At 40.1% G+C, this 70,134-nt stretch overlaps 6 protein-coding genes across 6 annotated transcripts; 3 read left to right on the forward strand and 3 right to left on the reverse strand.

Annotated features, from left to right (window-relative positions):
• Window positions 1-3,315: 3,315 nt before the first annotated feature.
• Window positions 3,316-15,917, forward strand: ldlrb (low density lipoprotein receptor b). The gene is made up of 18 exons (XM_074689254.1): window positions 3,316-3,565; window positions 8,409-8,534; window positions 8,821-8,943; window positions 9,153-9,530; window positions 9,724-9,846; window positions 9,940-10,062; window positions 10,286-10,408; window positions 10,502-10,630; window positions 10,732-10,903; window positions 10,997-11,224; window positions 11,318-11,436; window positions 11,547-11,686; window positions 13,028-13,169; window positions 13,257-13,409; window positions 13,500-13,682; window positions 14,087-14,161; window positions 14,287-14,447; window positions 14,549-15,917. Exons 1-18 carry the CDS (start codon window positions 3,481-3,483, stop codon window positions 14,585-14,587), a joined length of 2,622 nt encoding a protein of 873 aa, XP_074545355.1. The 5' UTR covers window positions 3,316-3,480; the 3' UTR covers window positions 14,588-15,917.
• Window positions 15,918-25,881: 9,964 nt separating this feature from the next.
• ap1m2 (adaptor related protein complex 1 subunit mu 2) lies at window positions 25,882-30,692 on the forward strand. The gene is made up of 12 exons (XM_074689264.1): window positions 25,882-26,121; window positions 27,372-27,528; window positions 27,649-27,716; window positions 27,847-27,977; window positions 28,101-28,248; window positions 28,461-28,587; window positions 28,702-28,844; window positions 29,194-29,265; window positions 29,517-29,675; window positions 29,788-29,913; window positions 30,211-30,286; window positions 30,420-30,692. The coding sequence occupies exons 1-12, from the start codon at window positions 26,080-26,082 to the stop codon at window positions 30,443-30,445; spliced, it is 1,275 nt and encodes a 424-aa protein (XP_074545365.1). The 5' UTR covers window positions 25,882-26,079; the 3' UTR covers window positions 30,446-30,692.
• A 335-nt stretch (window positions 30,693-31,027) lies between these two features.
• cdkn2d (cyclin-dependent kinase inhibitor 2D (p19, inhibits CDK4)) lies at window positions 31,028-33,801 on the forward strand. Its single transcript, XM_074695614.1, has 3 exons — window positions 31,028-31,207; window positions 31,559-31,717; window positions 32,843-33,801. The coding sequence occupies exons 2-3, from the start codon at window positions 31,577-31,579 to the stop codon at window positions 33,194-33,196; spliced, it is 495 nt and encodes a 164-aa protein (XP_074551715.1). The 5' UTR covers window positions 31,028-31,207; window positions 31,559-31,576; the 3' UTR covers window positions 33,197-33,801.
• A 6,432-nt stretch (window positions 33,802-40,233) lies between these two features.
• Window positions 40,234-45,992, reverse strand: LOC141804456 (volume-regulated anion channel subunit LRRC8C). The gene is made up of 3 exons (XM_074688894.1): window positions 45,925-45,992; window positions 45,074-45,235; window positions 40,234-42,574 (listed from the first exon to the last, which is right to left on the reverse strand). Exons 2-3 carry the CDS (start codon window positions 45,212-45,214, stop codon window positions 40,283-40,285), a joined length of 2,433 nt encoding a protein of 810 aa, XP_074544995.1. The 5' UTR covers window positions 45,215-45,235; window positions 45,925-45,992; the 3' UTR covers window positions 40,234-40,282.
• Window positions 45,993-47,522: 1,530 nt separating this feature from the next.
• Window positions 47,523-61,977, reverse strand: keap1b (kelch-like ECH-associated protein 1b). The gene is made up of 7 exons (XM_074688907.1): window positions 61,858-61,977; window positions 57,083-58,252; window positions 54,566-54,811; window positions 51,989-52,665; window positions 50,667-50,872; window positions 49,954-50,130; window positions 47,523-49,522 (listed from the first exon to the last, which is right to left on the reverse strand). The coding sequence occupies exons 2-7, from the start codon at window positions 57,386-57,388 to the stop codon at window positions 49,257-49,259; spliced, it is 1,878 nt and encodes a 625-aa protein (XP_074545008.1). The 5' UTR covers window positions 57,389-58,252; window positions 61,858-61,977; the 3' UTR covers window positions 47,523-49,256.
• Window positions 61,978-64,592: 2,615 nt separating this feature from the next.
• s1pr5b (sphingosine-1-phosphate receptor 5b) lies at window positions 64,593-68,476 on the reverse strand. The gene is made up of 2 exons (XM_074696641.1): window positions 68,396-68,476; window positions 64,593-67,105 (listed from the first exon to the last, which is right to left on the reverse strand). Exon 2 carries the CDS (start codon window positions 66,866-66,868, stop codon window positions 65,624-65,626), a length of 1,245 nt encoding a protein of 414 aa, XP_074552742.1. The 5' UTR covers window positions 66,869-67,105; window positions 68,396-68,476; the 3' UTR covers window positions 64,593-65,623.
• Window positions 68,477-70,134: the final 1,658 nt, after the last annotated feature.

Consider the following 70,134-nt stretch of genomic DNA (forward strand, 5'->3'; position numbering starts at 1 on the left):
TGGCAGAAGAATATGTTAAATGTGAAGTGTCTGCTTTGGGAAACTTGGCACATGTTGGGGGTTTGAACACAGCCCAGATAGAGGGCTCTGTGTTTGGGTCAAAGCGTTTGCTCCTTTTGGAGGAGAGGGGGAGGAGGGAAGTTGGTTTCCTGATTTCTAAGAACCCCCAGATGTCTGTAGCAGTTCAAACTTCTGTACACATCTGTCAGAGGGGGGTTTACGGAAGAAGTCCAGTGTTACTTATGGGTCCATATCCTGTTGCACACTGCATTCACATTCGTTTAGCACAGGGGTCTGTAACCTTTACCATCGTAACAGCCATTTAGCCTCAACTCACCTGGATTTAAGTCATTCAGGAGCCACAAAATCAACTTAATCTCCGCAATAAAGACAAAATGTTATAAAAATTTTACACAAAGAAAAAATCTACTTAATAATTATCTAAACAAATATTTTTTGTGCTTGTAAAATTGTAAAAAATTAAAGCATGTGATTTTTTTTTCAATTTTTAACAAATTTGCAGATATTTGATTTTTTTTAAGAACTGTTATGTCAAAAATTTCATAAATTTGCAAAATTCATAAAGTTTCAAAAAGTTCAACTTTTTTTTCAGAAAATTTCACAAACTTGCAAAAGTAAAAAAATGGAATTTAATTAATTTGAAAAATTTTGCAAAAATGAAAAAACATTAAAATTTGCAAAACCTTAAAAAAAATTGATTTTTTTTTTATTTGAAAAAAAAATCCAAAATTGAAATTTAAAAACTTTGCAAATATTTTGAAAAAATCTAAAAGAACAAAACTTTTTTTTTGCATTGAAGAAATTTTAAGCTACAAGGAGCCAAGACATAGGAGTCAAGGAGCCTCATGAGGCTTCAGAGCCACAGGTTGCAGACCTTTTGCTTTGCAGGTAGGATCAGCTGTTTAAATTTCTGGTTTTAAAAAGTAGTTACCGCAAAGAATAATTTCATTATTTGTCCCAAACCTGATGGAAAATAGCTTTAAACTCATTTCACTGATGATGGATGAAATAAGTCTGACTGATGGTCAAGAAAAGCTCTGTTGAAGCACTGTGATTGACAAAAGAGGGGAACAATCAGTTGATTTGTGAATAGAGGTGTTGAGTGCAAAGAGACAAAAAGGGGTTTGTGGAGAGAGAAAGTCAGACTGACCTGGCCAGCTCTGCCAGCTTAACAGCCCAGGTAAGCTGCCCAGACCAGCCGTGACCAGGACCCTGCGAGAATTGACCCCCACATTCAAAGGTGGTGGAGGAAACTCCAGGCAGAGATAAAGAAGGCGTGCTACAAGGACCAAACTGCCATAAATGAGGAGAAAAAAGAAACAACATTCTTGAATTTGTCACAATTTGTCGCTGTTACTTGCAGATTGTTGATATTTTTTCTGCTTCACCGACTCTCAAGAACACCTGAGTGGAAGACAGCAACACCTGCATGCTTAGTAAAAGTCAAAACGTCCCTCGTCTGTTATGAAATTCTCTTATGATCAAAGCATATCACAACTCATGTCTCATATCAACACATTAAACTGTGGTGAAGCAGACTCCAGCATGTGAATGATTCACACATGACTCACAAGTTACTGATCTCTGCTGAAGCCATGCACACACACTCACATGGACTTTCAGTGGGTGTGTTAAGAGTGTGTAGTGATGGGTGGGTGTAGTAGAATATGTAATCCAGCCGCTATTACAACATTCCAGGAATACCTCCCACAGCTCAATCCCTGCTTGTTGGGAGTTAGTCAAGTCCTCCCCCATTTCTCTTTCTCTTCCGTTTTACACACTTACACACACAAATACTCAAAGTGTCCCATCGTGGAAACAGTTTTTCATCTGATTCACCTCAAAGTTATTACCCTGCAGGACGAATAGCCAAAACTCAGTCTGAAAAAAATGAATCACTTCCTAAATAAAATGTTTGATTTTTATCCAAAAGCTGGGCCCTAGCTCTCAGTTGACATAACTTCCTCAGAAAACTTCAACATCTTTGTCCCAGTAACTCACTTTAGTTTCTGTGAGCTGTAGTAAAACTAATATCACAGAACAGGTTTCCACTTCTCCAAGAGCTTTTGCATAATAAGATATTTTGTTTTGCAAATGTGCTGTGAAAGGAGAACACATGCAAGTTTCCAGATTAACCTAATGTTTTTACATTTGAATACTCCCACTGAAGTTTGATGCTAATGTTTGATGCCACAGAATTAAAGTAGAGGGCAGTGTTCTCTATCCAGGAATGTAAATTCATCCGATGAATTTGGATTCCCCTTTAAAGGAAAGATATACAAAGACTCTGCACAAGAAAGACTGGTTTCAATCAAAACATTCAATTCTTTTGGTCAGACTGGCTGCTAAAAGGCAGACCTTTAATACAGTTTAAAGTGTTACTGACGCTGTTTTGTTTGTTTTGAGAACTTTAATAATAGCACAAAATTTGGCTGTGACTCATTTCACTTTGCTAAGGCCTCATGATAAACTTTTTCAACATTTATGTGAGACTTTTCATAACAATTTGGAACAAAATATTTTCTGTCTCTTCTCATTAAAAAAATTGGACAATGCAATTTTTCTTAATATATAAAATGTGTGTCTTCTCAAAACTTTATTGATAAATGTCTTCCAAACATATCTGGAAATTTAACTACAATTTAACTTTATAAATTACAACCATTAAATTGAAAAACATTTTTTTTCATTCCAAATTAAGTTCAACAGTGATTTTCTTATAGATGATATTATAGATAACAAGATTTTTCTTTTTACAGATCAAAAATCGACAGTGAACTTGACGCATCTGTTTGTAAAACAAACTTACACTACTATCTCTAATTTTACCCACAATTCCATGCTGCCACACCAGACTAGAGGAGTACATGTTCATTTGGTGTTTATATTAAAACAGATTTTTTTTTCTCTCCTTGGTTGATGTGAATATAAAGCTGACACAGATACATTATGAATATTATAATGTGTTTTTATTTGTATCTACTGCCAAGAACTTCTTCCTGGTTCAGACACTGTTTGACATCATTTAATCTTTGATATGAATTCACTTCCTTCGTTGGGTCAGACTTTCATTTTTCCTCTTATTTTCATTATTTCTTCCCCCTACACACAAACAGGCAGAGAGAGACTGGTCAAAGAGAAAGATGGGTGGATGGAGGGGTGATGGAAGGACGACTAACTCTCGGTTGATGTAGCAACCCTTAGGCTCCGCCCCCCGGAGATGCTCACGTCGAATTTCAAACATCACACCACTACTCTGGCACCTCCCTCCTGTCAGCTCCATACAAACTCAGAAAGGGCTCGGACTTCATAATATTTTGCTGGTTCCCACACTGTCAGCGTCACTGCTGTCTGCCCTGTCTGTTTTAGCCACTTTGACGCACAGACCCACTCACTCCCTTCATACCTGCGTGACTCTTCTCCAGCTGTCATACAAAGGGGCAACAAAAAGGAGTGGACATGAAGGAGACATGGAAGAGAGGAATCACCGGACTGTCCGCCTGGTGCTGTCTGCTGATGCTGGTTCACTGTGCATCTCAAGCAGGTGAGAGAAGCGATGTCCTGACGTGACATTTCCTGAAGGATGCTTTGGTGGGTCCAACTTAGCGAGGCGTACTTCATGCAGCTGTTCGCAAATTCTCATTTGCACAATTTCTTTAACATGAATATTTCAATGCTACCACCACTTTCTCGTTTGTTTTGTATGATTTGTGCTCTAGTGATTTTTTTAAATGCTGGATTTTTTAATGCTTCCATGTGGTTTTTGATACGAGCCGGGTTAGCGAATGAGGAAAATCACTTCCAAAATGCTAAACATTCAACGTAGGAGTAACGTTTCGTTTCTAAAACTTTGGATTAATAATTTAATTTTATAAAAAGAACAACTATGAGTATTAAACGCTATCTTTAGCAGCAGAACAGTATTTTCCATTTTGGAAAATGAATGGAATACGGATCGTGCTCTGATTGGTTCTGCCGCTCGAGAGTGTAACCGAACAGCCAATCAGATTCTCTCGTGCAGCCGGTTTTAAGTTTCAAGTGGGCGGGACTAATTGGAAGCAGGCGGCTGTCAATGAGAAAGGGTGCGGCTACAACTCCAGGAGGTTTTTATCATCTTCATCGTCCTCCGCAGCAGATGGATTACGAGAATTTACATCACTGGCCCAAAGTGTTATGTGTAATACAGTAAGAGGCTGTTACAGAGACAGGAGAGTCCAAATTGTGGAGGAGAAAGTTATGCATCCAAATAATAGGCCTGGTTTGTTTCCAGAAATGGCAAGGATCTAAATCATAAGCTTTAAAATGGGATGATTGAGATAAAGGAAGAGAATATAAATCCAAACAGAAGTTAACCAGAGTTTTCCCTTGGTTTTACAATGCTTTTTTCCAAGATATGCAAAAACAAATTAGGAAAGGCAATGTAAGCATATCATGCATTCATAGCCCACAGAAATACTTAATCAAGATGATTATTCAGCCAAGGCTTTGCACAAATACTAGCAATCTTCAACTTACATCAACCCACTTTTGTAGAATTGAAGGCAATTTATGTCCCACAAATTGCTGGTCAAAGTTTGCTTTTAATTTTAACCAAACAGGACCTGTGAACATCGACCTCACTGCCCTGTAGGCCAACTATGTGCCAAGAATTAGGCTTCAGCCCCTTTTTTCAACTGTTCCAGTAATCCCCAATAATCTCTACTCTCCTCACGCAGCTTCACTGATTAAAACTTCTCTTTTTTTCCACTCTCTTCCTCTCACTTCCAGTCATCTTCACAGTGATTTACTTCTCTCTGTGTGCCAGGAAATGTCTCCTTATTTAAAAGCCTGGCCTTGGTTAGTTTAATGCCTTCACTCTGTGTTTAAAATACTCCTGAAGTGACGTATATGCTCTACAGTGAAGATGGGCTGGAGGAAAAAAAGGTCTTAATTTAACATGGGAGACTTCACTTTCGCTGCAATGACTCATACAGACGTTACTGCAGAGTTTCATCAATCAATCATTTGGAAAATTCCTTTGTAGCATACTGTACAATTAGAGGGCTGGAGCCACTCACTCTGCATTCATTGAAGTCTGTATACAAAACTGCAAAGGGAAGATTCAAAGCTGCACAAGAAGTCTGCAGATCATAACCTCAAAGTCTTAACTGTAAAAACTTGGGATGCAATAATGGAGCTGAAGTCTTGTGTTTAGATGTTTAGATTGCTGCTTTTAGGGGATTAAACTTAAACTTGAATTGGACACACAACTCATTCAGCAGAATCAATGTCTAACCACAGCAAACTCTTCTCATGACAGTACGGTAGATAAACGCAGCAACGCAAATACAGACTCATGATGCACACATGTCCTGGTTATTTATTAACTCAGAGCTGCATGTTTGAGTCAATAAACACACCTCTCTCTGAAGGTTGTCGCTGTGTGTGTTACTGCATTTAGAAGCCATAAAAAGACAGGAACGCATTGTCAGTGGACAAAGTCACATGTTCTCACAAAGGCGGATTGTTGTCATGCTGACAGACTCCATTCATTGTCAAACCAGTGTTTGTTCAGTATTGTACATTTCGGAGCTGATCTTAGCCACAGTGGTGTGTGTTTATAGAAGTTCTCTGATATCCTTTCATGGTAATGTAAAGGCTACATGATTTCCTGGTTGTCAGGTTCACACTGTGGTTCACAACTGTCTGCAGAAGCAAAAACTACCCTAGAGATACTGTTCAAACATACCTATGCACATGAGGTTTGTGGTCTGATGTTGAGCACGTTAACTGCAGATATGACATTCGAACTCTGTTATAATTAGGTTGCAGCAGTTTCAGTATTCAGCTTCCTCACGAGTCCCTGACAGGGTTTGAAACACAAGTTGTAGGTAACTGAGTTCAGTTCGCTTACTGTGCTAAAGGAGACTTAAATGGTTTTTTTTTTGGCCCCTCTTTTTTCCACTGCTGTGAAGAGCAGCAGAAGACATGGGTGAGAAAGTGGAGGCAACCATGACCTTTTGCAACTTCAACTTTACCTCTGCACCTCAGGCATGCATTCAAACTGCCAAACTAAACCAAGACCCTTACAATCATCATTTTATATATTTAAAGTTTTAAAATTGAGCTTAATATTTGGTTGTTCCCAAGTGGAAACCAACCCCAAACTTTCCAGCACATGTACGTAGGCTCAGCAAGAGGAGGTCCCCCTCTCATTCATAGATTGAGGGTCTCCTCAGGAGGCTTGTGACCCACATGTGGAGACTGCAGGGAAGATTAGCCACGGAAAATGAAAACATTGGAAGTTGGAGGGTCAGGAAGTGCTTGCTTTTGACCTACTTTTGTTTCCTTTTCGACAAATAGGATGAAGGAGCTGCTCCTTTAAAGGAAAAAACTTGGGGGTGAGAGCTGCAGTTAAAGTCTTCAAGTTTCGTACTGTAAATCAATGACCAAATATCTCGAGGAACAGCTGGAGTCAGCTTTGGAAACTCTGTTCCTGGAACTCATGCTGGCAGAAAGCCGGGTCTGTCTTGCCAGTGGCCAGGGGTGGGAGCTTTTGTGGTTTTCTCAAAAGCATATGGGGGGCGTGAAAGATCAGCCAAAGTTTAAAATAATTTAACTCCAAAGAAAAGTTTTAAATACAGTCTAACAAGCTTTTTCTTTTCATTTTGTTCACACGTTCTGAAGGCAGAAGGGAGGCAACTTGGTGATGAGCCCAGTATTGTCTGGTTTTGTATGAATCAGACCTGTTTTGTTGCTTTTTTTCAGCTGGCATCACTCAGACACACTCAGGTTGACAGGCTTCCTCGTGTTTAGTGTCCCCGCCTGTCTGTGGGTCACTGTGGCGAATCTCTTATGAGGAACGTCTCTCTGAGCCCAATCAGCTCCTGGTGGTGTGATTGTTCAACTCCTCCCTTCTATTGTCTTAAAGGGATAGTCTGTCACGGTTCCAGCCTGCCACTCACAGTAGGCTGAGGCAGGACAGAGGTGATGGAGGATGACACACCAACCACACAGACTTGCCACTCACTTTCTCAGGACTGTGAAATGGCCTGTGCTGGTCTCACTTGTGTGATGTTGTGACGTCTTTGCCCTGAGTCAAGGGTTTACTGTGGTGTGATCGTCCTGGGGTTGTGACCCCCAAGGAAAAGGTCCCACTAAGGCTGTTGGCACATCAGTAAGAAAAAAAGAGGAACGTGGGTCCTGTTTCGTACCTGAAATGTTTCACATCATTGACAAATAAGGTGTGTGTGATTTGGCCAGGCAGGAATTCCCCCTGCAACACACACACACGCACATGAGGTTACAATGCAATATAAATATGTTTTAACAGGACAGAATATGTAACAGTACACTGGTTATGGATCAATAAGATATGCAACACTTTAAGTGGTAACATTAATGATTACTACATCTGTGTGTTCACCTTAAAAGGGATCAAAGATGTTGAAAGAATTATTTTATGATGTTTTACAAAGAAAATCTCCAATAATTATCTCATAACTAATGCAGTTTTTTGGCAGTTTTTTTTCTATTTACTTTTCTGTTTTTCAGGCATGTATTTTCTTTTCTAGTTCTTACATCTTAAATTATTGTTTTTTTTTTTCTTTTGTGGAGAATATTACAGAATTTACAAGTCCAGATGTGTTTCAGTCCTTAGTCATCTTTCCAGATAAATGCATCCATTTATATTCCTAATTTTCACACGCTTTATTCTTCAAGGGTGGAGAAGATACAAAAGCTGCTAAATTGCGTCAACTGAATAAATTGAAACTAATTCCAAATTTGATAGAATTTGTCCTTTTGTATTCTTAAAACATAGGCTCAATTCTCAATTTTCATCTACTCTGGGTGGATTAGCTGGAGCTGAACTGAGCCAAGTTTTAGTGATTACTTTCTTGTTGCAGCTGCTTTCTATCAATTCCCTTTCCAGACACAGAATGTGACAATATTTAATACAAATTCTATAAAAATACAGCTATGCAGATCTAAAATCAAAGTTACAACCTAGCAAAGGTCAAGAAATGTAAATATATTGTCTGCCTGTGTGTATGCATGGAAAAGCAAAGGAAGAGCAGACTGTTTATTTTGTGATTTGAGTAAAGGAGTGACACTCTCTATCCAAATATTTAACATTTGTCCCATGCGGTCATATCTGGTTCCAACATGTGCCAAAGGAGCCACAAAGTCTTGTTATCTAGAGAGAAAAAGGTGTGGCTTTTACACTCTCCCTTATCAAAACTGTAATGTCCTTCAATCGTCACTTTATGTGTAGTTTTCTGTTAAATATTTACCACACAAGGATATGAAAGTGGGAAGTCAACAGGAAATGTTGATTTAGTGAATAGTTTGTCATTAAGTCATGTTGAAAAATGTTTTTTTTTTTAATGTATTTTTTCCATTCACAGAAGCAGCCTTCGCATGCAGCGACAACCAGCTAAAGTGTGGGAATGGGAGGTGCATAACCCGCAGGTGGATTTGTGATGGGACAGACGATTGTGGTGATGGTACAGATGAGCTGCCAGCAACCTGTGGTAAGTTAATGTAATTTCTAAAAAGTAAAAAAAAAAAAAAAAAAAAAATAGCAACCTTTACAAATTTTTTTGATATTGTCAATTCACTGGAAGATGTGACCACAAAGTATTATCTCATCATCAGCAGGGGCTGAGGCCGGAAATTACTGAGCCGTTATTTCGAAACAGTAGTTTCACAAGTTAATGATTCTCGAGGATGGCTGTTTATTTCCACTGTAATCAGAAAACATATCTCTCTGCCAATAAATGAAGTAATTTAAGCCACACTTTCTCTTCCTGCCTGCAGCAATCAAAACATGTCTGTCGTCTGAGTTCAATTGCGGAGGTCCCAGGAACCAGTGTATACCCGGAGGCTGGCACTGTGATGGCAAGGCTGACTGTACAAACGGGGCTGACGAGAAAAACTGCAGTAAGTGTACTTAATGATGCACTTTTACATTCTTAAAAACAAAAGTTATTGTTAAAAAATAAATAAAACCTCAATAGGATTCAGTTTAATGAGAATGTGACTCAGGTGATGTGTTTATCTATTAAGCTAACTTGCTAGCCAAATGCTAACTGGTTTGCTCTCATTCTAACATCGCATAAACACTTTGCCTCCCTCCTCTGTCTTCACAGCGGCCAAACAATGCAAAGCTGACGAGTTTAAGTGCACCAATGGTCAGTGTATATCCTCCAGTTTCGTTTGCGACAGCGACAATGATTGTCCAGACGGCTCAGACGAGGCCTCCTGCGCCAAACCCACCTGCAGCCCCAACGCCTTCCAGTGCCACGACTCGAGGTGCGTCCCAGCCCTGTGGCGCTGCGACGGAGATGAGGACTGTGCTGATGGCTCTGATGAGTGGCCGGAGAACTGTGAGGGGCGGACACCTGTAAAGCCGACGGTGACCTGCGGTGTGCATCAGTTTCAATGTGCGAACGGAGAGTGTATCCACGGCAGCTGGAGGTGTGATGGAGGCTTGGATTGCCTGGATCGATCAGATGAAGTCAACTGCAGTGAGTTGACGTACTTCACTCTCCCTGTCTTCTGCAAACCTATTAATATCCACTATATTTATTATTTTGGATCTGAATATTGTTAAATATTTAATCCTACCTAAAAAAAAACAAGTCTAACATATGTAGATGAGTCATTCTTAAGCATAGATCTCTTTTTACATGCTCTAATCAACTTGTGTTCCACTTATAGGTCTTCCCACTTGTAGTCCAGATCAGTTCCAGTGCAATGATGGTACCTGTATCCACGGCAGTCTCCAGTGTAACAGACAGCACGACTGCAGGGACCTCAGTGATGAGATTGGCTGCCACATAGGTGACTCACAAAGAGACAAATACTCACTGTATTTATTGTTAAGGTCAAGTCCTTTGTAGAACTGACCTCATACCTCTCTATTTCCCTTTACAGATAATGTATGTGAAGGCCCCAACAAGTTTAAGTGTAAGAGCGGGGAGTGTATCAGCATGGAGAAAGTGTGTGACAAACAGAGAGACTGCAGAGACTGGTCTGATGAACCTGTCAGTCAGTGTGGTGAGTTCAGTCTCATTTTAACAGACACCAAGCAACCAAGAATCACAACTTACAACAAGAGTTTCAACACAACCGCATCACAGACTGGAAAATATGATCAGTACATCCTGCTAAGCAGCTGTAGAGAGCCCGTTGTTTAGAAAAGTGAGAATTTGAGCTGGTGGAAGGAAAATGCTTGTGAGTGGTTGGTACAATCGTTCTCTGTTTATGTGCGTCTCCACAGGCAACAATGAGTGTTCGATCAACAAAGGCGGCTGCTCTGATGTCTGCAATGATCTGAAGATTGGCTACAACTGCTCCTGCAATCCTGGATACAAACTGAAGAAAGACAATAAAACATGTGAAGGTGAGAAGCGCAAGGATGCCACAAAGGCCGCATCAAGCTTTGTATTTTGAAATTACTTGAATTTGTAAGAAATGTCCTTCTATCCACCCACAGACATTGATGAATGTGCTGTGCCAGACACTTGCAGCCAGATCTGCAGCAATCTGCCCGGCACCTACAAGTGCGACTGTAAGGACGGCTATGAGATCGACCCAATGACCAAGACGTGCAAGGCTCAGTCCGGTAAAATTTGGAAGAAACCCCACATGGTTATCTGATAAATCTTGTAGATTTTAAGAAATTAATATGTAATTTTTACTCATTCTGTTGTTTTTGTCCTCCAGGCTCCGTGCCCACGCTCTACTTCACCAACAGACATGAGGTGAGGAAGATGACAGAAGACAGAAGGGAGTATGTCCGTCTCATCTCCCAGTTAAAGAACGCAGTGGCTTTGGACGTAGATGTGCTCAACAAGATGATCTTCTGGTCTGATCTGTCCCTGAAGAAAATCTACAGGTTAGAGAGGACTCCCTGGACTTCTTAGTTTTACATGGAATTGATATATTCAGATGTTTAACCATGTCTCACATGAAACTCTCCACCTGGTAGTTCTAGATTAGACATGGCCGGTAATTCCTCTTACCACACCGTCGTGGTTGGCAGTGGGATTGAGTCCCCAGAAGGCATTGCAGTGGATTGGATCCACGGCAACATCTACTGGACGGACAGCAATTTAAAGACAATCTCTGTGGCGACGACAGATGGCAGCAAGAGGAAAACATTGATCTCAGAAAACCTGGACAAGCCCAGAGCCATTACAGTCGATCCAGTAAGCAAGTGAGTAAACGCAGACTGATTGGTTTTTGGATTAACCAAATACATTTTTGGAAGTCTGTGGCTCATTGTTTCTACTCCTTGTGCTCTCTTCAGCTTTATATACTGGTCAGACTGGGGTGAGGACGCCAGGATAGAGAGGAGTGGTTTGAATGGAGCTGATCGCACAGTGCTAGTGACAGATGGCATTGTGTGGCCCAATGGAATCACTCTGGGTAAGCATGAGTGAACTTTATACAAAACAATAACCTCTATTAAAACTGTACGAGCATGCAGTTTTGACAGTCAATGACATATCTCTGTCTTTGTGTGTTTTCCTGGACAGACATGGCTAACCAGCGTCTGTACTGGGTGGACTCCAAGTTGCACACTCTCTCCAGTATTGATATGAATGGAGGAACTCGACACAACCTCATCTACAGCGCAGAAACACTTGCTCACCCTCTGTCTGTAGCTGTGTTTGAGGTTAGTTGGAAAGACGATGAAGTCACTGATGGTTTAATGAGCTCAGGTCATATAGTTAATTATGAACACTTAGAAACTTGATTTGAATGTGGTTACTTGTTGTTAATATAATCATAATCTTAACAATGCTAAATGACCCATGAAATCAAGGTCATGCATTGTGTGAGAGCTATTGGTGAAATGGTTTAGAAGTATAATGAGCTGAGTCAGCACTTTATTCCACATTAAAATGGATCAGCGGTGCTAGTTCTTAATCAGGCTGTATAATTAATCCATTAAAGGTCCCATACTATGCTCCTTTTCTGCAGTTTAATATGGATTATTGATGTCTTCATGAAATGGTAGTTACATTTTTTGGTCCAAAAAGCCAATAAATCAAGCACAGCAGCATTGTTTCCAGGCTCTCATAGCCCCTCTGTTAAGAACGCTCTGATTTAGTGGGCGTGACCTTCATATGTAAATGAGACACCGCTGATAACGCCACGTCACTGAGAGCGGCACCATGAGCTCCGAGTGCACAATGTTTAGAAAACAGCGAAGCTCCTTTATCGTAACATTACAGGCTAAAACAACAGGCTAACCACAGCTAAAGTTAGCATCCTGAAGCTAACACAGAGACAGGACACTGAGGAAAAGCTCTTACATCTGCTCCACAGCACACAGCATTTAAAATACTCACATTTCCAGGATCCAAGGTTTGTTGGCGGATGGTTGGTAATCCGCCTGCATTCAGGACCAGTCTATTCGCTAGCCCTCTGTTGTACTGTCCAAAGTTGGAAAAGCAGCCGGCCGTGAAGTGACTAGCACACACATGCACAGTTTTACTGAGTGTAGCTGGCACATTTCCTTGATAAATGAACTCTAGCTACTTAGTCTTATCTTCTTACAAGATGGGAAGCTTGTGCATGGAACTATGTGGCTGTTTACAGCCAAAAACAGAGCAGTGATGGCTCCTCAACTTTGGCATTCTCCTCCATGCTGCTGGAGAGATCTCTCCAGCAGCGGGGAGATAAGTGGGCAAGGAGGAGTTCGGGGGTATCTGCTCCAGTGGACCAATCAGGTCTGACTTGCTCCTGATTGGTCAAAAAAGGGAATCGCTGATGTCGGCAAACCCCGGAAATTCCAAACAGCTCGTTTTAGGTCAGGATTTTACATTCACAAGCACTACTAAGTACAGGTTTTGTTATTAAATATCACATTTTGTGGGCTGGGAGGAAAGCCAAAGACCCACAAATTTCACTAAAAGACTTAATAAAGTGATTTTTGCATAATATGGGACCTTTAAGTGACAGGAAACGTGTGCAAATATTATTTACCAAGTGCCATTTCTCTTTTTAACAGGAGAAGGTGTTTTGGACGGACATGACCAACAGTGCTGTTTTCAGTGCCAACCGCCTCACAGGAAAGGACATCACCAAGCTGGCAATGGACCTGGTCCAGCCAGAGGACATCGTCCTGTACCATGACCTCAAGCAACCAACTGGTACAAAATATAACTCATGAAAGAGCTATTTTTAAAAACATTAATGAGGCTATAAAATGTTTATTAAAGCACCTTCTTATCCTACAGGGACAAACTGGTGCAGGGAGAGCAACAGTATCAATGGAGGCTGTGAGTTTCTGTGCCTGCCCGCCCCTGTTATCAACCAGCGCTCTCCTAAATTTACATGCGCCTGCCCTGACAACACGACCATGGCATCTGATATGAAGAGATGTGTGACAGGTTGGTGTCCTCTGCATATTGAAGAACAAATTAACTCACATTTTGTATCACATTATGCAGCTCATGATCCTTACGTTCTTATCCCTGCAGCCCCAGTTGTGCCTCCTGGTGAGAGCAAAACTGTTGCACCTCTCCCGCCCAAGGCTCCAACAGAGGCGGCCAAGCCTGTTAAGCCTCTTTTTACCACAACAACCACTACCACTGAAAAACCACCAAGTGCCCCATCAAGCCAACCAGCACAGAGTACACAGGAGCCTGCTGCCACTGTTCATGGTATGGGGAAAACTAAGTGTCAAAAAGTGATTACTTTAAGATGCTTATCGTGCTTGTCCATTGATTATCTATCATTGCCACCAGTGAAGAGGAGCTAGTTTTAGCCATGCTAGCACCAAGGCTTCAGGGATAACAAACACTTTGTTTGTGTTTCAAGTTTTCTAGTAGCCATGTTGTGTTTAGTTTCACCAGAAGTGTCTCTTCTATTGTAGCTTTGGTGAAATGCATTTGGATAATTATGTTTGTTAAAAAGTTTGGTATCAACATTTTGGCTGCACTGTAGCCTAAAAGCTAGGCTTGGGCAGTAAGTTGAGCAATTTCTTGTCTTTGTATCATCCTTAAGCTTTGCCAAGCATAGCAGAAAAACTGGAAACTGAAAAGTATTCTTTTCTCTGCTCTTTCAGGTGCAAAAATTGGAGCTGTGCCAGAAGAAGCTCCCTCATCCCACCCTGTTGCACTTTATGTTGTGTTACCATTAGGTAAGTTTTATGTTCAACTCTCAAAGGCTTAAAGATCCTGCTAATATAATCTAAAAGACTCTCTGGTGTAAACACACTTTCAAAGCTGTTCAATCAATGACCTAAACTTCTTGTTTGCTCTGCAGTGGTGTTGGCCTTCTTGATCTTTGGAGCTGCATTACTGTGGAGACACTGGCGTCTGAAGAACACTAACACCATCCACTTCGACAACCCCGTGTATCAGAAAACCACAGAGGACGAGCTCCACATTTGCAGGAGCAGCTCTGACGGTTACGTCTATCCTCAGGTATGACCTTTTCAAAAAAAGTTAATTTGCTTCCAGTGAATCTGTCTCTGAAACTGTGACTGCTTTGCTTAAAAAATGTTTTTGCATTTTTTTTATTGCAGAGGCAAATGCTTAGCACAGAGGACATGGACATTGCATGACCCGGAGATGAAGAAGACACTACCTTTATTATGAAGAATTCTTTTTTGCAAATGTAAAGAAACAAAGGCCATTTTTTTCCACTGCTGCTGCTGCTGCCTTACAGCCCCCTCCCCTCCCTGTGGTGACCTCATTCTGTGGCTTTCGTTGACCTCAGCACTGTGCCGTCCAAGTCTGAAGTAAGAACTAAACAGAAAGAAGATCTTTGAAACTTCAGAAGAAAAAGTACCTACAGGAAGCCATTTGGTCAAGCCATAAACTGGTTTCAAAATGAAGGAATAATGCAAGTTTCTGAAGAAGCTGACCTTAATTCAGGAGCTTTGAGTCTTTTGAAGTTTGCTGAAACTTTCCATGTAAGCATTGTGGTACTTAACGTCGAGCAGATTTTGAATACTTAAACACCAACACACAGCCACACTGTTAATCACCTCATTACATATGACAGGAGTGACATGTTCTGCAAGTTGAACTTGAAAAACCTGACCTTTATAGGCTTAAAACTCACATGTGCCTTCCAACCACACTCTAAAAATCTGGTGTAGGTGTATTTGTCTTCACTATCATGCATCACTGTCTATCTGAATCTTAAACACACTTAAATCAGAGCTTGAACTTCAAACAGGTGACATGTTGTAGTGTAGAAAGTCACAGATGGTTTACATTTTAAGTGAAAAATGCTGCAGAGTTTTATGAAGTCAACCAAAATGAAGAAACATTTTTTATTTCTTTAGAAGTTGAATGAAGATGTGCGTGTAGCTGAATGCTTTTAAAACACTGTAAATAGATTCTGTAAATACTTTTTAAAACACTCAAATGTTGCATCTGGAGTTGTATTTTTACATCTGTAAATTTGAGTGGAGAATAATTGTGAATATGTTAGAGATTCTTTTATTTATTTATGGAAGCATCTGAGAGGGTTATTGATTTTTGTCATCTAGAAGCAATTAGAGTACTGCTACAGAAAAGCACCTTTCACTGGGATGTTTGCTCTAGCAAAACCTATTTAACCTCCACATTGTACAGCTGTTATTTATCTGATGTCAATCAAACCTTTGGACACCTGCTCAGCTCTGTGTGTTTAAGGTACTCCCAGAGACAAACCGAGGATGCTGTCTTTGTTCCTCACACTTTTTTAGTGATCAATCACGTAATTTATTTTGACGTTGCCTTTTTGTTTGTACGACTTCTCTTTCACTGTGAATTAAAGGCACATACAGAGGATGCTCAGAGCAGGTAGATCGTTGTCACAGCAAACTGTATGGAAGAGAATTGATGCACAGGAGCCTGCTTGACAATGCACATTGCCTTGTTTGTCTATGGTTGTATTTTATTTCTGCCTTTTTAAATAAAAGAAAAACTTCTACCCTGGCTTTACTTTATTGGGAATAAGTTGTACCAAAAGTGAGCTAAACTGGAAATAATAGATACTACAAATTAATGTTAGCACTGTCTCACAGTACTGAACATGTTGCCTGGAAACGTTACCACTGATATCCATCTGTAACATAGCACACTAACATTCAGACAGAGTGTCCTTTGAAATCGCCAGCTCACTGTTGTATAAATCCTCTGTCCCAATCTCAAGAGCAGATCTGGTTCACATGATGAGGTATTTTTTGTTCCTGTACATGTTCTAGCACAAATGATTGCATCTCCTATCATTTAAACCCACTTCTGGTACCATTTGTCGGCATTGTTTCAGGAAAAAAAGCTACTTAGTTTATGCAATTTCCTCTACGTCTTATAAAATTAGCTTCATCTGAATAACTTCAACTCTTCTGCATTCATTACAAAATGCTGCAAACAAAAAAAACTTGACATCTTCACTGAAAGGTCCCAAGAATGAAAACACCAAATCTGGACCTGGAGAAACATTTGTTATAATGACAGAAAGTCAGTCTGAATGATGAAGCTCTCTGACTACACTCTGACACCTAACACCATACAAAAAGGGAAAACAAATGATATGAGGATGCAGCCATCAAAAATCCTCTTTCAGATTTCATGAGCATGATCCATTATTCATGCTCCTTATGAATTGAAGTGCAGAGGGTGAAGCATTAGTGAAGCATTGATAACAACTAGGAGGTGATTTATCACAGTACAGCATCGCTAACAGCTATTTGATAAATGTTAGCCGATTGGGGCTCAGAGTTTAGCATCATACAGCAAAGTATCACAAAGAGTCAGCACAAACACTTTCTGATTAAATAAACCGTTGAATGAATTGGATAGAAACAAAGTAGATCAGAGTGCTTATATAACCAACAGACTAGAAGAACAGGATTCTCGAGCCAAAGATTGTGCAATTGCAAATGTTTCACATGATGTGACTGATTGTGTCAGATTTTATCTGCTGGTATTTTGCTCCTGAATGCTTGCTCCAATAATCTGAACTGATTGCTAACATAGCATTGACGATGCCCTAAATGATAAGACCCTACATTTTCTTTGTGTCGCTCTCTCTGAAACACCTATTCTATCAAAATTCATTTAATACAAAAAGCATGTTCTGTCTAGGAAAATCCAAAGGATAAACACTCATTAGCTTTTCGTCTTTCAACTCTGTTTTAATCAAAAAGGCAGGAAACACAAGCTAGCTCTTGATTGCAGTAACAGACCTATCACTTATCACCTTAAAATAGCTACCTTGCTAATGTTAGCTTACTTGATAGCCCATTTCATCTCTGGAAAAATGCTTAATAAAAAGGACTGTTAGTTTGCTACCTACTGTACATGCTAGTGCACTGGATGATCCTAATTTTGTCGATTTTAGGGGGGGAAAGTAGCTTAAGTTTAAGCCTAAAGGTGTAAGCTGTGTGGTCAATGACAAGGAAGCTACTTTGCTAATCTTAGTTTACTTGCTGGCTAGTTTTTTCCCAAGAGCAGGACACGAATCATACTGCTAACCCCTGTACCAGATAACAAAATTAATGATATAAACTTATTATCACAGCAAGATAAAACAACACAAAAAATCTTTAGTTGATGATAAAGCCTAACAATAAAAAACTAAAAGATTACATTTAGGGTATCGCTTTATTTTAAGGTCTTGTAATAAGCATTAATAAGACTGCACATAACCAAACTGGGTAACGCTTTATATTAAGGTCCTGTAATAAGCATTAATAAGACCTTTGTAAGTACTTATAAGGTGCTTATTCACATTATTATTTGTTTATAAGACCATATAACTGCTTAATAAGTGTTTAATAAGGTCATTGTAAGGGTTAGGCCCCACAGGTTAGGTTTAGGCATGGGGCCCCGGATGGTTAGGTTTAGGGGAAGGGCTGGGGTAGGGCTCATGAGAGATAAAAGCAGAAGACAAAAAACAAAGAGGGTTAGGGTTATATAGTCTTATAAACAAATAATAATGTTAATAAGCATCTTATAAGTACTTACAAATGTCTTATTAATGCTTATTACAGGACCTTAATATAAAGCGTTACCCAGTTTGGTTATGTGCAGTACAGTATAACTGCATGGTTTATTCGAGGAGGCTAGCTTGTACCTGTTGAGTGTGACTAAGCAAAACAATGCTAACCCAGCTAGCTTAACGGTAAGGTGACCATACATTCTCTTTTGCCTGTATAGTCAGAAAAAGCCCGTGGCATAAATTGACTTTACAGATGAACTGCGTAAAACACACCCTTTTCGGTGTGGTCGTGACCAGTGAGAAGCTCTGTGTATTGTCTGCAAGGTAGTGCCAAATCTCTTGTTGATTAAAATACCTCAGTTAAACTTTGACTAATGTTATGAGGCATTATGTATATTTTTGCACAAGACAAATATTTTTGAGCCATTTTGAGCTACCTCTCTTTTTCTCTTTATTTAAGCATGTTGTGCTGAAGCATTCATGTTGACATTATAGAGAATTTTCACTTCAAACAGAAAGGGAATGTTTTAAATCAATATATGGTTTATAAAAAAAAAACCTCTTTGACTATCTTTGGGTAATTTTGCAGACTCTCCAAGAGGCTGGGCAGGGCTGGGGCTTTGGGGCTTCAGAATGTGGTCACCCTGCCTTGCAGTACTGATGGGAGCTCTAAACTGGTCCAGAAACATCAAACACTGCTGGATTTCAAGACCTACAAAAGCAAAAAAACAAAGTTTGTTGCCTTGTGCGGTGAGCTATGTTACAAATTCCACACAAAAGATTTGCATTTAGCAATGCATTTGGCAGTAAAAAGCAACAGGAAGAGTTTTTTTTATCAAAACAGCAAAATATACAGGGTGCCAGCTTAGATCATGGGTTCATGCCTGTGTTTCACACATAAATGCACATCAACTATTATCCCTGACGCAGAAGTCACTGGCTCGATTCCAGCCACAACCAGTCACTGCGTTCTTTCTCTCCTCTTATTGCTTTGACGAGAGAGGCCGCCAATACACGCACAAACTCTAGATTTTGTTGCTTCTAGTGTCAGCACAAAATTATCAAAGATAACCCAGCTTTGTACAGGGTTCAAATCATAAAAAAGCCCTTGTCAGAATACTTTTCATTGTGGACTTAGATATAGATAGTGACTTAAAATCTCTAATGACGCGCTCTAGGTTTTAAAAACATAGATTAAGTGGTTTGAAAAGGCTTACACACTTTAAGACCTTGAGTTATGAAGATGCACATGTGCTTAGCCCTATTATAAATAACTGTGTGTGTGTGTGTGTGTGTGTGTGTGTGTGTGTGTGTGTGTGTGTGTGTGTGTGTGTGTGTGTGTGTGTGTGTGTGTGTGTGTGTGTGTGTGTGTGTGCCTGAAGGCTGTTTGACGTCAGCGTCAGGCCCTGATCAGGAACACCCTGCACTGCCATCACTTTATTTCACTTAGAGCTGGTATGTTGCCTGTCCGGATGATCAGGATCCTCATTCCACAGAGAAAACTCCACGCCCACTAGCATCACATCTGATCAGGGCCAAATGCTATGTGCAGAATAAAACAAATATTCTGTTTTTCTTCCTTTTTGACAATGGCTAAAAATACCCACTAATGAGGCTTGAGGGCATGTTGTTGCTTTCTATCACTGGCAACTTGATCATTTAACACAAGTGATGTTTCTCTGAGTATTTGAGTGCTACACTAATGAGACAATCAGCTGAGATACACCTGAGGCTAAATGACAGGTGACACTGTCCTCTGCCATTTCCTTTGACATCCATATCCTCTCCTCACCTCATTATTTACATATGAAGACTGTCTTCCTATTGGCCATATGGCAGGGAATGGGCGGAGTTTATCTCACACCACCAAGCGAAGAGGAGTGTCCTTAAAAAGATGACACTGGAGAGTGGTGGAGGAGAAGGAGGAGGAGGAGAGTTAAAGATATTCCCCTGTCAGGTAAAACAAACATCAACTACATGGTAATAATAATAGCATCGCTGGTGTCGGCCTGACAACCTGCCGCCAAACACAGCATCTTCAGCATCAAGAGACAGCAGGAGGAGGCATCTGATACTGTGCAGTCCACAAAAAGATGCTGTAGTATATAATAACTGTAACCTTATCATGGATCTGTTGTATCAGTGAAAGGTAGATAAGGTCATGAGCAGCTCTGTTGGGTTTCCTGTATCTGTTACAGAACAAGGTCTCACAATGATGATGAAGCACAGGAAGTCTCACCAGTATCTCTTTCGCTTTGAGCATTCATGCTGCTACTCTAACCCTGAGGTTAAAAACAAAACAGTTTGCCGCAGAGTTTCCCAAAACATCTTAGCATTAGAGAGTGTGAGATAACAGATGCCCCAATCAGCCACTGAACCACTGCTCCTCCATGCCTTCATGTAAAGAGATATGTTGAGTGCTCAAAGTGAAACTCTCAACATACCATTTATAATTCATTTGTGTAGGTTTAAGTGTGTTAACTATATGCAGTAGTTAATTACTTCTGACTCCCAGGTGCAGTCGCAGAATCTCACTCAGTGCTATCCTTTTAACTAGAATTTTGAGTCCATGCTCTTGCCCATTTGACATACTAGCAGCATAATTTCACTACAAATGACAAAATAGCATCAAACATGAGTAAAGCAAATCAAAAGGTGAGGATTCATTTCGGTCAAGTCAACAGGGGGGCTAGGTACGGCCCTGTTGGCTATGGCTGCCTTTTGCAGCAGCCCTCTCTTCTTTGTCCGTTTCTTGTAATTTTTTTTTGTCTCTTTTTCGTAATCTTTGTATTTGGAGTGGATCATTACTTTGTATGGCTCATTTGTTGGTCATGGACACCAAACTTTTTGTGGCTTCAGTGATATTTTTACTACTTTTTCTCTTGTGTTTGTCTGGAGATCCTACATGTAACCATGGCTGCATTGTTTACATGTGAACTCAGCTGTTAGAAGCTTGTAGCATGTCAATGCTAACAGGTGTAAGGCCTAATGTTTCCCACAAGGTGAGGAGAAGGAGGTTTGGATGATGTGCTGGTTCTCAGGTGTGAGCTAAGAAGTGACGATATGGACCTGTCCTTCCGTCCATCATTATTGGGAACGTAACATCCATCTCCAATAAGATGGACAAGCTAGCTGTGCTAACCCAGCAACAGAGGGAATACCAGAGGGCAGAGCAGCATCATGCCATTCACAGACATGGCTAACAGAGCTAACATCAGACACCAACACCACATTGGAAGAATTTCACCTGCTGTGAGCAGACAGGATCCAGGAGACAGAGACTGAACAGACTGCTGAAGAAGCTCAGTCCTGGATCCTGTGGAGGTGGAGGCTGGCTGAACTGGACAATGATGGACAAGCTGTCAGCATCTATTTTCTTATGGACCTTTTTACACTTTCGATACTCTTTCTTACTTTTGTTTTCTTTATTGCTGCTGTGACTACAATTTAGTTGTACTTGTTACAATGACTGTAAAGTTCTATTCTATTCTATTCTATTCTATTCTATTCTATTCTATTCTATTCTATTCTATTCTATTCTATTCAATGCCCTCACTTGGATTAATCTAGTAGGTTTAATAACTTGGAAATAATGAGTTATATACAAAAAAAGCCCCCTGTATAGTGTCGATATAAAAATTAGCAATTCAGACTCTAGCTAGTTTTTGAGCCAGGCTGTTAATATGTTTGTCTTTGCTGTAAAAATCTGCTCTCTTCGCTTGATGTGTTTGCGGTGTCCGGTGCTCCTGCTGTTTTAAGCACTTCTACGTCAGCTTAATTGATTTAGACTGGGGAATCCACAGATGGCACAACCAATCAAAAGCAGACAATAAAAACTTTCTGTCAGTATGTGTCAGAAAGACAAGAGCTGAGGAACTGGTTGCTTTAACTGACTATATTTGCCATCATCAAATACCTTTTAACGTGTCAAAGGCTCCTAGCTCAGCTACTAACACTTAAAAGTAATTTGTAAGGGAAGAGGTTCGTGTTGGAGTAATGCTCTTTTTAATTTTTTGAAAGGTACTTTTTGTGTCTTTTTTTTCCACAAGACAACTTTCATGAAGACACATTAATTGTTGTGAGAGAATTGGGGGTGACATGCTGCAAAATGAGGACCAAATAAGTATTCCTCAGTGAATATCCTGTTGGTATCAAAGGCTGATCACCTTTGGATAGTCTCTTCTGGTGAATCTTAGCAATTTTGTTTTCTTCAACAATAAAATTTTACAACCCAAGCTAACGGCTAGGATTCTTTTTTTTATTTTGTAAAAGACAGAATTTGAAAAGCTCAAACCAGATATTGTCTTTGGTGACTAATGATTCTGACTTCAGCTAAATACTTCAACATAAATATAACCGGCACAGGGATGCACGTTAACATAATAATGTGTTTACAGTTGATTGGGGGGGGGGCTCTGTCTGGTTTTAAAGTAGGTCAATACAGTGCAAAGTCAAGCTGCAACAGTAAAGAAAAAAAAATAGAAGTCACGTTTTTCATCTCGTCTGACTACTGAAGTGTTCCCATATGTTTGTGTTGGACCTCAGCTGCTATAGGGGGCTCCTGTATAATCCAGATCACATGGACCAGAGAGAGGGGGTCTGATTTTACGTAGCAAAGACTGAAGGGAGCAAAGATAATGTTTACACTGAGATGGAAAAAAATGTTCTTCCTGTTGTTTCAGACTGCTTTAGGCCCCAAGGTCGCCTCGTACAACTTAAATATAGGAAGACCCCAAACTTGACCTGGAAATACGGCATCTAAACACAAATTAGTAAGTGGGTCAGATGTGCTGGCTTTTATAGAATATGTCAAACAAGTTTGAACATAATGTTATTTTATGATGGTCATAAAGCACATTACATCCTGGGAGAACACAGCATGTGTTAGGTGTGGTTTCTCATATACAGCTAAGATATACTCATGTGCCATTAGGTAAACAGTGTCCAGATAAGAAGAGCCAAACCTGTATGGACAAAAGGTGAAGGATATCGTAATATACTGATCTCCATCTGGCCCTGACGCGCACACATTCACACAGTCCTGCTAAGATAGTGCGCTACATTTCATTTCTGCCCTCACTGATAAGAAGCAGAGTGTAATTTCACAGCTGTGATCCAGGGCTTTATACCACACAGAGGCTGAAGTAAGGTTGGAGGTAATACACTGAGATTTCGTAAAGCAAGGTTTATGGCTTAAAGAGGTCCCAAGCATGTGATTGGCAAGTTTTTCTGCAACCCTGAGGTCAGACCTGCAGGCCACACACTCACAGATAAAGAATAGAGCTGCAGCTTTCTGAGTAAAGAAATGACAGTACAGTTATCATGAGAAGTGTTTTTTTTTCTTTTAAAACTAGATTTCACCAGATTACAACCAATGTTTAAACAAAAGAATCATTGGTGTGAGTGAAGAAAGGAAAGGGCTAAAGAGGGACAGTGGCATTTGAAAGTTTTTAAAATTCATATTAATGAGACTTTTTGATCAACAAGGTTTTTGTAAGTCATATATCTGTGTGACTGCAAATATTAAAAACATAGGGGCTAAATCTACATTTAGGACATCAAATAAATAGATAAAGAAAGAAAGAAAGAAAAGAAAGAAAGAAAAAGAAAGAAAGACAATAATTTAAAGAAAGAAAGAAAGAAAGAAAGAAAGAAAGAAAGAAAGAAAGAAAGAAAGAAAGAAAGAAAGAAAGAAAGAAAGAAAGACAGAAAAAGAAAGAAAGAAAAACAAATAAAAAAGAAGGAACAAATGAAAGAAAGAATAAAGAAAGAATGAAAGAAAGTAAAGAAAGAAAGTATAAGAGAGAAAGAAAGAAAGAAAGAAAGAAAGAAAGAAAGAAAGAAAGAAAGAAAGAAAGAAAGAAAGAAAGAAAGAAAGAAAGAAAGAAAAAGGGGAAAGAAAGAACGAAAGAAAAAAGAAAAAAGGAAAATAAATGAATGAATAAAAGGGAAAGAAAGAAAAAAGAAAGAAAGAAAGAAAAAAAGGAAAAGAAAGAAAGACAATAATTAAATGAATAATGAAAGAAAGAAAGAAAGAAAGAAAGAAAGAAAGAAAGAAAGAAAGAAAGAAAGAAAGAAAGAAAGAAAGAAAGAAAGAAAGAAAGAAGGAAAGAAAAAAGGAAACAAATCTAAATAAAGAAATAGAAAAATAAAATGAAAAAAAAAAAACATAAATTTAATACAAAAATAAATTGTTAAAGCTTTTTCAGCCAAATCTTGGAAATATTAAAATAAAATATTAAAATAAAATATTAAAAAAAAACCCTGCCTCCAGTCTCTTTTACCCATTTTAAGCATTGTTAATTGTCTTCTTTTAACATATCGAAGGGTGTAAATCCACCTGCTGAGAGTAGCTGAATGTAGCTGCTGAAAGGCTTCTTGCCATCAGTGCAGCAAATGATATTACATGCTATCAAGCCAGTTCACTAAACTCTTGCTGACAATCACTTTTCATTTGTGCGATATAGTTATTTTACTCTCAGTCTAGATGAAATAAATAAGTTTCCTTAAAACCTTGAAAATGATTCCAACTACCATGATGGATTCAGAAATCTCTTTAGAAAATGATGATTATTTTTGTAACTGCTCCAAAACTGCACATTGTTTCTTGACTGTTGCAATGATGCCCTTAGTCAAGGCCTCACACTGTTGTTGTGACTCAGTGTGATAACTGTGCAGATAAGATGATTTTCAAGGCCTGTGATGATGAGGAATGGTTTTGTAGCATAAAGTTTAAATGAATAACTGTGCAAAGGGCAACCCCCCTTCTCCATTTTCTGCAGCAGATCTGAGTATCTGTAGGTTTGGTAAACAGGAGTACGACTACCCCACATGCTAATTATCCCACCCCAGTTCTTCGCCCATCACGACATCCCCTGTCAATCATGCCCCAATTATGCTCCCTGCTGAAGAAACAAGTTTGGACAAGTTTCTTGGTCATCCTTTCCATCAACCTCCAGCATCATCTCTACCACCTAACTCTTTACATTTTCCTCTGTGTCCATAAGACTGCAAGTAGCTCTATTATTACTTGCTTCATAATTCACCAGGTTTGTTTACTTCTGCTTGTGCTCATCTATTGTGATTTCAACTGGATCTCTGCTAGGTGCCTAAACTGTTATTTCAAGCATGTTACCCTTAATCAGGGTCCTCAGTTTTCATAAAAACTTCCCTGTTGATAAATGAAATGGAATTAAGTAAGAAGTGAAATAAACTAAAAATAAAATGTAACCTATAAAACTTAACGAAGGAAAACACAGCAATGAAATAGAAATGTAGACATGCACTGATCTATCGGTGCTAATTTCCTTACTTTAGGGGGATCAGGGATTGTATCGGTGATCAGCCCATCCTTACATATGAAACTAATCTTACATACACAAGGAAGGTCTGACAGCCAGTCATTGTTGCTTTTTACTCTGAGACCCAAAACTCAGGACACTTTACTGGTTGTTTAAGTTAAAACATGTGGATTTTATTGTTTCACAGGTAATGTTTAATTATTTTCACTAAAATAAAATGGAACATTGAAGGTACATGCTGCCTGTTATAAAAATTAAAAAATAAAAATCAGTATCGGCCCAAATCTGTATCGGCAGGTCCGACTTTTTAAAGATCAGTGATTGGTAATCGGCCAGAAAATTGTGATCGGTGCACCCCTATAGAAATGTACAAAATCAAAATAAAGGATGAATATGAATCTGTTTATATTTTAAGGCAAAAGCTACAGCTACAATATCATGACCGTTACTTGATTAATATCTTCAGCATAACCTCTGGGGCCATAATAAAACAGTGCCTGTTGAACTGTGTCAAAAACATTTGTCAAGATGATTGTGAATATGTAGCGCCCTCTAGTGGATAAATTGAGCATCACGCGCCCTCCTCTCAACCCCCACCTCTTCACAGGTGAGCTGGTGAATGGTTTACCTGCTGGCTGTGACGTCACGGCACCTTCAGGAAACAGACGGCGGAGTCCATGATCACCTCGGGATGATAAATGTTTCTGGTTCGGATGGGAAAACGAAATTAAAACTCCTGAAGCCTGGAGTTGGACTTTAAACACACACTTTGTTTGAGTTTGTCTGCGCGTGCTGAGCTCTCGTGGGTTTAAACACGATGTCTGTGTCCGCTGTGTTTGTGTTGGACCTGAAGGGGAAGGTAAGATTAATACAGATAATTAAAACCTCTCGAAACTACTTTCGTTATAATTGGTGTCACACTGTTTTACCAGCGTCACAAAGTTAAAATCTACACTTACTTTTCACTTGAGTCTTTTTTTTGACTGTTCCTTTAACTGTTTAATCATTAAAAACGTCTGCGTGGTTAAAAATTAATGAGAAGCTTGCGACACGCTCATTCATTAGGATTTTCGTCTTCACTTCCGGATACATGTGTGTCAGTGGAAACAGTCCGCTGCTGCTTTAAATAACTTTATTGAAAATGACCAATGGACACCTGGAGAAGTCAAAGGATACACTTGAAGCTCCTCTGTTCATGTTCCTGTATCACCACCTTAAATACACTGTGACCCACACCTAGTTGTTGTTACTGCATGGCACCAACACCCTTTCTCTCCTGACAGAACATGTAACCTGATACACAAGTTGGTGTTACTGACAAACAGGAAGGGCCTAAAGTTTTAAGTGTTTTGTGACATAAAAGGCGTGTGCTGAATGTGTATTAAATGAAATGAAATTAAACTAATTTAAAAGCGTAATCCACAGTATTATGTTGCCCAAACGACTCTACATTAATTGCAGCCTCACGTTGTTGCTCCTTAAACAAGTTCCAGTTCCAGTTACCTTGTACTTGTTTGTTTCTTGGTAATGTTACTAAAAGTATTTTAACTAAGAAAAACTTAAAGAGAAAGTTCAAGTGAGTTTTTTTTTTTCTGGAAAAAAATTAATCTAAAACTTTTGACGTGAACTACTCCGGTATCAAAATTATACAGTAAAACCCTTATAAGCTCATTCAGCCTGCAGACATGAACAGCTGATCAGTGCCCTGCTAGTTGAAAAACATGTCAGCCCCTGTGTCTTGTCTGCTTATAATGCAAGTCTAAATACTAGGGATGCACTGATCTGATCCTGGTATTGGTAATCAAAAAGTTTGTTTGCATATTGGTGATATCATAACATGCTTGTCTATGTTTACATCGAACATGTCTGTGTATTGCATCAACAGTGCCATTAGGTCTGCACATCCAAAGGAAAAAACACAGCAGCTTAAGAGTTTAGAGATATTTCACGCCTGTTTCACTTAAAACTCTGATGGCAACTTGAATTATGGTTCAGATATCTGTAATAATATCAGAACTTAGAAATTGAATCGGTGCATCCCCAATAAACAGGCTCTCTGTTCATAACCCAATATTAACTGATACTAAAGGCCTATTTCTGTCATCTCAGGTGCTGATATGTCGGAACTACAAAGGCGACGTGGACATGGCTGAGATTGATCATTTCATGCCTCTTATGATGACGCATGAAGAAGAAGGTCTCCTGTGTCCTGTGCTGTCACACGGCTGTGTTCACTTCATGTGGATCAAACACAGCAACCTCTACTGTATCCTTGTCCAGCTTGCAGCATCTGGGTTATAAATAAAATGTGGTATAACACACAACAGGTTAATGAAATTGATTGCACTCAATATGTGAAGTTCTCCTTGACCTAAGCTCTGCACAGTGGTGGCCACTACAAACAAAAACTCCAACGCCTCTCTTGTGTATTCATTTCTTTACAAACTGGTTGAGGTTAGTCTCTCATGCACGGGTTACTAGTGATTGAAAAACTTGTTTGAAAAAGTTATTGCACAGTTTCATGGTTTAATTTCTCGTTTTTTGTGAAGAGAGTGCCTTTAAAATTTGGACTTTAACTTTCCAGGTGTTCACAGAGTACTTCAAAGAGCTGGAGGAAGAGAGTATTCAGGACAACTTTGTTGTCGTCTACGAGCTGCTGGACGAGCTAATGGACTTTGGCTTCCCTCAGACTACAGACAGCAAGATCTTACAGGAGTGAGGCTCCCAAGCATACACACAAAGACAATATGTAGACATAAAATTACAAAAGTGTTTTTGATATTAAACTGAAAAAGAGTGTGGTGATGAATAACATCTTTTCTTGATCCCACCCTCCAGATATATCACTCAAGAAGGCGCAAAGCTCGAGGTGGCAAAGTCCAAGGTGCCGACCACCGTCACCAACGCTGTCTCCTGGAGGTCAGAAGGGATCAAATACAAGAAGAATGAGGTTTTTATTGATGTCATCGAGTCCATCAATGTATTGGTAAGATATGATACAGGCTTGCCTCATTATGCTATACTAACAATGATTAGGCAAACTGAGTTCTTCATATGACACAATATCTCATACATTCATGATATTCCCCCTGTGCTTACCTTGAAACTCAACTGACAAATCAATCTTCTTCTTTTCTTCTTTTTTTTTTTAAATGAATAAGTGTTAATATTAGTATTCCCCTGTGTGTTCCTGTTCAGGTGAATGCTAATGGCAGTGTGATGAGCAGTGACATTGTGGGCAGCATCAAGCTGAAAACCATGCTCTCTGGGATGCCCGAGCTGCGGCTGGGCCTCAACGACCGAGTGCTTTTTTCTCTCACTGGACGTATGTTTACATGTTCACATCAGCTTTTCTACCTGGATGTGTATGCAGCTAATCTTTCTACTTTGGTTATATTCAAATTCATACCAGTGGTAACTTCCATTGTTTTCTGTTCAGGTGATAAAGGAAAGACTGTCATGATGGAGGATGTGAAGTTTCACCAGTGCGTCCGTCTCTCCCGCTTCGAGAATGACCGAACGATCTCTTTTATTCCTCCTGATGGGGAGTCAGAACTCATGTCCTACCGCATCAATACTCACGTTAGTCTGAATTAGTTTCTTTAATTTAAACACCATATATATATGCGTTTGTGCCACATGTACATATATGTTTTAAAAAACATTAGTTTCACTTTCACTGTGAAGATGTTTATGTCTTCAAGACCAGCGAATAAATCTTAATTATGTTGCTAATTTAGGTGTCCTGTCTGAAAACATTAGAGGTTCTCGTGCTTCTCTTGAATCTTTCTACATTAGTTGACCTCAGTGAGTGTATTTCTGCAGAATGGTTAATATACACTCTAAGCAGACATAATTAAGTGAACTTTTGTGCAATGTGTAAAATGTGAAATTATTTGCATACTAAAACTTGATGTTTTCTGTCTTACAGGTAAAGCCTCTGATATGGATTGAATCAGTCATAGAGAAATTCTCTCACAGTAGAGTGGAAATCATGGTCAAGGTAATTTCATTTTATTATTTTCACTTCAGATGCACAAAGTTAAATGAAATATTTATTATCTAAGATATTATGGAAGGTCAAATGGACAAAGAAATGTGTATAAAAATGAAATGCTTGTTGTATATTAAACACAGCGACTCAAAAAAATGAATACAACAGTCTTAAGTGGTTGCTGCCAATAGGGATCTCTGAGCGACAGCAAAAGTAGAGTTTATTACAAGATATCTTGTCATATTTTCTTCTGTTTTCAGGCAAAGGGACAATTTAAAAAACAGTCTGTGGCAAATAACGTGGAAGTGAGGGTCCCTGTCCCCAGCGATGCTGATTCACCAAAGTTCAAAACCAGCACAGGTCATGCCAAATACGTGCCTGAGAAGAACATGGTGGTGTGGACCATCAAGTCTTTCCCTGTAAGACATATATTTAGTCATTTTAATTTTTTAAATGGATATTGTTTTGGAAGTCGCATTCTGATTAGAGTGTTGTGACTCTCCAATCTCACTGTTTTTCTAATACATTCAGGGAGGTAAGGAGTTTCTAATGAGGGCACATTTTGGTCTTCCAAGTGTGGAGAACGACGAACAGGAGGGCAAACCTCCCATTACTGTGAAATTTGAAATCCCATACTTCACAGTCTCAGGAATACAGGTGAGTCATTTAATGCCATACAGTCCAGAAATGAGGCCTATAGTCTGAGCCAAACACATTTATTTTAAATCAAAGGTGTATCAGAGCCTGTTATGTCTTGCTTGTATTGATAGTGTAGTTTTAAAGTTCAACTACTCCCTGTATGTTTTGTTTGTTCAGTTAACAGCTATAACACTGTCAAGTCAGGTCCTGTTATAGCTAATCATGTGTGCTCAAACTGGCCAACCCCTGATTTAATTAATTATGGTTTCTTGTCTTAACATGTGCCTCTTTGACTCCCTCACTCTTTTTCACCAGGTGCGATACATGAAGATTATTGAAAAAAGTGGTTACCAAGCTTTGCCCTGGGTTCGGTACATTACCCAGAGTGGAGGTAGAGTAATTATTTTTGCATTGTAATCAATTATATTTGGAAGTGTTTTGTTTAAGTGTTCATTTATAATTAATGCATTTCCCTTTTGCTTTCATTCATACATTTTTTTTTTCTTTTTTTTTTGCCCATTTAGACTACCAGCTGAGGACAAATGTATAAAGCCAGAGGATTTATTGTCTATTCTGAAAGTGCAGAACCTCCAGAGGAGCATTGATGATCACATTACTTGACTGAAGCACTGTCTTAAAATTTCATGACATGATCTTGTTTTTAATATTTCTGTGTGCAACTTAATTTTATTGTTTCTATTGTGGGGTCACTGCTAACTTTTTACATGTTAAAGCAATTTATGCCTTCCACCACCATGCAGTTTTTAAAATTTGTAATTGTGCACTGCCCTATTGTTTTCTTAACACCATATATGGGCAGCGTTTGTCCGTATGCTGTAACAATACGTTATGTAATCACAGTCGCTGAATTCCGCCTAAAATTAAAAACTTACTACCGCCTTTTTTCCTCACTTGTCTGTGGAGAAATACATCCAAAGGTCAGAAATGTGAATGAGCTGCCTCTGAGGACTTAAACGTATACGAATCGCCCGCTTTCTTCGCTCTGCGTTCTGATTGGTCAAGAGCTGCTGTCACCACAGTGATGGCGTAGTAACTGAGTCGTAACTCCGCCTCTTTTACCCTATCAGGATGAAAAACACCCTCCAGGCCAGCTGTGATTGGCTAGCGTGTGTTCTCCCAATGTTTGTAAATTGTAGACTGGAGCCTCTGCTGTGTAGATCTCAGCGCGCAAATGTATTTTCTAATGTTTATAAACATTTATTGTTCAGATTATATTTAAAATTTACTGGTTGTCGGAAACAGCGGGAGAGCTCATCTTGGCGACGTTGTGGATCTAAAAGAAGCAAACAAGGTAGAGTTTACAGCGCAGTAGTTTGTTTGTAACGGTAGCGGTTAGCCTGGAGGCTAATTATTTGTGAGCTACTGTTTGTCTCTAGATGCCTATCTGTTTAAAGAGCTAATGTCTCCATTATTAACGTGTGTCTTTGAGAATACCTTTAAACGACCGGTTAAAACATTACGCTAGCGGTAAATAACATGGCGTCATAGGGGAACTAAAGCTTACGTTAGGCGGATACAGTAGTAGCTCTCTGTATCTGTCCGATCTGTGCCTCTTGAGTACACCTCTCCCTGTTTTTACACTGACGAGTGGTAGACGGGCTTAAGTGGTGTTAACTGATGCTTTACATTTCCTACCAACCAGACACACAGAGAGACTATAATGGTCCTTAGTCAGATGGAAGCCGGTAAAGCTTTGACGGCAGCTGCAGCTAAAGGAGACAGCAGCGAGGTGCAGAGGATCCTGGAGGACTGCAGAGTGCATCCTGACACTCTCAATGAGTTTGGCAGAACTGCGCTACAGGTGAGGACTTTTTCCTCAGATATATAATACATAACTTCCATACTACGACGTGTAAACTCCACATATAACGCTATGGTAGAAGTACGTGACAAAATAATTTCATCGCATCTCTATACTTTAATACACTGTGCTGCTACGGAAGCCCGAAGCGGACATGGAATTATACACTTTATTGACTGTTTTCCCATTGAGACAAATTAATTTCGCTCGATGCAAGTAAAATTTAGGAGCCATTAAGTAATTAGTTGACATTTTATTTCTTATTTGTGGGTTTACTAATGCTATTTTTTCGTATGTTTTTGTGGACCTGCTGATCTAGCCTAGTTTGGGAACACATTTGGTTGAACAGCTGGTCATTTGAATAGGTGCAGAGATAGGGTACTCATTTGAAGCCACCAGTTACCTTTTGTTTGGTGTGAATGACAGAGGAAGCCAGACCTGGGTTGTGCTACTTCTGTAGATTACTATTTTCCTTTAGATCAGCTTTATCACACTAAGTATTATTTTTCACATCATTATTTTTTTGCATTAATAATAACTACTTTTTTTTTTTTACCAACTCTGTGGTTAGGATAATCTGAGGTTAGGTCCAGAAGGCTTTTCCAATCTTTTGCTTACAAAATTTTCATACTTGAGGCAGAATCAGTTACAAAACTGCTTAAATAAGACAATGGCAGTATTATTTACCAGCTGACAGAAGTCTGTAATTACAGATCAACATATGTACGCACACTCGCTGTGTGCTGGGCTACCTCTTTTGTCCATATTTGCTCTACCTTTTTTTTGCACTACATATGTCTTATTGTATACATTTTATTTTGTCTACCTTCATTGCACATCCCGTATTTATAAAATGTATTTTTCTGCCTTTATGTATATATCTGTTTTTATCTTTTTTTGCACAGTGTTCATTGTGGATAACAAAGGAAGTATTTTATTGTACAAGGAAACACATTCTCTTCCTGTTCACACAACACTAAATACTCGGCTGTGCAATTTTTGAATATTATAGTAAAAACACAGAGTATCTTCATCTGTTGATGAAAACAACCACACTTGACCTAAGGTCTGTATTGGTTTTATACACAGGATGAATAAACTCACCCCCTCTCATATCTTCCTCAGGTGATGATGATGGGTAACTCAAAGATCGCCTGTATGCTGTTGGAAAAAGGAGCAGACCCAAACATCCAGGACAAACAAGGAATAGCGCCTGTCCACGATGCAGCCCGGACAGGATTCCTGGACACTCTGCAGGTGTTGGTGGAGTACGGGGCATCCGTGAACGTGTCAGACCAGAGTGGTGCCCTGCCCATACACATCGCCATTCGTGAGGGTCACCGTGACGTCGTGGAGTTCCTGGCGCCACGCTCTGACCTGAAGCACGCTAACATCAGCGGTCAGACAGCCATAGATGTAGCTCGAGCTTCTCGTGTACCTGATATGATTGACTTGCTTTTCGCTCACATTCATACTTAGTCTGGGTGCTGGGTGGCTTCGGAGTCACCCTGACCTGACTGTTTTTTGCTTCAAACCTGCCGACTTGAATTCATAGCTGTGTAAAGAATTAATTTTTGTTCAGAGAGGCTCAGCATAAATATGTGACACAGGACACATTGTCTTGGCAGCTTATTTTCTGTGGATTGGTGCCTACATAAAGTAGACTTCTCTTTTGCACAGTGCGATTCTGGCACCTTATTTTTCTGTTGTCCCTTCTCATTGGGAGTGCACATTTGTAGATAGTTCCCTGGTGTTTGTTTTTTAACTATCATATTAATTCTATTGTGTAAGACTTGTAACAGTTGATGACTTGTATGCGTTTTTTAAATATTTTGAAAAAAACTTGACATGGTGCACCCTCAATGCTTTTCATAGTTGTGTTTCCCTTGATTAGATGTACTTAGACTCTGAATTAACTCTTATTTATTGTTTTAATAGAACTGAAGATTCTTGTGACTTTGTAAATATCCACATTTATTCATGAGTTGTTAAATTTTATTTATATAAATACTTTAAAATCCAAAGTGAGATCATTCACTTAAGTATTTGAAGAAGAAAGCACAAAATAAAGTGTTGAAATTGAAGTTTAGGAGTCATAGTTTTCATTTTTAACCATTTCATTCATTTTTCCAACAGTGAACCAACATCTTCACCCCAACCAGGATGCAATTTTTTGACTTTGAATTCTTTTTAGAGATTTGGGGACTTTCTTATGTAATTATGTAACTTTCTAAGCAGTTCTTGGAAAATTAAAATCCAACATATCTTTTGGACTTCAGACTGTAAACTTGTGTCACCTCCTCCTCAAAAGAACAATTTGGGTGTGAAAAATCCCTGGGGCATTTTCTCCTAACCCTCTGAAATCCAGTTAAATATGTGTAGCAGACACACTTTCATCTTGATGAGTTATTTAGAGAGTTGTTTGGGACACATCAGTTTAGTTGTTTTGAAAATGTAAGACCTCCATAATAGGTACTCTTTCACCAGTGCGAAGCAAACAAACACAACTTAGCACCATGACAGAAGAAAGTAGATCAGTATGTCAATCTGGTTTGTACAAAAGTGGCTTTTGTTAACCCATATTAAATACAATTCTTCAGTCATAAAGATCTGATCTATTCTTCCCTCTTACAATCAAAACAATGCTCTGTTTGTACTTTGTTCTGCTGCAGGCATCCTCAAGTGTTAAGCACTTCCCCAAGGTGATTCATGAAGGACATTTGTAATAACGCCACACTGGAATTCTGTGTACAGTGAAACCTCCTCTTCTATAAAAGGGCACACAGATCAAAATGAATGAGGGCCCTGTTTTGTTCAGGCTTGTAGGTAACGGTGGCACAGTTTGCTGATGTTTGTGCTCTCGGCTCTTACAGTACAATGGCTTTCCTGTTTGCATGTGTGCTACGGGCCAACTGCTGCAGACAAGCAAGGAGAGACGGTCAAACTGCTGCTCTGGGAGGCTGGTGTGCAGAGCGTCACGGTGTCACAGAAACGCTATGCCCTGTGTGTTACTGTGCTGTTCACCTGCAGCTCACATTATACCAACATTTGACAAAGGGATCCAAAAAGCGTCCAGCAGGATCGTTCCATGATTTGAAGTTCTTTTATGCAATTATTTACGTTTCATGTTACTTCAGAATAGTTAAAAAAATTTGCTTTTTCCGAAAGCCAAAAGCAGCTCATTTAGTTTAATAATCGACTTAACTCAACATTTTATCTAGTGTTATGCTGTATTCTTGTAAAGCCTCAGGGATGATGTATATTCATCAGGCAGATGGACAGATAGCTCCTGTCTACAGCTTGTGTCTGTGAGGTCTCTTCGACCCTGTGTAAACGTTCACCCAGTCACCTAGCTGCATGCTCTGATTCAACACACAGACACACACACACACACACACACACACACACACACACACACACACACACACACACACACACACACACACACACACACACACACACACACACACACACTTAGATAGTGAAACCTGACACCAGCTGTGGGTTGAGACAGTGGTGTCAATCATATTTGATGGGCAGTTACTCTCAGGTGATAAATTAAATTCAACCTCAGTATAGGCATAACATGACTGTTATAAACTTGTGTTGCTTCCGGATCTGGGGGCTCATTCTTTTGAGACTGGCGCTGTAAACTCTACTTGTGATCAAAATAAATGCTGAAATGAGAGACGGATCCTCTTCTTTTGATCCATCTTTGGGCTCCTTGAGCCAGGATTTTTTTTTCTTTTATAGCCCACATTTTACACTCATTTGTCAGTTTTAGCTCTCTAGTTTCTTATGCGATCAACATTTTTAAACATAAACTGTAGTTTCAGCTTATAAAATATATGAACAAGCAGCATGTGATACCAGATGATCAGTGGTCAGTTTTTTGCAGTGTTAAGTGCCCTGTAAACATCAGACAACTCTGCTTCCTGTTAAAGGAAAACATTCCTCATTAGGAAGTGACACAAGGGAAACACATCAGGGTTTTTTTAATGGCAGGATCAGGATCTGGATTTTATCTAGGGATGGGTACCTTTCACATTTGAAACGATACAGTACAGACACCCGGTACTTGGCAACTTGTACCGGTACTCAACAGTACCAATTTCCATTACGTTTTTTGTGTTTATGTGGTAAAAGATATAAATTTGTTTAACAGTTAACTATTTTTTTTTTCAAATTAACACATTTATTCTTCAATGTGTAATCTTGCAATGCTGTGTTCGCCGCTCTACTCTTCCACTCTCACAGTCTTAAGGATGCATCTAGATACCTAAACATGGTACCTTTTGATTCTACATGAATCAGTACCTGGTACTTTTGACAGAATTCGGTCAGTACCTGTAAAAGTACCTAGTTCGGTACCCATCACTACTTTTATCTGAATAATTTTTCATGATTTTTAAATTATTTTGACCTTCAAACAACATTTTTAGCCAAAAATATTTCTAGTCTTATATTTTGGTCTACATTATGCACCAAATCATTCCTTTTCAGCACCGTTTCATGACCTTGGACATGCTTACTGTACTATATTTTTACAACACCTGGCAAAATGGTTTGCAGTTTGTAATGTCCCAACTATGGACACCTGCACAGTCAGAACTGTACAATTTCTGGGCAGTAAACTCCTCCACGGGAGCAGCTGGACGTGAAATGCCTCCCTCAGCAGTTCAGCAGCTGTTATTGTTCAAGAAGAAACCCAAAGAGTCACGTAATCCCACATCCATATCATCCCAGTTAAAGACTCACTCCTACTCCCTCAGATTGGGAAATAAAATCACACTGCCACAAATTTTATATACATTCATGAAAACTTGTAAACCGAGAAACACAGCCACACACAGGCCTTCCTCCAGCCACTAGGATGCGCTAACTGCCCTCACTGAGCAAAGCTGTGGGTGTGTGCTGGATATGCAAATACTCCCTTTTTTAAACACTGTTGTTGTGATTCGTTTGTTCTGCAGGCTGGGAGATAGAGCCACTGTGACAAGTTTCAAAGAAGTGGGAGTAGACAAGAAAAACTAGTATCAGTCTACTCCCCCGCTCTTAAGGACACACGAGATGTTTGTGAACAGGTAAGGATGACGACACTGAGTGAGGTTAAGGAATGAGTCAAGAGTCTGACTTTATGTTCCTCATAGAGATGAGAGGGTATAACAAAGGCTTTTAACAGTAAGCTATAAAGATTCCTCACTTAGAAGGAGCATGAAACCTTGAAGTTTACACAGTTATCTCTGGTGTGATAACAGAGAAGGCTGATACGGATCAGTATCACCTGAAGCTCAGAGGTATCTTAGGAAAAAAGAAATCAAAGATATTACATTGTATAAGCTCAACACTTTGATCACACTAAACAACCCTTCTCCTCCTTTTCTGTTACTCACACTCACATGACACTTTATCAACAACTCTTCACTGGTGCGTCACATGTAAATACTGCCTGTTCATTCCATTCATAACGGTGTGTAAATGTTAGAGCTAAGTCTAACTTTATGTTTATTTATTCTGTTTCATTTTGTTACATTTTTTTCTATCTTTACTATTGCATTGTACTTAAACTCACACTTTGTTCTTGTTACCTCTGCCAAGGAGTTTATGTTTCTGGGAGTTTGTCTGTTTGTCTGCGAACATTTACTCACAAAGTAACAAACAGATCTTGATGAAATTTTCAGGAAATGTTCAAAATGAGATAAGGAAGAAGTGAATAAATTTTGGAGGTGATCCGAATCACTATCTGGATCAAGGTTTTTTTTTTTTAAGGGTTCTTTATCATTGTGAGATAGGGCCGTTTTCACCATATGTGGATATAACTCCACAATAAATGGTCTGATTGCTTTGCAAAACAATACAATACAAGGTCACCATAATTTCTGACAGATGTAAAAGTACAATCCAGATCCTGACAATATTCTGGATAATAAGATCCAGAATATGAAATATGAACTGGGTCATCATAATTTTCAAGAAACAAATTATTGTACAAACCTGCAACTTACACCAAATTGTAATGAAATCGTATCAAGTGTTTTTGTCTTGTTTTAATCAAAAAAAGTCTTGTTATACTTGATATGAGCCACATTCAACATATCAGTTCAGAAAAATGTCTTATTTAAAGTTATTTAAAGACAAAAAATGAGGTCTGAATTGCTTTTAACAAGAAAAAAAAATCTGCAGATGGAACAAGAAAAGTTTGCTCGAAAACTTGCTTAAAACTAGAATAATGTCTTAATACAAGTAAATTTTCTCTTGTTCCATTGGCAGATTGTTCTTTACTCTTTACAAGCAATAAAGACCTAATTTGTGTCTTTAAATAACTTAAAATAAGACATTTTTCTGAAATGATAAGTTGAATGAAGCTCATATCAAGTATAAAAAGACTTTTTTTTAAAAACTGAAAATAAGACAAAAACACTTGATAAGAATTCATTTTTTTCCAGTGCAGTGCTGTAACAAACTGAATTTCCCTCATGAGGATCAATAAAGTGTCATATTATCTTATGGATGCGTGACCTCTCAGGGCTCCCGTAGTAAGCGGTGCAAGGATGGAGTCCTAATTTTTTAACTTGTCTTCTTTTTAAAAAACCTCACACTGTGTACGTTAAAAAAGTTCCTGGGCTTTGCTTCTGTGTCCCAGTCCGTCCACTCTGACTAATCAGACTGCACTGTAGAGTAAAACAAACGTCTGAGTTAGCTGGTTAAACAGTCAGTTTTGTGTAAACCCGCACTTCTCACCCCTTCTGGACTTTTAGTGTCTAATTTATGGCTCACATTGAGGCCTGACAGAAAAAATAACAACAGCAGCCACTAACACTTTGAATGAATGCACGTGAGGTGTGTACACAGACAGATAAAACCTTTCCTATAATTTGCAGGGAACTTTCCCAGGTGTTTATACTGAAATATAAATCAACCCAGTTAGTCACTAAGTTGTAAAACAATAAAGAAATTGAAAGTCATGAACTTTGATACCAATAAGATGTACCAATGATCAGGCACCAAAATTCCACAGCCTGCAAGAGCTGAATCCAAACCTTTCAAATTTTGACGCACCAATGTAAAAACAAAAGCTTTCCAATCATTTTTCCTCCTGTTAAAGCTGCACTGGCACCACTAGGACTGAAAGTGTCAGAATTCCTGACTCAAATTTGTACAGTGCCTTCTCATATAGTTATCGCTATTTTCAACATTCAACAACCTCCTTGGAGACATGACGTGTTGTTATTTCTAGCCCGGCCTTAGTTACGATGATGCACTTGTGTCTATTTTGGTTAAAGCTGGTGATACACATGATTACCACCCTCAGAGAGGTAAAAAAAAATAATGAGAGAAATGAGCCACTTGGCATGAGGTTTACAATTCTCCTATTTATCCTCTTCATCGTTTGAAGCCTCTTCTGGATGATTTCCATCCCCAGCTCCAGTTAAAACCCATACAGATGGCAGATTAACAAATTAAGGAGAGTTTCTGATGGGTTTATAACTGACGGTGTGAGCAGGTCAGAGTACGCTTCAGTGTTACTGAGGAATGTCAGCAGCTTGAGATGCAAGCTAAGACTTGACCGGACTGTAGCTCAAGCTGAAAGGAGGAATCCTCATCTGCAGCGTGAGATTGTTATTGTCCTACAGGTACACAGTGATCACAGGGAGAAAGAGGAGGTGTTTTTTGTTGTTGTTCGAGAAAGCTTGGTTAAAGGAGTTTCTTTTTCCAAGTGCTTGAAAGGCTCTAAAACTACAGATAAAAACATATCTTGCTGATATAAGTTGTAATGGCTTGAATTTTACTTGCTTAACTTTTTTTCTTCTTCATATAATTCATCTTGATGCTATTTCAAAAGACTGGGTGAATCCCTCCTCTCTGTAAATGATAATTCTACTGTGTTGACTTGATGTTTATCTGATTAAATGCATAATTACAGTCTCCTCTCATTTTGACTGAACATGTAAACAGAGAGATGAATGGCTTTTATTCAGTGACTAAAAAGCCTCCTCTACCTCCACTTGTTTGGTGCCTGAAAGGGAGCAACATGAGCCTGGGCTCCGTGGGGAACACTCCCTGTATCTCTGTAAACCTGTCCAACAGGATACAAGGCAGTTAGGTTAGGCGAGGTTGGTTACTTTTGCTCTGACAAAGCTAAAATTATCCTGTAAACAAACCGTGAACACGCAGGTACAAACCAGTCACAAGGTCAGCCCTTCTACCTTCCACATTACGCTTCACCAATCCTCAATGCAATGCTAAGAATAGACGCCTGATTGGGATAGCTAAAGTTTCACTGCTATCTTTGCATATAAACATGGCTACATGAAATGAAGTAGTTCACTTTAAGAGATTTATTTATTTAAAAAAGTGTTTTTTGGATAAATCCATACAAAACCCTGACTATGTTGATTTTTCAGTCACTGACACAAATTTCAGCATATTTATCATGATTCTTAGTTTTTGGTTAGCATGTTCTAGCAAGTAGTGGTTTCCATTTTGGATAAGGCCATATAAAAATATTCCATCCAGTGGAACGTATAAATTCTCCTCTTTTTCCATGCATGAGTCAGTGAAGGCTCAGCTGTTGCTCAGCTTGCTTCGTACATCTAACGGGAGCTGATCCAACAGACTGTCGTCTACGATCAGTCCACTGGCGGTCAGCATGGGACAGTCCCCGATCTCATGAGGCAGAGACTCCAGGCGGTTCCCTTTAATCTCCAGTCGGACCAGCTGGGCCAGGTTGGACACTCTGGGGCTGAGATAAACCAAACAGTTGTTCCCCAAAACCAGAGTCTTTAGCCTTTTACAGGAGAACAGCTCCTCTGGCAGAGTCTCCAAAGAGTTGAAAGCAGCAGAGAAGAACTGGAGACTCTGGAGGATGCCGATCTCAGGAGGGAGGGAGGTGAGCTGGTTGTGGGAGACGTCCAGGTGCCGGAGTGTGGTGCAATGAAACAGGCGAATGGGCAGCTTTCGGAGCTTGTTCCAGCTGGCGTCTAACGTCTCCAGAGAGTGCAGCTTACTGATGTGATCTGGGATGTAGGTGATTTTGTTGTGCCACAGTTTGAGGGTCACCAAACGGCGGCAGTGCTGCAGGCTTAGGATCTCCTCCACAGTGGTGAGTTTGTTCTCCTTTAAGTCCAGCTCCTGTAGGTTGTTCAGGCTGAAGACGGCGCTTGGGATGCGCTCCAACTCACAGCCGACTAACTCCAAAGAGACTAAGCTGGTTAACTTCTTCAGAGTGCTGAAGGCTTGGAGCTTGGCACCGTCATTGTAGATCCTCAACTGCTGCAGCTGCAATGCAACATCCACGATGCTGGGTGGGATCTTAGCGAGGTTGGAGTGGAGTGTGAGTACTCTCAGAGCTCGAAGCTCTCGAAGGGAGTCCAGAGAAGCACTTTTTGACACCTCATTTGTTAAAGGACCGTTCAGATCTAACTCCTCCAGGCTGTGCAGAGTGTACATCCACATTGGAACCTCATCAAGGCTTTCAAAAGCTAGATTGAGGACTTTTAAATGTTCCTTGAAGTGGTTCAGGGCGGGTAGTTGGAGCTTGGCTGGGCAGTAGATCAGCGATAACTCCTTCAGAGAGTCTAGTTTTGCCACACCAGCTGGAATGATGACATTTTTAACCTGCTCCAGTTTGAGTGACTGCACTTCAGGGATCTCAAAGACCGTGTCAGGAAGTCCAGGCAACATTAACAAGTGGAGCTCTAACCGGTTGCTGGTGTTCTTAGCAAGACGAGCACGTAACTTCTTGGCAGTCCATTCGTAGTTGAGGTTGAGCTGATGAAGACGGCTCTCACTCACCTCAGAGAGGAAGACTGCAAACCTCTTGGAGTAAAGAGCATCATACTGGTCCACGAGGTGCAGAAGGAACGCAAAGTCATTCTTGACGTCTGGGATGTCGTTAATACCCGTCTCAAGTCTGACGTGATCAAAGGAGTACTCCTTCAGGGGTCGATGAAACAGCCAGTAGAGGGTGTAGATGCAGAGGAGTCCGTAAACTCCCACAAAGCAGATGTAGCAGTAGGCAAGTTTGGAGAAGAGGTGGGCTTTGTTGTGGTTACAGCAATAGATATCAAACCCAGTCAGCTCTGGAGGAACGTAACAGCGAACCACTATCTCGATGTGTGGTACAAGGACCGAGGTGTAGATGATGATCAGAAGGAACTTGAAGACTTTCAGGGATGTCTGAAGAACGTACATGATCCGTAGGATGTCTGCTTCCTCTACATGAGTCCTGAACTTCTTCACCTTTTCAAACAGAGCCTTGGCCTGCTCACCTTCTTTCTTATCCAGCAACGAAAGAGCCGACTGAGGCTCTTGAACTTTCTTTTCTGGGTTAGACTTCACAGAAGCAGAGCGAAGAAGCAGTCCAGTCGTCTCCTCGCCTTCTGTTCGTCGATCTGTTGCATCTTTTGACATAGTGTTCCTCCTCCAGCTGACCAGTTTTTCCTCCCCTCTCTCCTCAGAAACTTCACTCAGGGCTCTGGTGGTCCATGGTGAATCAAAGCACTTCCCCAGGATGGTGACAAAGAGGTCTATCTTAGAGGACGTCCCAGGGAACTTAAACCAGAAGCTGCTTGCGACCATGAAGATCATAGTGTGGATCACAACCAGATAGGGGAAGAACTTTGCGAACCAGTGGACGAACCTCTCGTAGCAGTGGTGGTTGACGAACACATACTGGTGGATGTCCAGGTTGTTCTTGCGACCGACCACCTCCTGGAGGATGGGCTTAGCCGGTTTGGCTACAGTGGTCTTTGACGTCTCGTTCTCCCTGTAGGTCCTGATGTGGCTGCAGTCGATGGCTTCAGGCGTTGGGCTGGTCAAGTGACTCGGCAGGCAAGCAATTTTGTCTTGTGTGAGCTGTTGAAAATAAACAGATGAAATAACTACCAGAGAAAGAAAAGTAATGTTTGAAGATGTGTTGTTATTCGCACTAAGACAAATACATTGCAAAAACTATTACCTCAATTTGCTGTTTATACAACAACAATTTTCTCTGCTGTGACTTGTTGTGGGAAGTTCAAAAATGAAAACAGGAAATTCAGACAAACTCATTTTCATTTTACAATGCATGGATTGATCAGCAACTGAATGGTTTTTTTTTTCAGTTCAGGATGAAGACTCTATTTCCCATGAGCACTGTCACCCACTGTCATAAAGACGTGACTCTTGCCAAGACGTACAACTGTTTTGGAAGCACATGAACATGGAGCAGATCTTCTTTTTAAAACTACTTTTCTTTTTGGAGGAAACATTTTTTCAGGATGCAAAGAGACGAGGAAATGCATTAATTTATAGTTATGTAACTATGTAAACTCAGTTTTTAGAGTAGTTTAGTGTACTGAGAGTGAGAAGACTATGTTTTTAGTGTTTACCCACAGCCCGGTGCTCCAACACATGTCCGTAATGTTTACAGAGATGCTGAGAATCAGCATTTCAAAATAACCAGTTGAGATAATTTCATTTTAAATTGTGGATTATGAAAATGCTAATATACAAAAGTGAGACTATTTAACTCTAATAACAATATTAAGATCTTTTATAAAGTCCTCACGGGGCTTTTAAATCCTGAAGTGGTCTGATCATAGCTAAAGAGATGAGTCTATTAATACCACTGTATCTTACAATACTTTCAGAGAATAATTTAAGCATCCAGACTCCAAGCGAACAGATATGTTAGCTAGCATGAAGCTAAATGCTTAGATCGAAAAAGACTTTATCTGTCAAATTTGTTATTTTAACTTGAACTATGTCCTGACGTTTCTTTAAATTTCCCTTTTCCATGGTTTTTGTGGAAACAAACTTTTTTGTCCTGAACTTATACCTCAGACAACCTAAAGATTACATGTGCAGAAGTACAAGATTAGAACCCTGCCACCCTGGGGTCCCATGTATGGGTAATTTCTCATTTTCATTTCAAGTTGATGCAAAAGTTTTGTTTTCACTTCTAAATTGATTGAAAGGGTCTGCAGAACAATTTTGGTTCAAGGGTCAAATGAGCGGATCAAAAAATTGTCCTCTAGGGGGCGTTGATGGCTATAAACCCACCACCAGCCTCAACAGAATCTGGAAACTGTTAAAACTATTGATCAAATGATCTGATCCAAACATTATAAGTATTTACTGATTCGGGATCAGTAGTAGCAACTGATTTTCTGACATATAGCCAATGGAAGCCATGTTATCTTTTTGTGCAGAGCTTGAAGGGGATTGATGACCTCTATTGTCCTTTTCACCAGTTTGTAGCAGGAAGCAATCATTTGGAATAATGTTATTTTTTGTATTATCAGCTGCTGACAGCCTGTAAAGCTTTCAACATGTTTTGTGCCGGGATGCACAGTTTTCTGTATGGAGTCTTCATCTGAAAGTCAAACATCTAGGTGGAGACCAGCACCAATCGCTCTGACATGCAAAGCTGATAATACCTGTGGATGCTCCCTTTCTAAAAACATCAACAGGTCTGGACCCAAAACATTAAGAAAAGGTAAGAAGTCTGATCTCATCTTAACCCACCATGAGTATAGACCTCAGCAGTATTTAGCAAGTAACAATGGAGAGGAACAATACATTTCTTGCTCAGCAATTAATAAGGAATTAAGACATTTAATCCTTGTCTTCTGTCTGTTGGTTGGATTAATTTACAATGGAAAGTATAGTACATTATGAAACTTGATGGATATTCTTTGACCCATCTATACCCACATTCTGTGGTTTGTAGATGTTGCAATTTTAAAAGCGAGAAACCTGTTTGAGTGTTTTACTTTGGGTTATATTTTCACCTCTGATCCAGTAGGATTTTCAAGGATTTAGCTGCTTCAGTCATCCACCTTTGGGTGTAATTTACAGGTCCTTATCCAGCTTTATTTTTCCTCCTTCAGGTGTCAGAATGTCTGCCTTATACAAGTTTAGCTAGTTTTGAGAGCAGACAGGTCTCTGATTTTTTTTTCCTGTAATATCAGTACCACAGAGAGATACTGTGTCGATGAAAGAAGTGAAAAAGTAACAGACCTCAAACATGGCTGTAAAAGATTACATATTAATCTCTTTGCTTTCCTTTTGTGCTATTTAAATATGACACAGAAATGATAATCAGATGGCAAGAGACACATTAAGGAGCAAGTTAGTGATCTCAATCCACAGTAAGTGGGTCAGGAGAGACAAGTCAGTTCAGTTAAACTGTCTGTGATGCTGCCTGTCACAGAGGTCAGTTAATGAGCTGTGTGCTGTTAGCCAGAGGGGGGACTCAGGCAGGTTTATGTGACGCCTCTATGTTACACTCCTAAGGCAGGTCAGGTTATTGTTAAATTACTTCCTATCATGTCACCCTAAATCAAAACATCAACAATGTATATGCCTCACCTGCAAGGTGCACCCAAAGACTCCAATCATGAGCATAGCAACGCAAATATACTCTGAGAAAACATCCCACCACGGCTTCAGGACCCGAAACTTTGAGTTCTGCTCGATGCCGAGGTTTCTGAATTCACCCACTGGGATCATCCTGGCTGCTGCTCCACACTGCTGAAAGACAAGAGTGAAACACTGAGGCTAAAATAACACAGTGCAGTCTCTCAGGAACATCCAGACAAAATTTTTTAAAGTTATAACACGCATGATAGTCTCACTCAGGGTGTACTGGATTGTTAATTTGTCTTGAGGACACTGACTTGAAACTGTTGTAGTTTGGCCTTGACTAAATGAACAATCAGGACCTGGAGTGTGGGAGGATCCAAAGTGGAGGAACTAGTTTGACAACAATGTCTGACAACTGAGTATACACGTTACATTTTGGAGAGGGTTGGGGACATTTTATTTAAATATTTTCTCAATTTGAGAATAAATTATATCGCCCAAAACCCTGAAATCAATACACCTACGTCCAAACGCATTAATTACCCATGTTGATCCCTAATATGAACCATAACGTGATAAATCAAACAGATACTACATGTATAAATAACAGAACATACCGCAGTTTTTCAAGGAATTCACTTCGTTGAGTTTTACCGTCTTATAAAATACTTGAACATGTTTTGAACTTAAGGGCGTGCTAACATCACTCCCTGAAAGGTGTGCCCAGACACCAACCTGCAGCGTCACGTTTCTTAAACACCTAAAGTCCCCTTTAAAGTAGATTTATCTCGTCTCCAGAGTATCAAAATAAACTGCGCAGGATTTAATTATGCTACAGCCAGGTGAGTTTCACTTACCTGCGTCCACACAGGATCCACCAATACCCAGAGGGGATCGCGAGCCTGCTCTCATCGTTGAAGACGAGCGCACCGGTGTGAAGTGAACAGGAAACAACGCGAGACTTCCGGACGAGATTTTTTAGAATAAACTCGATCTTATTTAAACCAGTTACACATCCACGAGTGCTAACTTGAGAAAAGAAACTAGAAAAAAATGGATTAAACTACTTTGGGCTTTGATAACTCTGCTGATGTATGTACTCATTTTAAATATGTCAAACTATATTAAATTAAAAAGGGGGAAAAATGTGTGCTTGTATTTCTGAAAGGCAGACGTGCAGTGAAAGTTTGGTATATTTTATACTGTAGATTATATTTCCTATAATTACATGCTATTTAATAACGTCGTTTTGCTATTCAAATATACTACTACATATGCTGTTAATCAAATGTATATATTACTGCTGATAGAAAATCACTTAATTTATTCCCACTCATATTGTGTGGTGTAAACTGTTGTAGTTGATGACTCCATGACTATTAATGCATCATATATCCCAACTGCTTTTTTAAATGTTCTTTATACTGATGTGTAACTTTTGTGCAAATGTCTTAACTTGATATTTATCTTACTTGATTTTTATTTGTTAAATCTAATTTGTGTATTTTATTTTGATTCTTTTTTTCCCCACATTGTTCTTATTGTGTGCCATTGTTTTTCCCCTGTACACTAATAAAGTGTTATCTTATCTTAATCCCAACACTATCACTCATTGTGGTAAATTGCTGAACATTTCAACATATAGGCAACTTTATTTCATATAATCCCACCACCCCTTTTCCTTTTACTGGATAGATTTTCTTCAAATTTTCATTGATTAAAGAAATTTTTCTTACTTGAGTGGTTTATATTTTTCGTTTTAGTGCTGTCAAAACTGAAATGTCCAGGCATATGAGCACTCAAAATTTTTTTTTTTTTTTTTAGATAAGAAAAGAAGAAACTGCACAAGCAATGGGTGCAGGTTCAAACTAACATCAATATTGATTATGTTGTTGTTCTGTTCTTGATCTCACATCCTAGTGATGGTCTAAAAAGTGAGGAGTCCTGTATCATCATGTGCCATCTTGTGGGTGTTGCCTGTTGAGTGTTAAGATATGGCGCTGCAACATGACTAATTAGTGTTGTGAAGCCTCCATGTGAAATCTGTGGCAGGAAACTTTGTGTTCAGTCTAAGGATCTTTCTTTGTTGATGGATGCTTTGTCTTTTCTATGTTTGACAGGATTACTTCTCTTGACATTAAGTTCACACATCAAGACACAAAACCAATATGTGTAAAAATAGCGTCTTGATCTGTTGGCTTTCTTGGGAAATAGCTAAACTTGACTTTTTGATACAAATATAATGTAAATTTGCTTTATGCTACAGATAAAACAGTACAGGATTTTTCAGTGTGACAGAGCTATGGCTCCACCTAGTGGCAGAAGTTGCATCTGCACCCAGCATTCAGCTTTCCTGTCTAAAAACGAAGATTCACTCATTCAACGTAACACAAATATTAGATGACTTCAGAAGTACAATAAACATATATTTTACTTTACAATGTATTATTGTACAGGGAACTTTTGCTGAAAATAATGTACAAAGCAGACCTTAAATATCCTAAATTTCATTCCAACTACTGACGGACAGGAAAAAGCAGTCCCTTTTAAAGTGAAGCTTCATGTTTTGTTTTGTTTTGTTTTTTTACAAACATCCAAAATTAGCATTATCAGGCATTCCTATTTAGTCACAATGCATGCTAGTTATTCAAAACACAAACACCAGAGTCCAAGTCAATACAAAGTTGATGTCAGTTCAGGGAAACGAGGAAACCAAAAAGATCTGAACAAATAAATAAAAAAAGTGAGCTCTGAAATTCTGTACAAGACTTCTTTGAATATCAATGTACAAAAACATCAATAAAAACCTTTGTAGCTTAAATTGCTGTTACAAATACACTTCTTGAAGCAAGTTTTTTTTGTCATTAGCATACATTATGTGAATACTAATGGACAAACATGGTCACTTCTGTTTCTGAGGTCTGGTGGAAGAGAGGAACCAAAGAGTCAACTGCAGGGAGAGGCTCCACATTGTGTCAGCTATTAGTGTTTTTAAAAAACACATTCAGAAAGATTTTTTTTTAAATGCTACAGTATTCCCTTTCCTCTAAGCACAATTCATTTCCTCATAGTCTTGGCACTCTACATACCAGTGACATGAGACTGAACTATAGTGAAGCCTCACTAGAGGCAACTCTTAATACCTGGTGAACATCTTTTTCAGAATCTACTCAATTTAATAAACCAACCAGTGGGTATTAGCGACAGACACGTGTTACTATGGGGTTATTTTTAGCTCCTGCTTCTGTATGAACATAAACTCAACACTTTGTGCCTCATGTGAGAACAAACAGGACTGAATGAAATATACTTCATCTCAAATTGACGGAGGAGTGAAATTAAATGATGCCAAAGACAGAAATAAATGAGGCTGTTCTGTTTTCACTCTTGGCTGAGAACACAACTTGTTCTAAAGGAATCTGACCTCAAACAGAAATCCGTGTTGCTCTGATTATCCCAGTGATGCAACCAAAACTTGAAACAAATCTGTGGAGTTAAGAGTTTGTTGCATCTGATTTGGAGCCGTTACAACAAACTTCATGAGAGAGGTTTGCAAAAATTGTTTTCACATGAGGCCCATCATTGTGTTCAAGCTTCATCTGAGTTTCCCACCACACAGTGACTGTTTTAACTGCTCCATCGAAGCACCTCAGGTCAATATACTGTTGATGGAAATGCCATCAGGCATCACATTGGCACTTTGAAATCTACGGTTGATGCTGACAAATGCTACTGGATTTGTTTTCTCCCCTCAGATTTGTACTTTTGCATGGTTTGCTCTTGGAGTATGAAGAGCCCTTGAGAGGCCCTTAGTTTCAGACTGCAGCCCTTTTCTCCCACGGTCTCCAACCAGAGACATGATGCTCCCACTGAGGACTACATGACACAGACTGAGGTCTACTAAATTTGGCTGAGCTAAGTTCTCCTGATGGATTCTGACATAACACACAATTTAGAAAGTCAAATAACTATTTTTACTTCACTTTTCAAATAAAGTGTTTCTAATTTCTCAAAAAGTGTGATCTCTAGAATCAGTGAGGCAGCATGTGTGGTTTCAAATCACCCCTGTCTCTAATCAGGTGTGATGGTCTTTTTCTTGATTTGTGAAGAGGAGAGAGGAGTTTCTGAGTGCTCATCAGTGTGTGTGTGTGTGTGAGTGTGTGTGTGTGTGAAGGTCTAATGTGGATCCTCACGAGCCTTTGCTGAAGGACCCGCTGTGCGGCTGATTGTGGTGAGAGTTAAAACCAGAGTTAGATGACTGATAGGTTGGTGGGGCTGCAGCGCTCTCCCTCTCCGATGCCTGACATGACGGCAGTTCTTTCTGGCAAGGCTCCATGGTGACAGCTACGCCCACGCCACTGCGCCCCGAAGTCATGTGGGTTACCTCGGACCATGTGTCTTTCTCTGGATCGTAACATTCCACACTGTCCAGGAAAGTGCTGCCATCGTAGCCTCCTGCAAAACATCACAGGGGTGTGTCAGGAGAGAGGTTCATCCATTCAATCTCAGGATGGACATAAAAAAATCAAAAACTCTAAATAAACAAATAAACAGATAAATAAAGAAATGTATCTTAGCTGTAAAAGTTGCCAGATGTAACACAAACAGGGTCTAAGCCTGCATAGTGAGCAACTTTGTTAAGTGTAATTTTACAGCCATGCATACGCTGCTCAGCCAATCTTTTACTCTATCATTTGAAATACACAAGTTAGCCAGTCCAATAGTACCTAAACAACCTGAATTTGTCTCATCACTAAATACGATCAAAGATGCGACTGATTGTAAATGCAAAAAAAGAGGATCAAGAGCAAATCTAAACACAATTTGGTTGTTCAGCTTGTTGTTTGAACTGTTAATCTTAAGTTCCCAGTCATACGTGCACTCACCCAGTACATAGATGCGTCCGTGCAAAGCAGTGACTCCCAGAGCACTTCGCCGGTGCCTCATGGAGGCAGCAGAGCTCCACGTATCAGTCTCTACATCATAGCGCTCCACTGTGTTCAGCTGGTTGGTCCCGTCGTAACCCCCCATCACAAAGATATGGTTCCCCAGAGCACACACACCTACAATGGATCACACATTACTGTATATAAGTCTTGCGGTGTGGGCGCAGAGCACACATACACACAAGGATGGAGTCTGTTAAGCACCTGGCAAGTTAAGACTTATGATTTAAATGGCCTCTGGGTGGCGCTACAGTGATTACACCATAAAATGCGATTACTATTAGGCTCTACAACTCAGTGAACGGACACTGGTGACACCTTTTAAAGTTTTCTCATGCTTTTAGTCTTTCATAATTTGTTTCTTAATATATTGGTCTTAACTGTTTTTAACCTGTGTATCCCACCTTTTTGTGTTTTTAACTTGATTGTTTGTACAAGCAATAATGGAATATCTTGAATTTCCCTTTGGGGATCAATAAAGTATCTATCTATCTATCTATCTATCTATCTATCTATCTATCTATCTATCTATCTATCTATCTATCTATCTACAGATAAATGAAGACACCAGAAAGACAGCTAACTGAAGCAGGAAATCTTTGCATTATCGTTTTCTCTTATTCTGAGAGATGAAACAACAGCATTCTCTTTACCAGCTCCAGAGCGCACAGTGTTCATGGGGGCCATGGTCTTCCACTCGTCCCTCTCGGGGTTGTAGCACTCACAGGAGCTGAGCCTGTTGGCGCCGTCGAACCCTCCAACAGCATATAGCAGCCGGTTGATGACAGCGACACCCACACCGATACGCCGGGTCAACATGGGGGCTACCAGCTGCCACTGGTCCCTCTCTGGGTCATACCTGCAGAGCAGAAACCACAAATATTGATTTGTGTAGTTTTTTATATTCTCATTTTTTATGCTCTATCATTAAGAGCTCTGCATGGGGACATGGGTCACTATGGAGAACGGTTTACAAGCATCTTTTTTTTGCTTAACATGTGGACCTCGGCTAATAGAATACAAAATGATGAAATCCTACCATAGTGACTTAAATCAGTATTGCTCGGTTTCGTGCTTCTCTGTTAAGTTGCATCTCTGTTCTGAGTCACAGCTGCAGCATTCAGACCAGTTAGACATGTTCCCTTTTTTCACAGTGTCTGGTTAATATTTGCCATTTGTGTCTGCTTCCAGTTTGTGTCATCAGGACCAAAGTCAGAGTTTGGGTAAATCTTCAACCTTAAATTATGACTATTTACATAATGAGCCGTATTCCAGACGACCTCGCAGGTTAAAGATTGTGCAGAGAGCCCCTGTCAGGGTATGAGTCATGCCTTGGTGGAATTTTTTGTTTGGCTAGATGAGCCTCAGCCTTTGTTCGTTTTCATTTCAGTTTAGCTAGCTCTAAAAACATGTTGGAAGGAAATGGAAACATTTTCCAGATAAAATTATACTGGGTAATATGCTGTGGGCAGAAAACAATGAACACTTGATTCGCTGTTTTGTTTCGTTTCATAAAAAGGCGAAAGCTTCCTCATTGAGGCTTTTTGTGTGCTTTAAATAAATCACAGGGAGTGGAACAAAACTTTTTGATTTCCAGGAAGTTACCTGATTCCCGCTCATGGTGTATTCATTGACCTAAGAGTGAACCGACCAGAACATCAGTCAGTATTATAGATGCTTGCAGCTGGACTTTAGTCACATATTCCATTGCTTATTTATCACTGTGTGCACTCTGCCAAACCTCAGACGAATCGACAGTCAAATAAATCCCAGAGCAAACAGGCTGACACAAATCAAAGCCAACCTGTGGCAAACTGTCGAGTGTTCGTATCTGTTGCTTGTTAGAGGGAAAATACCAACAATAAATCAGGCTGTAGTTCCTCAATTCTTGTGAGTTGGCAGAAAAAAAGGAGCTGTGATCTTTTTACAGTGTTGTTTGAGATAAATAAACCCTGCGTTCATCTTCTTTACTTACCTTTCCACACTGTTGTGATGGATGCATCCATGTGAGCCTCCAACTGCGTATATCAAGCCATCGATGACACCCACTCCAATTCGATTCCTCGGCACACTCATGGGCGCACACGGCAGCCAGCAGTTGTTCATAGGATTATAACAGTCCAATGCGTTTGAGTCCATGTTGCCATCAGGTGCGTTGTTTCTTCCTCCAACAGCGTAGAAAAGCCCGCTGATGACACACGCAGCCAGACCGCTGCGGGGAACCTGCAGGTCCGCCAGCCTCAGCCAGGCTCCCGTGCAGGGGTTATATGCCTCCAGGTAACTGAGTGACTGACGAAAATAACCCCCTGCTGTGTAGATAAGCTGCGGCACCTTGGGCGTTCGGCAGGAGATGACTTTGGTGGGTTTGTGGAGGGTGAGGTCCTGGAAGATCTGAGCCAGGTAGTCTTTACACTGGGGGTCCCAGTCCAGAGACTGGAGCTGGGCCTGCAGGAAGTTTGGGGTGAGTGAATGGCAGCGGACAGCCTGGAGTAAGGCCTGGACGTACGGCCGGCGGTTTTCACGGTCGTAGCGCACCCACGCCACACATGCCTGGAAGACCTCGGACTCGCAGCGAACGTTGAGCTCATCGCGGCTGATGAGGGTGACCAGCTGACAGTGGGACAGGTTGAAAAACTCCTCCTGGGTCGCCACCTTCAAAAGACACATGCAGGGAGGAAAAATAAGCACATTTTGAGAAAACTTTAAAAATATATATCTGTATTAATTCTTTTTTATTTTTATTTATTTATTTTATGTATTTCATTGTTTTATAAATAAAAATTGATACAAAGAAAAAATACAAGATCCCCAAAACTGAATGAAAAAGAGCAGAAAGGAGAAAAACTCTTATTGTATCTGCCCCTTCTTTCATAGGATACATATCAAACAATCACATAACAATAATATAAGAGAATTACAAAACAAAACAGTTGCAGGCAAACATGTCTTATACATTTTATTCTTTTCAAAAAAAGAAAAAAAAACAGCCAACAAAAAGACAAAAGAACACATCTTTTCTCCCCTTTATGCCACTCAAAAAAACCTTATTAAATTTCACTGTATTTACCAAGAAATCTGGATTAGATAATTTTTTTAAGATATTGATTGATTTAGCTGCTTCAGTTTCTCTGTTAAGATCATTCATAAACTGACTCCTTTAACTGTAAGGTAATGCTCTTTTAATTTTGTTCTGAACCTTGGGTTTTTGAGTACTTCAAATCCTTTTCATTATAACAACTTTGTGTTTTTTTAAATCTATCCTGAAGGTTTATTGGTAAAAGTTTTTTGTGAGCCTTGTACATAATTTGTAACATTCCAAAATCTACTATCTCACTAATTTTTAACAATTTCAATTTAAGAAATAATGGGTTTGAAGGATCTGTTTACTTGCTTCTTCTAACAATTCTTATTGCTCTTTCTGTAGTTGAGTCACATTCTAAAATGATTCCCCAAAAATGAGACTAGAAACATCAGACTTTGGAAAGCTATGTTCAAAAAAGTCAATTTTTTATAAATGAACTAATGATTGACTAAGCGCAAAAGCACCAAGAAGTCAGTTTTAGTGTGTTACTGATCAAATATTAACAATACTGTCTGTGAACACTGACAGAAGAAAGTTTATATAAATGCAAAGTCATGCAGGGATACAAGTCATGGCTGTGTGTGACACGTAACGTCAAATATTTAGCGAGCCTGAAGGAAATACAGGAATAAGATGAACACAAACATGACACTCTGAAAAGACTGAAATTAAACAACAAAAGAAAATCAAAAGCCAGTGAACAAATAACTAATCGGCTCTTATGACATTATGAAAGAGTGAGATGACACACACAGATGGTAATAGATGACACATCTGTGACTCTGTGAGACGTCAAACTGGTCTTTGTTTTCTCGGTCTTATCAGTCCTTCAGAATCAATACTACTGAGTGAAGTTTCATTTCTTCTCTGCTGCATTGCGTTGTTATCTTTTGCTCTCAGGTAAACTCACACCATGACTCATAACTCACATTCTTAACAGTCGTCACAGAAGTGCACGGGCAAGTTGTGAGGCAGTAAAATGAAGCCGCAGAAAACACAGTGGAGGACACACAATTTGAAACACTCAAACAAAATGTGTAATAAAACAGTGACCAAGGAGAGCTCTGCTCTGCATGATTGTGAGCTGTGCAGAAATGAATGCGTCACTACCTTTAAATTAAACTGATGGTAATTATCTTCCAGCAGGAAGAATGCCCGTCTAAGGACCATATCTAACAGTGATGAACAGCCTCTAAATGGAGTCATTAATATTCATGGACAACTCATTAGCTGCTGAATAACAATAACACGGCACCTGGCAGAGAGTGGAGCAACTTCTGTTCATAGCAGCAGGCAGACAGCCAAGTTTTTCTGCTGCTTGTGACATAAATCTCTTCAATACAGAGTGTATGGGGAGTGTTTGGCCTCACATTTTATATTTAAACCTTAAACCCTGTCCAAAACAATCCTAAATAAACAGTTTATGACTGCATTTAAAGCGATGTTCCTTCTGTTTGAGATTCTTCTCACCTGACTGAAGTTCATGTAGATGTACTCTCTGGCTTTCTGGTGCAGCTCCGTGCAGCCGATCTGCTCAGCAAAGTTGGCGATGCCGATGGCGTTGCTGGGATCCAGTTGTTGAACGAGGAAATCGCAGCAGGCCTTGACCACGCTGTCTATCTGGTACATGACGGCGCCGTTCATCACGTGAATCACACACTTCTCACCGACAGAGATGCTGGCTGTGTAGGCGAACTCTATCAGTCGGTCCATGACCTGGATGAGGGAGGCAGGAAAAAGAGGAAAGGGGGGAAGAAGAGGAGAAGGCAATGGATGAAATGAGACAGAACGATTCACACCAGGAGAGGTTACAGGAGAGAAATAATCCTATCCAATCTCACCTCCAACCTGGCAGTTATTATTCTCTGAAAGTCAGTGCAGCAAAACACTTTGATCAGTTTGTGGATATTTTGGCTGTTTTAAACTTAGGAAACTGCTCAGTATGAGGAAAACACTGCATCCCACTCATATAAAACAGGTTTTCAGACAAACAGATGAAAGAGCAGACACAATGGGTGATGTCAGGAAAGTCATAAACAGTCTCTACTTTCAGGGTTTTGAATAAGTAACACAGTAAAATTTCTTAAACCTGGTATGTAGGTGTTTACTGAGAGCCATACCACATTATGAAAGGCTCACTTAGTGCTTTATCAGCATGCCATTTATACAACCTATATTCCAAGCCCTGTCTTGCGCCACTGGTTTGGCCAAGTGGTTAAGTGTGTGGAGCCCATGTATAGAGACTATAGAGCTAGAAGTGGACCGCCTGAGTTCAAATCCAACCAGAAATCCTTTGCTCTCTCTCAAGTGTCCTCTTCTGTCCTCTTTTTAATTTCTTCTACCTATTCCTCTCCTGTCTACAATCAACTCTGCACATCACCGGCAGCACTCTCCTGGATCAACTCATACAGCACAGACAGACACCAGTTCATCCAAATCAACAATTGTACCTCTTCTACAGCTCCCTTGACTCGTGGTGTCCCCCAGGGCTCGATGCTTGGTCCCCTCCTTTTTATTCTCTATATCCTCCCCATTGGTAAAATAATCCGTCGTCATGGTCTCCGCTTCAACTGCTACGCTGATGACATCCAACTTTACATCTCCACCAATTCCATCACTGCTCCGACCCTTTCCACCCTGACCAACTGTCTAACAGAAATAAAATCCTGGATGCAAGCTAACTACCTTCAACTCAATTATGATAAATCTGACCTCTTAATCATTGGCCCCAAATCCCTCACCAAAACCACCAACAGTTTCAACCTCTCAATTGGCAATGCTTCCCTCACCCTTTACTCTCATGTCTCATCTCACTCTGGAACATCACATCAATCAACTCACAAAAACTGCCTTCTTCCATCTGAAAAATATCGTCCATCTACGTCCATCCCTCTCCTTTTCCACCGCTAAAATTCTCATACATGCATTTATCACTTCCAGACTTGATTACTGCAACAGCATTCTCTACAGCCTCCCTTCAAAACAACTCAACAAACAGCAATATATTCAAAACTCTGCCGCCTGCCTTCTCACGCACCCCTGTCCTCCAAAAACCTTCACTGGCTCCTCATCAAATTTTGAATTCATTTCAAAATTCTCCTCCTGACCTACAAAGCCCTCAGTAACCAGGCTCCTTCCTCCATCAACGACCTGCTCCACCACTACATTCCCCCCCGTAACCTCAGATCCGCTGAAGCCCATCTCCTCTCCCTACCGCCTGCCACCAAGCACCGAACCTGGGGGGACCAAGCTTTTCCTGTCGCCGCCCCCACTCTCAGGAACGCCTTATCACTTCACGTCGTATCTGTCCCGACCTCCCTACCTTCAAAACACGAACCAAAACTCGCCTTTTTGAAAAAGCTTCTAATGTTTGATTGTCTTTAAAATGCACTTTATTTTTCTGCTTGGCTTCTTTTCATTCATGTTTTATTTTTGTGTATTGTTTTATATGCTGTTTTTATCCATTGCAAAGCGTCTTTGAGTGCTCAGAAAAGCTCTTTTATTAATAAAATGTATTATTATTATTATCATTATCATTATTATTATTATGTGTTGAAGCTCTTATCAGAAACTTTCAATATGTACAAATTCCGTAATCCCCTGTGGAATGAGTGGCGCATGTCTAAGTGGTGTTAAAGACAGAAAGTCGTTTTCTGCTTCCTTCTTATGATAGAAAATGTCAGTTACTTTGGATTTTGACCTCTTTCTTTTCAAATATGGTCTCTATTGCTTTTGTAAGTCATACAGAAGTGAAAGTACCAATGTAACAAGAAACTTCTCACAGGAGTGTTAAATGCTGATCTAGTCTTATCTGTTCATCAGGATTCTGATGTTTGCTTTAACACTGCTGTTCACCTTAAATGACTGAAACCACCACGGGAACGTCAAACTAAATTCCTGAAGCATGCAGACTGTGTTTTAGTTGAGTTGTGTAAGTAATCCTTGTTAGGACTGGAAACCAACACAGTTGGTGTTTTGCTGACTCACCCTGGGATGGATCCCCTCGATTGGCACCAGCTCCATACCGCACTCCTTCAGGCCGTTGGTGAACATGGCCCTGAACACCGGGGAAGATGAGGCCAGCACCACCTTGTGAGCCACGAAGTCCACCGCCTCCAGATCTTTGTAGCGCACACGCAGTGTGACATCGCAGAGCTGACGCTCCAGACGCAGCTCGTTCATGATGGCGAAGGCGGCCGCGGTGTGGCTCTCAAGTGTGTAGCTGAAGACTCTGTGGCCGTTGCGCGTGGATGGAGTCACCAGCGCTTTGCATTCTGTCAGGCACTCTGTCATTTCCTTCCTCAGTTCTCCTCCTTCTTACACTCTCTCTCAAGAACACTGAGCAGCAGTACAGGCCATCCTTGCTCCCGGCACAGGCATACAATAAAATAAGGGAAATGACTTTGGTCTGTGGGGTTCGTGTTCACCTTCAAGTTTGGGTCGGCATGAGGATTTCCTTGTTCTGTTCAGAGCTTTAGTCCAGCCATGCTGAGTAGTTTGGCATCGCTAGCAACAGCTATGTGAGCCGTGTGAAGTGGCGGATTGCCTTTTAACATCTTGCAGTTCCAACATGATCAAAGAGTCTGGGTTTGAGAGTCCTCTGGGTTTGTTAAAAAAAAAGGTTAAAAAAACTTAACATGAACAAGAAATGGCTCCTAGTTACAATGTTTATGCTGCCATTACATGTGTTTCTTTACATTCTTAAGGGAGGCTCAATTCTTACAAATAATACTGTGTCTCAACCAGGAAATCATCATTTTACAGTTTTTGATTTCAGATTATTCAAATGTGTTGAATAAAGCAGATTATTAGATAGCCAGATTCCAACATTCAACAGTTGAGGACTAGCTTAAATGCCTGCAAGATTTTTTTTTCCACTGTCACTTTAAGAAGTTAAACTTGTGCTGAAAGCACCAGCATCACAATCCAAGGACAAGGCAATAAAAGCTTGCTGATTCCAAAAGTAGGAGAAAAAAACAACAACAACAAATCAGGGTTGAGTACAGAAGTGTTGCATGTAAGATGGAGCTGTGAGGAATGGGAGGAAGGAGGGAGGAGGGGGTTGCTTTCTCAGGAGACGCCTTCCTCGAAGTTGCCCAGTTAAGGAATTTGTTTGCACTGCTGTGTTTACCAGGAGGTTCTCGGCTCAGCTGACCACTGAGGAAGAAAGAGAAAGAGAGGCTGTGAGTTAAATGTGCATTCAGTGGACAGTTCATGAGATACAATTCTTGTCACTGCTCTTTATCTATAAAACTTCCTCAACAAAACCTTATATACACAACAAAACGCTGCGTTCTGTCACCAGGCCTCTCACACAGGGTGTACTCTTCCTGGTGTGGGTCACTGGGTCAAGGCTTTTGACTTTTATGATGAGTGTGCTGCTCTGTTAACAGGTGGCCCTCCCTGACAATTAAAAACACTGTGAGCTTGATAAAGAAGGCAGAATATATCAGCAAAGCAATGAGGAGTTGCAAAATAAACTGGAAGTACACTCATGATAGAATAATTTAAAACAGCATATATACAAAATCCCAAACTGTTTCACAATAATAATACAGAGACAGAACAGCTCTGTGAAAGTTTATCTTGAGCTTAAAAAATTGATAATTTGGATTCAATGGCTGTAATGTGAAAGCCAAGATAAGGAAATATTGCAGTATCAAAAAATAAAATGAGGAAGCAGTTTAAAAAACAATGGTCGACTCAAATTTTGACATGAGGCATAATTTCGGTGGCGGGAAATAAAACTGATGCCAAGAACTTCTGTTCGATGAGCGTCCACTTGAGGCTGGCTCAGAGTTTATTCAAAACCACGTACACACCAAGGTAAAAGGACAGTTTTTTAGAAAAAACACGTGTATAAATCTGTCTGGGTTTCTCATTTTATTATCAACACAAAGTGTAAAGGGGGTGAATTTATTTTTTAACTCCGCAGTTTGGCACAGCTCACCTGAGTGACAGGTGGGTGCCTTGTAGCTAGTGAGAAGGCTCAAAGTCTGCCTCTTACGTTCAGCATTTCGAGTCTGGCTCCCAATGGCAGCAACTGGCCTCAAAAACTCAGTATCAGAAACAGATGGATGACTTCACAGATACTACGTCCATGTATCATACAGTCTATGGTTTCTACTCTGGGTACTCGATTACAAAAATTACTCAAGTAATTTTCTCCGCCTTGAGGAATCATTTAATTTTAAAAAAGATCAAAGAGTGGTATTTCAAATAGAGCTGAGGCCATATTAAGAGAGTTTTCACACCCCTCAAGCTACCTCTTATGCAAAATAGCAACTAGCAACAAATCTAGCTTCTTTTCTGGAGTTTGGAGACTAATGGGTCATACTACGAAACAGGTGCCATTTGGGTCCTCAACATTTGATGAGATGTACAAGGCACAAAATATGTGTCAAAGTGTGTTTACAAATTTTGGAGCGACCAAAGCAAGTGCTCTTATTGACATGCTGTATCAGAAAATTCTATTTCTTAAAGAGAAAATTTTTCATTTGAAAAATAACTGCTTTTTACTAAACAAAAATGTATTTTTTCCAGTTACTCGATTAATCGATGGGATTTTCAGTAGAATGCTCAAATACTAAAATATTCGATAGCTGCAGCCCTAGTCACTTCGTCAACAGCTATATATTTAAAAAAAGAAATCATAGTCTTTCAGCAAGTAATTCAAAATGAAAAAGCAGCAGATAACTTTTTACCAGTTGAAATCTGCTGAACTTACAAGCTGAATGTCTGATTTAGTAACAATACTTGACTGCTTGTCTTGTTGCAAACTTTCAAATGACAGGCTGAGATTTTTTTGAAATCTCTTTTCTATCATTTCAGCTTCTGTTTGAGAGAATCAGTACATGAAACACAGCAAAAAGCATATATTGCTTATTGTTTTCCCAGTGTTCTCTGATCAGAAAGAGTTACTCAGCAACAATTCTGAGTTATATAACACAGCACGTATAGCATGTGTGAACATATAAATCATTACCTGAAGTAAAGATAAGAGGGCGCAGTGAACAGACCACGTTTTATGACCTTGCTGTTCCAAATGCTGAAAGTACTGTCCTCATTTTCAATCAGTGACATAACAGCGACAGTATTTTTTTGGTTCATCAACAGATATTCACACGTCATCGGCTACCAGCAAACTCGTCAAAACAGCAGCCAGCCCGCAGTTAATCCAACTGTAATACGAAACACACAGCCATTTCTGTTTACTGCTGTGCTTCACTCCCTCCAGGTTTCTGGGTAAAATAGTTTCACAGGAGAACATATTGCTCAACTCACTCTCAGAAGTGGACCAAGCGCTCACTGAAAAACAGGCTTCACTGAAGCTTCTCTGAACCTGCTGCACAGCTGGGCTCATTCATGTAGTGAAAATATACGACTGCACTTATAAAACATGTGCAGGTGATTCCCTTCTTAATGGTTACAGTCAGTTTGGCAAAATCTTTGTTTTTACTAATCAGATGTGACATATTCCTGCTTCACAATCCATTTTCTTTAAGACAAGGATGATGGTAACTATAAGAAACATGTTTTGGCCTGCATATTTGCAATACCAAACAAATGCAATGTCTTTTTAATGTTGCAGACAGAAGCTGTTCGTAATATAATGTCTCCCTCTTGATATAGGAATGTTGTTTGTGGTAGAGTCTTGGATAGCATATTTTCATTGTTATCTGTATTATTTGTAACTTAGTCAGTCAAGTCACATGTTGCATATGTTACATTGTGATGATAGTGAAATAAAATATACTGTGACACCTTAGTTTGAGCGTTGATTTCTCTGTTTCTTAACTGTTCCTAATCAGCTCTGCAGATTCTTAAAATACATCCACCACAAAATCAAGGCTGCAAATACCAATCGTTTGCAGATTTGAGGTGCCTAAACTGCAAAGGGGGCAAGTAAATGGAAAGAAATAGTGCCAGTCAAAGTGTAGATCACGTGTGTAGAGGTAATTTCAGTGTGGTGATATGAAGCAAACCTCCATCCGTACTGACAGAGGACAACAACCAAACCTCTGCAACTCCTTCAAAGACCACTGATGGACCCTGCACTCCCGTTTGAGAACCACGATCCAGGCCTGCGAGAATTGGCTGACATTCAGCAGAGGTTGCACAACAACTTGAGTTTCTCAAACTTTAAACACGAACAGTTAAATAGGAGTAATAAACAAATAGTGGGGCTGAACTTGCTCCATGGGCATTTTTGGCACAGCTCTCTCCTCAGTGACTCATCCTGAACTCTTCACCGAGCAAACAGTGGAACTGCCTGTACCAAAACATGACCCAGAAGTGAAGCCAGTCCTTACATAAACCCAGATGGAATTGGATTTCCGCGCCATCTCCTCACAGCTTTTACACACAAAGCAGAAAGTCTCCCCTCCAGATTCAATCACTAATGTTCATCATTTCTACGCTTGTTTTGATAAAAAATATAGCGCTGGCATGCACAAACAAACGCGGGGCACTCGGTTTCCTCCTATGCGTGGTGAGATCGAAACTAAAGTGATTGTACTCATGATGAATAACCGGAGACAACACAAATTACAAGTTAAACGTTTCGGAAATAGAGCTGACAGCAAAATAGGCTCCTAATAATAGACAGCAACGTAACGGCTGTGAGCCGAACCGAGCACAGAAATGCTAACAAAGAGCTACATAAACATGTCCTAACAGATAGGCTGCTTTCCGCGTATATTGACCAATAAATAAGTTAAAATGAGCAAAAATCAATATCTTAAATCTGCAAAGAAACTCACGTAGTCTAGTTCAATTCCTCCATCTCGGTGTGTCGAGCTGTGCGCCACATAGAAAGGAGGGGGGAGAAGCTGTAACTCACCGTGACTAAGCATTGTACCGGCCTCCTCTCGCCTTCACAATAAAAGTCTGACTACAAAGTCTCCGCAGACGCGCATTGACAGCAGACTGCTTAAGCTTTTATTATGAAGGACTACTCAGATTGTAGGAAAGCAGGCTGCCAATTTTTGGCGACGTGCCAAAAAATGAAGCTTTAACGTCCATCAAACCTAGACGGATTATAAAATGATGAATGACAAGCTGGACAGAAGTGTTCACTCAATTCTGTAATCGCGTGGTGGTGTTAATGCTATGTGGTAAGCAAAAAAAAGCAAAAAAAAAAAGTGTGCTATCTGAAAATACTGACGTCATTTAATCAACTGAGAGAAGATTGCGAGCTAATGTTTATGTCGTGAATCAGGCTACTTATTAATTAATTTATCAAAAAGTATTTTACCAAGAAGACCTGCAAGAGTGTCCTGGCCAAGACCAGCAGCAACACATTCCAACAAAGTTACGACAAATAACACAATATTTAGAAACATGTCAACATTTTCTGGAACACAAAGCCAAATATCTACAAGTTGATACATCTTTAGAGTCTCTTGTCTGCTTTTAAAAACATTTAAAGAGACCAGCTCATTAAAACCCTGCAGAAAATTCACAATTTATGTTAAAAAAGTGCTTGGTGCATTTAACTCCGGCCTAGACAAAATGTTCCACTTTAAGTTGCTTCTGCTAATCTTGTTTGCCAAATTTCCGTCCCCTAAAGATAATAACTGTCAGTGCTTCCTACATTACATTAAGTGCAGTAGCCTACAGCAGAAGCTTGTTTGAAAAAAACGTTTGCTCCTGGCAGGTGCTGACACTCAGCGTTTTTCTAGAAAATATGTAATTTAGGTCAAATAAGTACACAGAACACTCTGTTATAATGAAAGCCACAAGGTGGCGCCCAAAGCAAAGTGTTACACTGCAGGCACAAATCTGTTGGTCTTTTTAAGCCACTGACATACAACACATGCTGTCATGTCAGGTTTAGTTGTGCTGTAATGAGCTCCATGTCATAATGTGAATATGTAAAATACTTAGGATTTGTTCAGCTAAATAATATCAAAACAGAGATTAGATCTTAGATCCCCCAGGGCTGATGAGATGAATAATGAAGCATCAGCAGCAGTCATGAAAAATATGATATGACAAGCGCTGAGTCAGCACTCACAAGAAATTCTCCGGCTGAGCGATGACTCTGCCTCCCTTCAGCGAGCGGTTCCAGTCAGAGGAATTGGGTGAGGTTATCCTCGGGGCAGCACAATAGACACTCCCAGACAAGCTTCATTATGCCTGTCTGCTCCAAAGACTGCTTCAGATTCAGTTTTATGATTTATTTATTTATTGATGTGCATCCCACTACCCTGGGTTATTCTGTTGCTGTGCCTTGGCAAAGAGCTGTGCAGCATGCATCTTTACCTCTGTAACCTAAGCTTAACTGTCTGTGCTGAGCATGACAGATGTCTTATGACTTCTACCTGTCCGCTTTGTTAGATGATTTCCCAGCTGGGGAGAAGCAAGGGGCCAGGAGAGATTTTCTGACCTGCTGACCTTCCGCTTGTCTGCATGTGGACACAGATAACATCTGGACTATCACCTGCACCCATACAAATCATGTTCAAGGTATCTCAGTGCTGCTGTGTGTAACCCTTTACTGGAGATGAGTTTATGTTAAGGTCACAGGGTTAAGCAAAAGTGAAACAACTTTGCAGTCCATCTGACTTTGCCTTCCATGAAGTTGACGCATGTGTTGCTGCTTATGTGTCAACTTCCTTTTGAAGGTGTGAAAAGTCTGCATACTACCACAAATAGAATAGGACTTGCTTTTTGCTTACACATGCAAAATTATGAAGCTACAGTTGCTATGCTCATGTTTTGAGTTGGTGGACTTCCATCCATGTAATTGGGTTTGAACCAGCCCTTGCAAGGGGTGGAAATGCTCCAACACTTGGGGTATACTGTGAGCCAATCTTGGTTTTTGTGGCATATATAATAATTCTTCCACATAGCAGTATTGCTGCAGCCTGTGAGCCAAAATGCCATATAAAAGTCACATTCCCACACCCAGTAGTGAACTCACATTGACTCTCCAGTGCTAGATGAGGTAAGAAAACATACAGAGTTTTGTTGAATTAGCAGTCTGTTTAGTTTTTCAAGGTATAGCTTAGCATTAAAGCCAGATGTATATATTTTTCTGTTTCAGCCATGATAAATACAGCAGAGTAGAGCAAGGTGAGAGGATAAGAGAAAAAGAGTTTAAATAAAGGGAACATTGTGAAGAGCTGGAGCTGTCCTGAAACACGAAAGGCTTGTAGAAGAAGGCCGTATGTAGGCCAATGGCATAACCAGATGTGAGACAAGGGGGCTCACTTCCTGTGGTGCTTCTTCAAGTGCTGCACTTCTACAAGTACGACCACGCCACACATAACGAAACACCCCCAGACACGCTTATATCAATGCAGTTCTACAGCATGCACACAATGAAAACTGTACAAGTTTATTTTAATCATAAATCAAATTTTTTATTTCTTTTATGAAAAGAAAGACATTTTTTTACACTTTGATTGGTACAAAATAGTCATAATTTATAAAAAAAATGATATAAAAAGTCTTCAAAACTACAAAAAGATATACAAAATACACACTGCCTTATTCATCTGTTAATGTCCAAAAGAGAGCAAGAAAACTCCAGAAAATAATGTGAACATGACTTAAAGTGAAGCAAAGTACATGAATAATTGTGCTACGATCAATCAGCTGTTTCTGCATGATTTAGCTTACAAGTGCAGGCACATTCATGTCCTTAAAAGTACCCTTGCAGCTGAAATAAGACGTTGAGCTAAATGTTCACCTCAAGGTGTTGAAATGTCAAACTCTTAAGACACGTACTGAGCCTGTACTTGCAGTTTTAGTGAGACTGTTGCTGAATTTGAGTCAAACCATAAGTATCTGAAGATGAAAAAAGAAGCTTTCCATAACTATCATGACATGATGTTGTTGTCTTATTACTCTAACAAGAAATTTTACAGCAAATGCCAGAGTGACATTTAACTTTACCAGAGCCCATCAGGAATTTCCATTCTGCTTCAGAAGAAAACTGTCATTTCAAAAACAGCAGGGGTTTACACTTTTCTCTTTCCTCCCACATCTATACCACAGCACACTACCTGAGCTGTGTTTGAAGAACTTTCCCTCCTACATCTGTCTGGTTTGTGCAGAGGCGCTTTGTGTTTTGTCTCAACAAATCATGCACACTGTAGACATTCGGACCAGCGAAATCCAAGTGTGCAGATCTGAAGATTAAACTTTGCGTATGTTTGTGCTTTATCTAAGGTACTTCAATATGATCGTTAAAGGGCAAAGGCAACCCACTTTTGGACCTTTGAGTTAAAGAGGAAATGTCAGTTTTCAGTCAAACAAGCCTAGAAGTTTCCAGACGTCGCTTTCAGACCTTGAAACAAACATATGACAAGGATATCCAAAGCTGCTAATCCATTCGTTGTGATATTTCAGTGCAAATCAGCTAAGAAGAGTCATCATCAGAGTCTTTCATTTGAGTTCAGTCACTCATCATCACCCCTGACTCTGAGATACTGTCTTTCAGGGCTCCACCTTTCACGTTACCAAACAGCATGTCCTCTTTTTTTGTGAACCCGTTTATGTAATTATGGACTCAGAATGTCAAAGTCCTTGTGACTTGAAGAGTTTGGGGTAAAGAGCTTTAATAGGAGAAGGGTTGGTGACGTTGTTTCCTGAGGAAATGGTCGTCTCCGGGCCCCCATCTAACTTCTGCGATGCCACCTCTGTTTTACTGAAACTGCACTCCAGGAATGGCATCCCAATCTTCTTCACCTGGCCATCTCTGGTAAACAAACATGGCCGACATAGCAGCCTCAGAATAGCTCTCCTCATGTCTTTACTGGTCAGAGTGTAGATGATTGGATTGAGGAGCGAGTTGACCATGGCTACTCCCAGGAAGTAATCAGCTTTATAGAGGAGGTAACAACCACGAGTGGGGCAGAAAAAGTCCAGGAGGAGGAGGAAGAAGAGGGGAAGCCAACAGACAATGAAGACACCCAGCACAATGGTGACGGTCTTCAGGAGAGCGATGTACTTCTGAGACTTCCTCGCGAGGCCTTTCCTCATGCTGCCAGACAGACCCAGCCTCTGACGCTGAGTGTTCGTACGGACGATGCGAAACACTCGGACGTACAGCACCACAATGGCAAGGAGAACTGCGATGAAGACGGAAACACAGAAAAGGATGTAGCTTTTGGAGTAAAGTGGGAGGACTGTGGAGCACTGGTCCAGTCTGTGAATGCAGTTCCATCCCAAAATTGGTAGGACACCCAGAAATCCGGCCAACGCCCAACTCGCACCAATCAACGCCCACATCCTCCCTCGCTTTGCTCCATGATACGGTCGCATGGTCACCATTGTCACATGGCGCTCAATAGCTATAGCTAGGAGGCTTATTATAGAGGCAGCCAGAGTGATGAAGACCCCTCCCTCCCTCAGGAACCACAACAGTGGCGTCAGTTTTAGAGTATTAGGTCCTGACATGATGATGTTAGCCATGTATGTGATTCCTGCCAGCAGGTCGGACAGAGTCAGGTTCCCCAGAAGGTAATACATGGGCAGGTGGAACTTTTTGTTCCTCCAGATGGCGATAAGGACAACAGCATTCTCCAAAACGATGAGAAGACACACCACCAGGAAGGCGATGCCCTCAGGTTTGAGCCCCTCTCGGTAGCGGTCTTTCTGCAGCTTGCCTGTGTAGTTGTAATGTTCCACAATGACAGCATTATCCTGGTACTCCCAGAAGAACTGCAGGTATCCATGAGAGGAGGGAGAGGAGGAGGAGGAGGAAAGGAGGATGGGTGAAGAGGGGGGAGTCCATGCACTAGCAGAAGTTGAAGCCTCCATGCTTTACGATGCGTTTCCTCTTTCCTCTGCACTATAAAGTCCTCTTTGGTGACATGCTCTTGGCAGGAAGAGCTGTGGAGAATCAGTCCAAGTAGAAAGAAGGACAGAAACAAAACTGTCTGAGCCTCTCGGTGCAGTCACAGGACGCTGAAACAGATTGAGCCAAGAGAATCCATATAGCTTTTCTTCTCGACCAGAGGGTGGTGCTGTTTAGCTCTGTTTGTCTTGCTTTAGATGCTGCAGAGAGACAAGAAAAGGAATGAAAATGATGAAGAAAACAACTGGAAGCTGAAACCAAACTTTGAAAAGTCACAATTTATTCACATCATACATCTGCATATTTTAAAAGTCAAGTTCAACTGATGTGAAATCTACACCTGAGACAATTTAAAATAAATCTCCAAATTGAAAAAAATAGTCTGGCGGAGTGCACTGAAACTGAAAATCTCTTTCCACTACATATGCAGTCAAATATACTTGCACTGTGAGTTTAAAGCAAACTGTAACAACATTAAACATAAACTACATATGTGACGCCCACTAAAACAGAAAAGTGTGATTTTATTTTATTTTATTTTTGCTGTGTGTATAATGTGATGCTAAATGACACAGGAATCACTTCAATGTCAGACAAACATCTTTCTGCACACTGGTGTTTACCGTGCACGTCACTCACTGTAAGCTTGTTAGACAAGGACAATCACAACACATGCACTGAGTCTGGCACACATGCAGCTGTTTTACACAGTGTAGATGAGGTGTCTCTGGGCTTCTCCTGCACATGCACGTACACTTAAAGAGCATGGCTGATGTATCGCAGAAACAGACTGAAGGTTGAAGTGTAATGATTTGAGCTTAAGCCGGTGTTGATGTAGAGAGAAATGAGGGGTGATTAGGGTCGCATTCCTCTGAGTCTCTATCGTGTGAGGGAACGTTTTCCCCCTGTTTCCTGAGTCATGTGTTAACATTTAACAAAAGGTCTGGAGACTTAAATCTACATTCAGTCTGTCGAAGAATTTGTGAAATTTGAAACAGCTGATTGTTGAGTCTTGAGCAGTAGAGATTGGGTATCATGCCATGAATCGATGTGAATGGAGCTTATGAATGAACTATATCTGTTGTTTATCTATCATGAAAATGAGCAGAATACTGCTGCTGCCACCACGGGAATGGGTTTAATGTTTAAGCAAATGACAGAATTTATCTTTAAAAAATCACAAAGTTTATAAACCCAAAAAAAACCCCTCAAACTTTGAATCATTTTTTACATTGTTTACTGTGGCAAAATCCCCTGTAACACTAAGTTTAAAAACCCTAGCAATGCAGCTTTCCCTTAGCAATAATATTTGTCAAATTGATTTATCATTTCAGCAAAGTTCCACCATATTCTCATTATATCTAACAATCCCTAAATGTTGATTCATTCTGTAGAAACACAAAAAACAATTTCAAACTAATTCAAAACAAATTAGCCATTATTGATAATAACCTATCGTAATTTCAATCAGAAGTAGGAAACAACCCTACCTTGGAACTGATGTGTCGTTGCCCTTATCCCGCTCTTCATCTGCTGCTCAGTGAGGGGAATCCAAACATGAGCACCCGGTGACTCACAGTCAAACTGACACAGCAGAGGGAGTGAAGTCAGACCTGACTCAAGCTGCAGCTCAAAGGGGCCGGTCTTAACCCAAACTCTCTGCCTCCCCCTCTGCCTCTCACAGACCTAAAGAGTGTGTGCATACAAACACACACGTCATTAAAGTTGTCTTAAGAGTGTGATCATCAGATCTTTCATGGACGGCCATTAATCACATCAAAGTGACTTTTTTTACATCTCAAAGTTCACATTAACTTATCAATCTTCAAGCTTACACAGGAGGGTGACATGAATTAAATTTTCAAGATTTCATCACTAACTCCTCTGTTTGCAACAATATGCTGTCACTGATCCCACATTTTCCTTAAAGACGCTATGAGGAGGATCTGTTTTAAATGCACTCCTTCGCCACCTTGTGGCCCGGAGTCTCCGCACACAGTTGTAAATTACTTTTAGCGGGGGGTGTGTTTGTTTTGAAATTGAATGGAGATTAGATCGAAACAAATTTGTATGTTTAGGACAACTTTTTACTGGATACAACCAAGCGGCAACCTCCGGTCTAAGAATATGAGACAATATGGAAGTGCTAAAATCTGCTATTCGTTGAGTGTTTGCTTGAGGCTGGCTCCGGAAGTAGCGGAGGTCACATACACTCCAAGCCAAAAGAAGACGTTTTCAAAGCAGAAATTAACCTATTTACAGCCTGGTTCAAAAAACGTCTCCTGTCTGAGTCGCTAATTTCACTAACGGCACCCACTGTACGAGGGGTGGATTTTTTTCAAACTTGGCCGTTTAGAGGATATTAAGATCGCAAGCTCGCCCAATCAGAGGCACAGCTCAGGGTCACGTGAAGGATAGGCGCCCTAAGGCTGTAGGCGAAGCCCCTGCCACTACCAATATGGCCTCTATAGCCAATGTGTTTCATTTTCCGTTTCAGAGACTGACGGGTGACGTCCGGGAGACTACGTCCATGTTTTATACAGTCTATGGATACAACACCCCGAGGTAAGGTATTTATAAGTACAGTTACGCAGCAATACGGTTTGAAACATGACATCAAGCAAATGTTGTAGCAGCCAGCTATATGTTAGCTCGATGCTCCGACGTATCTGTAGGCTAACGTAACAACAAGTGAACGCCATCAGATTATAAGTAGTTAAGTAGCCGTTTATATTTAACTCAGCTGGCAGCCTGGTGCTCTAAGACAAGTCTGTAATGTGTAACGTTAGTAAATCTTGGTTAGCTATGTCCTGCCAGTCATCTACCAAGCAGAGCTAACGTAACCTCACTCTTCATTTTATTGATAGACTCTCAAGTTTGAACAGACCACTGCAGAATAACTGCTGACTGTGGGTTGGGACAGACATTATCACAAAGCTTAGCTTTCCTCTGCTCTTTTGTCCTTTTTCTGTCTGACAGTTAGGCTCCTGTGTCCACTATCACTTCAAAATTAGCCATAGAAATTGTTTTTAGCAGAGAAAAACACAGATCTCTGTGTTTTATCTCTTCTCACTACTAAACTTCATCAGCCGGCGTGGTGTTGTCATAGAGACCTAGACATGCTGTGGATCGATCCGGTCCTGTTCGACCTGATTTGGAAGCTAAGGAGTAGCAATTTAAAATAACCTGTAACCATCAATATTGGCGCTGATGCATGTCATTGTAAAAT

Source organism: Halichoeres trimaculatus, unplaced genomic scaffold (assembly GCF_033239565.1).
Source record: "Halichoeres trimaculatus isolate MK-OKI-2021-1 unplaced genomic scaffold, fHalTri1.1 fHalTri1_scaffold_2, whole genome shotgun sequence".
Classification (NCBI taxonomy): domain Eukaryota; kingdom Metazoa; phylum Chordata; class Actinopteri; order Labriformes; family Labridae; genus Halichoeres; species Halichoeres trimaculatus.

What these genes read in the sequence shown, in the direction of transcription:
- ldlrb (XM_074689254.1), top strand. Translation starts at nt 3,481, where the DNA reads ATGAAGGAGACATGGAAGAGAGGAATCACCGGACTGTCCGCCTGGTGC. An exon ending in ACAGTCGATCCAGTAAGCAA is followed by an intron (nt 11,225 to 11,317) that starts GTGAGTAAACGC and finishes TGCTCTCTTCAG; the next exon opens with CTTTATATACTGGTCAGACT. An exon ending in ACGGTTACGTCTATCCTCAG is followed by an intron (nt 14,448 to 14,548) that starts GTATGACCTTTT and finishes TTTTTATTGCAG; the next exon opens with AGGCAAATGCTTAGCACAGA.
- ap1m2 (XM_074689264.1), top strand. Translation starts at nt 26,080, where the DNA reads ATGTCTGTGTCCGCTGTGTTTGTGTTGGACCTGAAGGGGAAG. An exon ending in TGTTGGACCTGAAGGGGAAG is followed by an intron (nt 26,122 to 27,371) that starts GTAAGATTAATA and finishes CTGTCATCTCAG; the next exon opens with GTGCTGATATGTCGGAACTA. An exon ending in TCGAGTCCATCAATGTATTG is followed by an intron (nt 28,249 to 28,460) that starts GTAAGATATGAT and finishes GTTCCTGTTCAG; the next exon opens with GTGAATGCTAATGGCAGTGT.
- cdkn2d (XM_074695614.1), top strand. Translation starts at nt 31,577, where the DNA reads ATGGTCCTTAGTCAGATGGAAGCCGGTAAAGCTTTGACGGCAGCTGCA. An exon ending in TTGGCAGAACTGCGCTACAG is followed by an intron (nt 31,718 to 32,842) that starts GTGAGGACTTTT and finishes TATCTTCCTCAG; the next exon opens with GTGATGATGATGGGTAACTC.
- LOC141804456 (XM_074688894.1), bottom strand. Translation starts at nt 45,214, where the DNA reads ATGATCCCAGTGGGTGAATTCAGAAACCTCGGCATCGAGCAGAACTCA. An exon ending in TCTTTGGGTGCACCTTGCAG is followed by an intron (nt 42,575 to 45,073) that starts GTGAGGCATATA and finishes TATTTTCAACAG; the next exon opens with CTCACACAAGACAAAATTGC.
- keap1b (XM_074688907.1), bottom strand. Translation starts at nt 57,388, where the DNA reads ATGACAGAGTGCCTGACAGAATGCAAAGCGCTGGTGACTCCATCCACG. An exon ending in TCTACATGAACTTCAGTCAG is followed by an intron (nt 52,666 to 54,565) that starts GTGAGAAGAATC and finishes TGTCTTTTGAAG; the next exon opens with GTGGCGACCCAGGAGGAGTT. An exon ending in CGGACGCATCTATGTACTGG is followed by an intron (nt 49,523 to 49,953) that starts GTGAGTGCACGT and finishes GATGTTTTGCAG; the next exon opens with GAGGCTACGATGGCAGCACT.
- s1pr5b (XM_074696641.1), bottom strand. Translation starts at nt 66,868, where the DNA reads ATGGAGGCTTCAACTTCTGCTAGTGCATGGACTCCCCCCTCTTCACCC.